The following is a 72,089-nucleotide window of genomic DNA, read 5'->3' on the forward strand; positions in this document are numbered from 1 at the left end:
AAAAAGGATTAGTCATTCAATTAATATAAAATCATAATAGAAATTGACAACCTTACCCTCAAAGAGAGACCCATGATCTTCATCGTTGAAGACTTGAAGCATGTACCCAACAATTGATGGGTCGAGGGAGTTTTCGAATAAGTTTAATACCTTTATCCTCCTTGACGCTTAGCTGACCATCAGACACCAAGTTGAACTTCTCAAGGAACGTCAAATATAAGGGAAACTTAAGGGCCTAAGTACCAGGAAACACGAAGTACTCTAGCTCACCCGTAACAGAGGAGATGATAATCATGTTTAGGAAAGAGTACAATCTTTTTTGAATTTGAATCCTCAAGAGGCACAACAAAAATAAATCAGAGAAGAATGCAGAATAAGATAAAGATGAGGATGTGAGAGTCTAACAAATTGATAAATCAAGTGAAGATTATTTACAAAGATGTTAATTTTTTTTATAAGAATCATAGTTTTAATCTAAGAATCAAGAAAATTCTCTCTAAAAAAAATGTAAACGTATATATTATAACTCAAAAGTGTTTACATACATATTTAATGTTTCTATATATAAGCACACATGTTTAACGCATCTAAGAAATCCCGAAAGAAAGTCCAAAAACATGAGTTCAAAAATAACTTAAAAAATTAAAAGTATAAACAAATTGTTTACTATTATTAGTTTTATTATCTGGACTTTAAAGTTAAAAAATCCTATAACACATAAAGTATTTCTGAATAAATATATACATACTCATATTCTTTTCTTTTTACTCACAAATTTTCTTATTAACTTAAAAGCAAATAAATTTACATAATATTTCTTTATCCAACCATGCTCAAAATCCCGTGAACAGTTGGTGATACTTTTTTGGAGAGAATTTATTGTCCCAACCACAATAGGATTCTAAGATTCTAGAAACATTAAATTTCTTGTAGATTCAGAGTAAGTTTTGGTAGTTATTTTTACAATATCAAAAGTGAGATGAAACAACTAAATATCTACTAATGTAGAGACAGACAGAAAGAGCTATGTTTGGGTTTTGTCTTAGGTGAGAAGACAGGTGTCAGTTGGTGACGCATCGAATCACCTCATGGGTTCCTTTTCCTGCCAGTTGGGAATTTAAAGACTAAAGATGCAGAGGGTAAGATGGTAAATGGGAATTTGAAAAAGAAGCGGTGGAAGGAAGAGTTACCTGGAAATGGAGAGGGAAATGAAGTTGGCCCAAGAGGAGGAGGAGAGCAGCGGGAGTGGCGCCTGTACGAAGCCTACAATGAGCTTCACGCGCTGGCCCAGGACTTGCAGACGCCCTTCGACGCTCCGGCGGTTCTGGTGGTGGGCCACCAAACGGACGGCAAGAGCGCCCTGGTGGAGGCCCTGATGGGGTTTCAGTTCAACCACGTCGGAGGCGGCACCAAGACCCGCAGGCCCATCACCCTCCACATGAAATACGACCCCCAATGCGAGTCCCCTTCTTGCCACCTCGTCTCCGACACTGACCCCTCCCTCTCTCACCACAAATCCCTCCCTCAAATTCAGGCTTTCATCGAAGCTGAAAATGCCAGGTTGGAGCAGGACTCCAGCCAATTCTCCGCCAAAGAAATCATCATCAGAGTGGAGTACAAGTACTGCCCCAACCTCACCATCATCGACACTCCCGGCCTCATCGCTCCCGCTCCCGGCCGCAGGAACCGTGCTTTACAGGCCCAGGCACGTGCCGTCGAGGCGCTCGTCCGTGCCAAGATGCAGCACAAGGAGTTCATCATACTCTGCCTTGAGGATTGCAGCGACTGGAGCAACGCCACCACCAGGCGCGTCGTCATGCAGGTCGATCCTGAGCTCGCCAGGACTGTCATCGTCTCCACCAAGCTCGACACCAGGATCCCTCAGTTCGCCCGCCCTTCCGATGTCGAGGTTTTCCTCTCGCCGCCTCCCTCCACGCTTGACGGCTGCATTCTCGGTGATTCCCCCTTCTTCACCTCCGTGCCTTCCGGAAGAGTGGGCTGTGGAACCGGTTATCTCTACTCCTCCAATGACGAGTTCAAACAGGTTATTCTTATGCTCATTTACCTCCTTCGTATATCGCCAGTTTCCCTGCCGTTTTTCATCTGCTCTTAGTTTACTACTTCTTATTTTGTTTCATTTCAATGTTCGGCATGCCATGTATGTTGCGCATTTTCTTTTCTGTTTTTCTACCACTGTTTCAAATGCCTATCCAGTGGCTAAAAGTAAAATAGCAGATTGTGTGATTTTGGTCATATCTTCATTCCACCCAATATTTTAGCAAAACTAAATCGCTTGGTAAACTAGCATGACATTACAAGTAAATACAAAAGCACACTTATTTGAATGACAATGACCTAAGAAGGTGCTCTCAGTATAGTGACTTAATTGCCGACATGTGGAAAAGGAATGTTCTTCCGTCTTGAGCAATTAATGACTTAAATATTGGAAGAAATTGGGATGGAGGGTCATGATTGAAAGTGACAAAAAACTTAAGGTATCCAATTGGTGTAATTGAAACCTGAAGAACCAAAATTGCACAGTGGTGATACTTAAGAAACTAAAAATGAAATTAAGCCAAATAATAAATAAATAGCGCAATGCGACTGCGATTTGAGTTTGTAATTCCCTGAAGCAGTTCATAATTTGGTTAAAATTTTGGTGCACTGATAGTTGAGAGTTTCATTTCCATGATCCATTTTGTTCTACATACGGATGCAGGCAGTGTGCTTCAGAGAGATAGAAGATGTTGCATCTTTGGAGGAGAAGTTAGGGAGGGCATTGTCAAAGCAGGAAAGGAGTAGGATAGGCGTAAGTAAACTTAGGCTGTTTCTGGAAGAATTGCTGCAGAAGAGGTACTTATACATTATGGTTTGATTTTAAGTTTATCCGTTTTTTTTTCTTTTTTTTTGTTTATAATTGGCTGAGTCCTTAATAATGATCGTGCTAGGTATATAAATAATGTACCATTGATCATTCCACTTCTTGAGAAAGAGTATCGGAGTGTGACAAGGAAATTGAGTGACATAAATCAAGAGTTGAGGTATGTTGTAAGTTAAAAATATCTCTGTTGTACTTGATCTGCAAAGGAAGGAACGAGAGTGATAATTTTGGTTTTGAATTTTTTATTATAGAACTGTTATCTATCTGTTTTCCATTCATTACTTGTCTTATTCTTCTTCACATTGTATACAGCACACTTGATGAAGCCAAACTGAAGGAGAAAGGAAGAGCATTCCATGATATGTTCTTGACCAAGGTTTCTTTGCCATAAATTCTTCTTCTCAGTATCTTACTCTTCTTTATTGGTAAAATTATTATGTTTCTAGTTTTTTGTCCTCCTACCAATGTGAGGGGTATTTAATCTTTGATGTTTAGCTTGTATAGTAAACTCTTTGTCTGTCTTAGTCTGTATGTATCTGCATATGCATGCTTGTAGTTAATTATTTTCAGCTGTTTGAATTCATAGTGTCTGAACCTTAAAATGTACTCGTATTTTCCCTCCCTCACTTGCATATTTTCTGTTATTCAGTTGTCATTGTTGCTTAAAGGGACAGTTGTTGCACCTCCCGATAAATTTGGTAAATCTCCTATTCCTCTTAGCTGTTTTTCACGGGCTAGCCTATTGAACAGTTGATAATGCACAACACTTAAAAAGCATGCTTACTATCTTTTGATATCCTTTTTCCCTTGACAAGTTGCCTGACCTTTTTTTTTTTGTTTCAGGTGAAACACTGCAAGATGAACGAATAAATGGAGGTGCATTTATTGGTGCTGATGGTGTTCAGTTTCCTCACAAGCTAATACCTGTAAGTTTCGGCCTACTTTTTTACCATTCTTATGAGCTACATTAGCTTTTCATTGCAGTGGATGGCAATCTAACTACTCTTGATTTTACTATTTTCCCTTTTTAAAAATATGAATAATTTCCATTTTCTGTCTTCTCGTTGATGATTTTATTTAACTTGGGCTGTTAGTTATGTCTGCTAATTACTACTTCCGTATGAGTTTTATGTTTGTGTGGAGGGTGAAGATTTTCTCATAATCTTGTTAAATAAACACCTGATGATACAGGTCCAAAGCCCACCATTACTAAGGTATATGTTGGGAGAGTTAAAAGGTGCAACACACCTAGGAGAGAGAATGGGTATAAAAAGATAAAGGGAGGTGGAGGGGAGGCTGGAAATTGGAATTGGGACCCAAGAGAAATTAGGCCTCTTTAATCCCCAGAATTTTTCTTTCTTGCCACTACTGAAAACAGTAATATACACATGATTTTGATTTCATTGATCATGCTTGTATACATTAATAAATGATAAATGATACATACATTTCATAGTCTTGTATTTTCTGTTTACTTTGTCTCTATAATGGGACAGGCTAACCTATCCTTGTGCACAGAATGCAAGTATGCGACTTTATGGTGGAGCACAATATCATAGGGCAATGGCTGAATTTCGTTTTGTGGTTGGAGGAATAAAGTGTCCCCCAATTACTCGTGAAGAAATTGTAAATGCTTGTGGAGTCGAAGACATTCATGATGGAACAAATTACTCTAGGTCTGTGTGTTTTACCTATTCATTCTTGTAATACTACCATTTGTAAATATTAAAATGACATTGTTTGAGTAACCAGGACTGCTTGTGTAATTGCTGTTGCAAAGGCTCGTGACACATTTGAACCCTTTCTTCATCAGGTGATTAATGCTATAAAAATGAATATATATTCCTTTTGATTTCTTTCTTTAATTATTTAGCTGAATTGCAATTTTAATTCTCTTTTAATTTCTGATTTGGTATTTTAGCCTTCCAATATTTTTGTGATCTTAGTCCCTGGATTTCAAAAATCTGCAATTTTTGTACAATCCTCAAATTTCTTGTTCTTACTTTTTTTTTTTCATGATCCAAACTCAGTTCTTAGCAAGTTTGAGTAGCCAGCTTTATCATTGACAGCTGCAGTTTTGTAATAATTAGGTTTGATTTGATTTCCAGGATTCTATCATAGTTTTATAATCAAATCTGTATACAAAATGATCCTTGTTGTGCTCTTCAAATTAGAGAAAATAAAATTAACTATTTTTCATATTCCTAGTCTAACTAAATGATTAATTCTCTATTCTCGGCACAGTTGGGCTCCAGACTGTTGTATATACTTAAGAGACTGCTTCCTATCTCAGTTTATCTTCTTCAGGTATTCTTTTGTTTTTTCTGTAAGATATGAAGTATTTGAATCTTACCTAGCAGCATGAGCTTTTAGGACACCTAGTTGTTTACATGGTATCAAGAGCCTCCATAAACAAGATGTCTAAAGTTTGATCCTTGCCAGCTCTATTATTCTAAATAAAAGTGAATCTTAGCACAAGGTAGGGGTGGATCTTTGCATTATCAGTGCTTCAATTCTGAAGGGCTCTTCCACAGCCTGAATATGGTATAAAACTATTTAGGTCTTCACCTAACAGCTTGAGCTTTTGAGATAGTCGATTCTTGATGTTTTTAATGAATAAATTGTTTATGCTTTTGCAAATATCCTCACAGTTTTGTACAATTATTAGTTTGTTATGTTTCCTAACTTATTTTATTTATGGACTTTGTTTGACAGAAAGATAGTGAATATCTAAGTGGCCATGAGGTGTTCCTCAGGCGTGTTGCCTCTGCCTTCAACAACTTTTCCGAATCTACAGAAAAATCATGCCATGAAAAGTTAACCACCACTTGTTCCCATACGCCATAAGTTTGTTCCATATGTCAAGTGAAAAATTGAGCTTTTTTAATAAAAAAGGAAAAATGAATAATCAAGACCTTAATTATAGCATGAGGAACAAGATGCACAGCTCATCTTTTTAAAAGAGAACATCAAGTGTAATATGACATTCTTGCATTACATCATGATTTTGTGCTTTCTTCCATTTTTTTCATGCTTGTTATTTTTAGATGTTAGGGTGCATTTTTTGCCTTGATCTTAAAAATGTTCTAGCTTTGCATTCTTATCCATAATTTATCCTTTTTTTTCTTACATTAAATGTTAGTACACGACATTGTTTATTTGTTATTTTCTAAATTTAATTTTGTTATCCTTTGCTCTAGATGTATGGAGGATTTGGTTAGCACCACCAGATATGTTTCATGGTCTCTCCACAATAAGGTATTAAGGGGCATTTACAGGGACCGATGCTTTGGCATGGTGCACTTTTAAATGATCTTGCTCCCTGTGTTGAGTTTAAGCTAGGATTGTATCATTATATCTTCCCGAGAGAAAAGTAAAATATTGTTTCCTAAGCTAAGTTTTCACAGCTCATTTTCTATCTCATTCTAGTGCCACTGTTAACTTTGTAGAGTCGGGCTGGGTTACGTCAGTTCTTAGATTCATTTGGTGGAACGGAACAGACCAACAGTGCTTCTAATAATCCTACGGCAACTAATATATCACAAACAAGTGTGCATGACAGAGAAGACACGAAGTCACAACCAGATGTAAAACTCAGTCATGTGGCCTCTGGGATTGATTCTAGTTCATCCATTCAGACAACAGAAACAAAGCTTGCCGACCTTCTGGATAGTACACTCTGGAATAGGAGGCTTGCACCTTCGTCTGAAAGAATTGTTTATGGCTTGGTACAACAGATATTTCATGGCATTAGAGAATATTTCCTGGTTTCCACAGAATTAAAGGTTTGTGATATTTCTTTTTTAATTTAAGCTTCTTTGTGTTTGGTCTGCCAGTTTCCTCCTTCCTTGCTTGAAATGAAAGCTTCCCAGGTAAGCATAGAAATGAAGGTTTGGGCTTAATGTACATGCACAACCTACGATATTTACTGAAAATTGTGATTATTCTTAAATATTTTTTGGCAAAGAGATCCTCTCTGCTGTTACAGTATGACAATATAAGAGAAAAGTGTAGCTCTTCAAGATTACAGACATTGTAAATTGATTAGAGTAGATTGAGTGTGAAAGAATTAGGTTACAAAAATTGATTTACGTTTTGTTAAGGTTTGAGTTTAGAATAATCTTTTAATCAGTTTTGTTTGAAGTGTAAAGTAAAACTTCAGTGAAGTAAAAATGAGTACGTTATGTGGATTCTGTACCGAACATGAATTCCTGTCAGCAGAAAAGTTGATGTTTTTACTTTTGTCAAGATCAATTATATTCATTGCTACATTTTTAAAAATTTTAAAAATTACTCAAACAAATAGCAACACTTTAAATGGATTTATTTTCCTGCAACTGCTGAGTATAAAGGTATCTAAGCAAGCAAATTATGAGACATTTAAAAAATAGTTGATGATTCTCCCCTATTTCTATTTGATTCTTCCAATATTACCAATACTGAGAAAAAATTATAAGTTGCATCAATATCTATTGTAAACAAAGATTTTTTATTTCTCATTTAACACTTGCATATTATAATTTCTCAAAGGATATCAATATATTAAAAAATTCATTTACACATGCAAAGCAGACTGTAGTTTAGGTATACCCCATATTTACATTTATTTTTGTTTTCATTCTTTCAAATTTTGTTGTTTTTGCCCAGGTTGATTAAAACTAACACCGCTAGACAATATGTCAAGACTTTGGGGCAATAGATTAGTATAATAAAAGTCATTCATAATTTAGAATTCTTTCGTAATTTTTTTCCCCATCTTTTATGCATTGCTTATACCCAATATTTTGCAGTTCAACTGTTTCCTTTTGATGCCCATTGTGGACAAGTTGCCTGCACTTCTCCGAGAAGACCTAGAATCTGCCTTTGAAGATGACTTGGATAATGTTTTTGATATAACCAATCTGCAGCATTCATTCGGGCAGCAAAAGAGAGATACAGAAATTGAACTGAAAAGGGTATTTCTTATTTCATATAACATGGTTTTCTCATGAACAATATCCAGACGTGCCAACTTTGTCTTTTATTGTCCATTATGTTAAACATTTTTTTTATCAATGTACAGATCCAGAGGCTCAAAGAGAAATTCAAAATGATACATGAGCAGCTAATTCAAAATCAAGTCATCTGAATATGTGAGCTGCTGAGTATAATTTTCAAATGAAACAGGCATGTGATTTAAAGATTTATGATCTTTCATTTTCTTATATTAATGTGTGCCTAATGAATTATCATAGAAGAAGAATGAATAAGATTTGATTACTAGGACATTTTGCTGTAGTTAACTGAACATCTCTTTTCCTCAATTAGTTCAAGTCAGGTGCTGTTCTTCTAGAATACATTGTGTTTGGACATTCTTTTCTTATTCTTTTGCGTTACACATAAACTTTTGGTTGTCAAGAGTTTCAAGAATAATTTTAATGTGTCTATAAGTTAACAAAGCAAATTACAGTGGATCAGCACATACTGAGTTGAATCAGTAATCACGCGTATGCTGTTAGTTCTGGCCCTAAATATTGGTTGCGAATGCTTGGACTTAGGAGTGTTTGACATAGTTTAGTTTGGTTTTTGGTTAAAATACATCTGAATAGAACATAAAGATTAAAATTATGTGGTTCTGTTTGAACATTTAAAAAAAAATTCAAACCAAGCGTTGAAATATGGGTGTAAATATTGTATATTTACTTTATACAATAAATATAGATTGATTAAATAATATATAAATATATTTTTTTTATTCGGAGTTCGATTTTCCTATAAATAACAATGTAATGTTTCTTTCTGAAATCAAGAAAAGTAATTTTTTCACACCACTTGTTTTAGCGGATTTGTTGGATAGTTTTTTTTATATCTGTCTTATCCTTTGGACATAGAAGTCTATGTCTAATGTTATACCATGATGAGCAAATTTATTTCTAGCTTCACTATACTTACATATTTGTTATCTTTAACATTGTATAGTGTCAAACAACTTGTTTACATAAATTAGCTATTCTTTTATTTGCAAAGGAACTAAAATAAAATATAAAGGCACAAGAGGTATTTAAGCACTTACAAAGGAAAAACAAAGAAGTGAGGAGGTTATGCTGTGTTTATTGTGACATAAATAATAGATAATCCTTATAATCTATCTCTCAAACTTTATAGTTAAGCTCTTTGTATTATTTTCTTCCAAAAATTGCATAAAATTTAAGCTCAAACATTGCATAAAATTTAAAATAGAAACATTATAGTTAAGCTCTTTGTATTATTTTCTTCCAATACTATATTTTTTAGTACTTTACTCTCTCAAAGCTAATAATCTAATGTGCATACACTAGTACAATCATTCGTAGATTACACATTAAGCTATTTCTTTGTCACTTATTATATAGAAAACATAATTTCTCAGGAAGTCAAGGTTATTCCTAGGCTAATTTGTTTACACAAAATAAAATTAGTAGCTTTCTTGATCTACCACAATTTACTTTTATATTTTTAAGTTACATGTGATTTTTTTAAGTTTTCTACATTTTGTATTTTATCATTCTTTAGAGAATTTAACAAATCATAACTGAGTTGATATAAAGAAAGATAGCACATACAAGAACAGTTTCTTCGTTGGGTTATAAGATCAACTCGTGTATGAAATGAAAAAGGATAGCATATACAAGAACAATTTTTTCCCAAAATGACAATGTTGGGGGTATGAAATAAATTAGACACGGTTAGTTTTCTTTTTATAGACACACCTATGAGTGAAATAATAGACAATATAATAATATTTAAATAATTGATTTCAATTTAGTTTGAATTAGGTATGAAATTATAAAGTGAAAACTGAACCAAACCATTGAGTTATACAAAAAGAGATTCAAATCAATTTTTTTAATTGGTTATCGACTTTTTGAATTGATTTTCTTAATTATTTTTCGACCTTTGTGCTGTTCTAAACACCCTACTTCGAGTGGCAATATACCTATTCTCCCATAAAAAAATGAATAAAACTTGGTATATAGAAGAGCACTTCTGTATATTTATGGAAAAACATTAAGGGCAATAGCATCATGGAGTTGAGATTGCTTTCCTTTCATCATTACCTAAAACAATGTGGTTCTTTATTATATGTTACTTACAGCCATAGCTATGAAGTGATACCAGTGAGTTCAGCAGGGTAGACCACCTCATCAAAGCATGTAAGACTATAATAGTTTGACGAAGACACCATAGAACTTGAAGGTTGAGAATCATATGGAAAGTTGCAGGGACATTTTGCTATTTCTCTTGGACCTTCACTGTGAATGTCAGGAGGAAGTGGAGAAAGGATAATTTCTCCCATAAGGAACTGGACAATCCTTCTCATATTAGGTCTGTAATGAGGATTGGGATGAGAGCAAAGCAATCCAAGACTAAGCACAAGCTGAGCTTCATCTTTGTCATACTCATATAAACTGGGGTCAATAGCTCTGCAGACCTGTCCTCGGTGATGTAGATCTCTAACCCAATCTACCAATACCAGTTCCTCGGGATTCTTTTGGGGCTCTATTGGCCTCCTTCCACATGCTACTTCCAAAATGAGTACTCCATACCCATATACATCTGTGCTTGTTCTTGCTTTCCCAGTCTTGGTGAGCTCAGGGGCCATGTAGCCTAATGTTCCCACAACGCTTGTTGTCTGTGGATTGATTCCATGCTCGTAAGTCCTTGCAAGACCGAAATCTCCAAGCTTTGGTTGGAGATCTGCATCTATCAGGACATTGCTTGGCTTTACATCTCTGTGAACAACCTGCACCTCACTTTCTTCATGGAGATACAACAGCCCTTGGGCAACTCCAATAATGATTTTGTATCTTTGTTCCCAAGTTAGTAATTTCTTCTTTTGATGATCATTTTCAAACAGAAGCTTGTCTAGGCTTCCATTTGGTAGATAATCATACACAATGAGGAGTTCATCCTGCTTCCTGCACCACCCATGTAATTGCACCAAATTTCTATGCTTAAGCTGTGTCATGCTTGTTATTTCCGCTACAAATTCTCTGATTCCTTGCCTTGAATCAGGAGCAACCCGCTTTACGGCTACTTCTAGTCCTGTGCTAGGGATTACACCTCTGTAGACTTTACCAAAACCTCCATACCCAATAAGGTTTCTGTCCCCGAACCTTCCTGTAGCTGAATGGAGCTCAGAATATTTAAATTTATGTGTGGCAAATTCGAGTTCCCAATCCTCTAAAACCTCCTCCCTATTTCTTAATCTGTGTAGGGCAAGAGCTCCTATAATTGTCAATATAAAAAGAGATGCACTTGCTAGAGTAATACCTACTGCAAAGTGTTTTTTGTGCACCACCTTAATAGAAGTATTTGACCGAATAAGTGGCACGGATGATTTTTCTAGCGCTTGTGCTGCTGCTCCTACTTTGAAGCTCCAACCATGTATATTATACTCAGCTACCAGCAGACCGTTGGAAGCAGAAAAACCTGCATACATGTAATCATCAAACACCAAGGATAGGTCTATGCGAAATGATATCAAAGGAAAATATGGCTTTGGCATGCCAAAAGGAGAAACTGTGACATGCATCATCATCTCCCCTTCATTGTAATCAACCCATGCTTGAATGGGTTTTCCACTCTTCAAACTGAAGGAAATGTTCTTGCTGTGATCTTCTTGGCCATTTCTTTCTAAATAGTATGCTGCTGACTTAGATATGTTAGAGATGAGGCTGGATATATCTATCCCCACGTGATTATCATCGATGTCTTCAAGTTCAAGGTTCTGTACCCCATCAAACTCTACAGCTAGGAACCGGGTTGAGAGTTCCTTATTACTTGTCTCATTTGGGAGGCCTAAATATTGATTTGTGAGGCACCCTTTTGGTTCGTTGGTAGATATTAGGACGAATGCAAAACCGTGTCCTCCAAGATCTGGGTACTTAGGAACTATGGAAAACACAAAGGTAGTGCTAAAGGTTGAAACAATGGATTTGTTTTTGCTAGATTTGAATGGCAAAGGAGATGGATAGAATGCATGGCCAAAGATTTTTGAGGAATCATTTGTCAAGGTAAGTATGCCATTTGGCCTCACATAAGCTCCATCCGTTTTCAAGCCTGCTTGCAGAAAATCATATTTTACAAAATTGATATCCGACAATGCAAATCTCAACAGAGAGTACAGAACAACCAAAAGGATGCCAGATGCATGCATTGCCATGCTTGTGAAGTTGCTATTGGTTGTTGAAAAAGATTAGAACACTGCTATCTGAAATAGGATTATAGTTACTCTGAAGTTTTGGTGGAAAGAGCCTATTAATACTGCGTTTGGAACTATGCACCTTGGAAGTAAGAATCGTTTTTTAAACCCAAATAAGGATATCAATGAAAATAACTTAGAAAAGGCTTGAGACATCATTTTAATTGAAAAATGTCAACTTGTACTTAAATAAAAATCCCTGAAAAACAAAAAGTGTATCTCATTAGAATGGTGAGAAAAAAAAGGAATTAATGTATATTATCTCATGACAAGTACAGATATCAAGATAAAAAGTTAAAACTAAGATAACTCAGTTTTAAGAAAAAGATTACAAACACATGCTTGATCATGTGGCTATTCTAGGCTACCAGTAAAACACGTATGAGAAATAGTTTGAATAAAAGTAGTTGGTGAAGACCTTCTGAAAAACAATTAATATTTTTTTTATATGATTCTGTCGTATTGAAGCTGAGGGCAGGTTATACATTGATTAGAATTCATGCGTTATTCTCACAAATTAACGACTGAAGAAATAACTTTGTTTTGGTACAGTAATTGAAGAAATAACTTGATCAAACCTCTATTAAATAAACTAAAAAAATGTACAGAATGATGATAAATTACTTACACAAATTTAATCAATCCCGTATTAAACATTTATGGCAAAGTCTAAACGAGTGTATATCCACTCTCTATTATAACCCTTTCTAAATACTTTCTATTTTATTTTCTTAAAACTCTCTTATGACAAAAAGATGTTACCACAGTTCTTGTCATAACTTTCAGTTCTCTACATGACAAGATAGAAAAATGTTATACATTGATCAGACTAAAACCATATGATCTTTTTCCTCTAAGAAAAATATCCTCAGAATTTGATTCTGCATTTGCCAAATTCAAACGGCTTGCTATTGGGGAACTCTGAGATGAACACATGGAATAACGTATACCGCAAAACACTCAATGAATTATTTATACCTGTGTTTTGCATATCAATAAAGTAGTATTGTTAATTAAGTGTGATATGTTCATTTGTCCCAAACTAGGCAACTACAAGGCAAGTGGTATTCTTGGAGCAAGGACCTAATGTTCCTGGAGAGAGAGACCTGACCCTGTTGAAGCTCAAAAACCAAAGACCCTCAAGATCAAAGTGTCATTGGAGACAACCTTCGTTTTCTACCATACCTGAATTAAACATGTTTAAACGTGTAGAGAGGAAAAAATGAGTATCACCTTATAATTGTGATAGATTATACTTGTAAACCTTGCAAACCTCTCCTTATCCATAGAATTAGTAGTCCAATGAAAAAGGGATTGTAGTGGCCTAATATATTTTGAAGAATAAAAGAAAAACCAAGACAATTATTGGTGATATTGAAACATTACTTTCTTATTACGTGAGTTACAATATTCAACATCCATAAATATATATAAATTTACTTTATTTCTAGTTGTTGGAGATATTTAATATATTCTTCTAACATTAAAGTATATACACACAATAGATGATTTGATGGTATGACTAGATATTAATAGATGATTTGATGGTATGATTGATCCAATAAATAAAAAAATCTCTCGTAGAATAAATTTTGAATAGCTCTAATAATATTTTGAAAAATAAATTTTAAATATAATTTAATTTTACAATGTAAAATAAAATTTATATTCATTTACATGTTATAAAATTGATTTATTTCTTATAAATGTATAAGATCACCATAAGTATTTTTGTAACTCTTCAATTATTAGCATTGGAGAGTGACATATGTGGAGCTTGATTGTGGAGCCATGCACACAAATGTGTTGGTGAAGTTGATATTCAAGTAAATGCTGACCAAAACAAAGTTGTTGTTATTAACTTTATTTTCCTTCAGTGAACTGTTTATCCCTTACATTTTTGTACTACTCATCCACTGCTAAGCAGCTAAATCAATGTGAATTTGATATTTATATTAAGAGATTTAAGAAGGTTTTAATGAAGGCAAAATNAAGGTTACGTAAGGGGTGAGGTTTTTGGGGTTTGATAGTGCAGGGGAGATATGAGTTTTAAGTTTTTGAGTAAGGGGGCCCGCATACATTAATTGGTAAAATAAAGTGAAAGAGAGAAGGTGTAATATTATATTAGATGTGAATAATTGTGTGCGAGAATTAGAAAGTGTGGTGTTGTAACGTAGGAAAGAGAGACCATGGAAAATGGTGAAAAGTGTATTAAAAAGTGGATAGATTGGTGTGGGGCCCACTTGAGGGAGTGATAGTATAAAAAAATGGACCGCGATATTCCAACAACGTTTTCTTAACACATTTTTTACAACGCCACGTGTCGTGCTTTCATTGGTTTGTTTTAAAAATAATATTTTATAAAAATCTTCAAAATGGAAGTCTGTAACCCTTCTTTTAACTGAAAATCCGAAAATACCCCTTTTTCTGTTTCATTGGAGACGAAGGTCCCTTCTCGTGAAGGTCCAAGGTCGCGTTTCGCAGAGAAACTTTTATGCGGGCCTTAGAGGACCAAGAATTTCTAATTGAAGAACTTAAAAAAGGAGGGTTGCAAGTTTGGAGGCACAATTGGCTGAAGAGAAGGCAAGAAGGCAAAACAAAGATGACGTTGGACAAAGTGTGTCTCGTACAGAACCATCCGTGAACACTTGTTTTGTATCCCCTACTGACATTGACGGAAATGAACAACCTTTGAAGACGTATGTTAGGGTTCGTTACAAGGAAAGAGCACTTAGGACTCCATACACCGGAACCGTAGTGCTTAGAATAAAAAATGGGTGATATGTGTATTTAGTTGATTAATTGAAAGTAAATGATAATTGTAATCATTGTAAATAGATTAAGAAAACAAAGTGTAATGTATCGAATTTAGTTCAATGATATAAAATTTGAGTTTTTGTTTGATTTGGTCTCATATTTTATTTTTTCAATACCATTGTTATTATGAGTTGTGGGTTTGTGGATTTCAGAATGTGGTCAAGTTTAGTGTCTCCTAAGTTGCAGACTTGTTTGTAAGATGTTGGTGTTTGAGTGGTCATTCTGGGTAACATGGGTGACCAATGTCAAAACCAGTTCATTTGAATGACAATTTGAGTGGGGGGTGATGTGATGTGAGGCCAAGGAGTGTGGAGTGACCCCTCATCACTTGGAGGACCAAGCTGTGCAAGGGATGACTGAGGGTGTTGAATAAATGCTCTGGTAATCGTTTACCACTTCCTGGTAAACGATTACCCGAGAGAAAATGAGATTTTGTACAGAAAGTCCAACTGAGGTAGTCAGTCAGGTTAACAGGGGTGACCATTGTCAAAAAAACTGGGTTTGAGGCACTTTTGCACTTGTCTGAGGCTGGTCCTGATATTTCAAGGTGGGAGAGGGTGGTTAGTGATGTGATGATGTACCAAGGAGGGTGGAGTAACCCCTCATCAGTTCGAGGAACAAGCTGTGCAAGGGATGACTGAGAGTGTTGAAAAAAGGTTGTGGTAATCGTTTACAACCTCCTCGTAAACGATTACCCGAGAGAAAATTGGATTTTGTACAAAAAGTCCAACAGAGGTAGGTAGTCAGGTAAGCAGGGGTGACCATTGGAAAAAAAGTGAGTTTTAGGCACTTTTGCACTTGTCTTAGGCTGGTTCTGGTGTTTCAAGGGTTGGAGAGGGTGATTGGTGATGTGATGTGAGGCCAAGGAGGGTGGAGTGACCCCTCATCAGTTGGAGGAGCAAGTTGTGCAAGTGATGACTGAGACTGTTGAAAAAAAGCTGTAGTAATCGTTTACAACCTCCTCGTAAACGATTACCCGATAGAAAATTGGATTTTGTACAGAAAGTCCAACAAAGGTAGTCAGTCAGGTTAACAGGGGTGACCATTGTCAAAAAAATGAGTTTTAAGCACTTTTGCACTTGTCTTAGGCTGGTCCTGGTGTTTCAGTGGTGGGAGAGGGTTGTTGGTGATGTGATGTGAGGCCAAGGAGTGTGGAATGACCCCTCATCAGTTGGAGGACCAAGTTGTGCAAGGGATGACTGAGAGTGTTGAAAAAAGGCTGTCGTTTACAACCTCCTCGTAAACGATTACCCGAGAGAAAATTGTATTTTGTACAGAAAGTCCAACAGAGGTAGTCAGTCAAGTTAACAAGGGTGACCATTGTCAAAAAAAGTGAGTTTTAGGGACTTTTGCACTTGTCTTAGGCTGGTCCTGGTGTTTCAGTGGTGGGAGAGAGTGGTTACTGATGTGATGATGTCCCAAGGAGTGTGGAGTGACCCCTCATCAGTTGGAGGAATAAGCTGTGCAAGGGACGACTGAGAGTGTTGAAAAAAGGCTGTGGTAATCGTTTACAACCTCCTCGTAAACGATTACCCGAGAGAAAATTGGATTTTGTACAGAAAGTCCAACAGAGGTAGTCAGTCAGGTTAACAGGGGTGACCATTGTCAAAAAAAGTGAGTTTTAAGCACTTTTGCACTTGTCTTAGGCTGGTCCTTGTGTTTCAGTGGTGGGAGAGGGTGGTTGGTGATGTGATGTGAGGCCAAGGAGTGTGGAGTGACCCCTCATTAGTTGGAGGACCAAGCTGTGCAAGGGATGACTGAGAGTGTTGAAAAAAGGCTGTGGTAATCGTTTACAACCTCCTCGTAAACGATTACCCGAGAGAAAGTTGGATTTTGTACAGAAAGTCCAATAGAGGTAGTCAGTCAGGTTAACATGGGTGATCATTGTAAAAAAGAGTGAGTTTTAAGCACTTTTGCACTTTTCTTAGGCTGGTCCTGGTGTTTCCGTGGTGGGAAGTGATGTTTTGGCACCCCATGATGGAGGAAAAAAACAATGTTTATGAGATGAGCAACTTGGGTGAGATAACATGCTGTCAACTTTGACCTTTGCTGGCTATTTTACTGATAACTTTTCCCACCAACCTCCAAATGATGTGATTCTTGTTTTATTAGAAATTAGACTCAAAAATCTTTCCAATGACTACTAATTTGTAATTTGTTGACATCTGAGTTGGTACAGTTTATTCTTTCAAGTTAGCGTTTCATATATTTTTGGCAACTCTGACCTTTGCTTGTTCTTTTGCTCATAACTTTCTCCATCGAACTCCAAATGAGTTAATTCTTGTTTTGTTGGAATCTATACTCAAAGACCTTTCAAATTATGCCTTAGAAATCAAGTTTACACCTTTGTTGACACTGTAATCGATTACAAGGACACTGTAAACGATTACCCGAGAGAAAATTACATTTTGTACAGAAAGTCCAACAGAGGTAGTCAGTCAGGTTAACATGAGTGACCATTGTCAAAAAAAGTGAGTTTTAAGCACTTTTTCACTTTTCTTAGGCTAGTCCTGGTGTTTCAGTAGTGGGAAGTAATGTTTTGGCACCCCATGATGGAGGAAAAAAAACAATGTTTATGAGGTGAGCAACTTGGGTGAGATAACATGCTGTCAACTTTGACCTTTGCTGGCTATTTTACTGATAACTTTTCCCACCGACCTCCAAATGATATGATTCTTTTTTTATTAGAAACTAGACTCAAAAATCTTTCCAATGACTACTAATTTGTAATTTTTGGACATCTGATTTGGTACAGTTTATTCTTTCAAGTTAGCATTTCATATATTTTTGCCAACTCTGACCTTTGCTTGTTCTTTTGCTCATAACTTTCTCCACCGAACTCCAAATGAGTTGATTCTTGTTTTGTTGGAATCTATACTCAAAGACCTTTCAAACTATGCCTTAGAAATCAAGTTTACACCTTTTTTGACACTGTAATCGATTACAAGGACATTGTATACGATTACCATAGTGTTTTTTATAGATTGGCTCTGCACTTGTCCAACTTGGTCCCCTAAGTAAGAATGGCTTCTTCTCCACTTCTTGGGGTCACCTCCCATCAATTTCCACTCTCTACCTCGACTGAAACACCAACACCAAGTAAATACAAGTGGACTTGTGCCTGAAAGTAACAATTTTTGCCAATGATCACCCATGACACCACAGCTGAGTACTTTAGTTCAACTTTCTGTAAAAAACAGTGATTTCTCTCGTGTAATCGTTTAACAGGCCACTGTAAACGATTACAACAGTGTTTTTTTTTGTAGATTAGCCATGCACTTCTCCAACTTGGTCCCTTCAGTAAGAATGGCTTCTTCCCTACTTTTTGTGGTCACCTCCCATCACCTACCACCAGTCAAACACCAACACCAAGTAAATACAAGTGGACTTGTGCTTTAAATTAACAGTTTTTGCCAATGATCACCCAGGACACCACAACTGACTACTTCAGTTCAACTTTCTGTACAAAACAGTGATTTCTCTCGTGTAATCGTTTACGAGGCCACTGTAAATGATTACGACAATGTTTTTTCTGCAGATTAGCTCTGCACTTGTCCAACTTGGTCCCCTCAGTAAGAATGGCTTCTTCCACACTTCTTAGGGTCACCAAACATAACCTCTCAACCAGTACTGACCCTTAAATTCACTTGTATGGTTTTTTGGTCAACAAATTCCACAACTTATATTCATTTCTGAAACCATTACCTACATTTTAAATACTTATTAATATTCTGCGGTCTTTTTTCAATATAACACCTTTGTTCATTATAACACACATAACGTAAAAAGAATTAAATTCATGACACCCAAACCGCCACCAAACTTCGAATTAGAAAAAAAAATATAAGAATAGGGTTAGAACGACAGAGAAGATAGAGGTTAGATCGAGAGAGAAGATAAAAGGGATGAAAGAAGTGTAGAGGTGAGAGCGAAAAAATGAAAACCGCGAAACCAAAAATGTTAAACTTGTAAACTTTTCTTCCAATTTTGCCCTTAGTCTGATAACCTCTCTCTATTTTTTTTTATTAAATTTGACAAATGCAAAGACGCCACCTGGCGTTGTCAAATTGTTGGCAAAAATTTGTTGTCGACATATCATTTTCCTAAAAAAATATATATACATCTAGATATGTTTGTGTGTTACGTAAGTGGAGACGAGGTGTAATTGGATTTTGGTTTCATGTACAGTTAGATTAAAATAAAAGGGTTCTACGTGGGATTCATTTTGAAAGAGAAGAGAGTTACATCTTTGTGATGGGCGTAAGTGAGTAAGATGGATAGAGTGAATCTAATGTAGGAGTTGTTACAAGAATTTGGTAATTGTGTATGATTGATTTAGATTGTTAAGAGGGGGGCAAACTCATGCAGGGTTACGTTAATAAAAGCGTTGAAACCTTGGTTTGAAAGACAAAAAGGCTAGTAAGAAGAATTGTATTATTTTCATTGTGATTGTTGACCAATGTATGTCATTAAGAATATTCATAGAGTGTGATGCGGGAAGATGACGTTGATAGTGATGACGCTTTCGGTCGTGTGATGTGAGAAAGAAATTATCTTTGGCCATGTGATGCGGGAAGATGATGTTGATAGTGATGACGCTTTCGGTCGTGTGATGCGAGAAAGAAATTCTCTTCGGTCGTGTGATGCGGGACGATGATGATTCAATGGTGATGACTCTTTCGACCGTGTGATGTGGGAAAGAAATTCTCTTCGGCCGTGTGATGCGAGAAGATGATGATTCAATGGTGATGACTCTTTCGGTTGTGTGATGCGGGAAAGAAATTCTCTTCGGTCGTGTGATGCGGGAAGATGATGATTCAGTGGTGATGACTCTTTCGGTCGTGTGATGTGGGAAGATGATGTTTCAGTGGTGATGACTCTTTCGGCCGTGTGATGCGGGAAAGAAATTCTCTTCGGTCGTGTGATGCGGGAAGATGATGATTCAGTAGTGATGACTCTTTTGGCCATGTGATGCGGGAAGAGGATGGTTTAGTAGTAATGACTCTTCATCTGGGTAATGCGGGAAAGATGTTCTATTTGGTTGTGTGATACGAAAATAGGGTGTTGTGTGACTCGTATTGAATTGGTTATGGCGATTAGGTGTTGTGGTAGTGTAGAGAAAGTATACCATTGAGTTGTGATGTTAATGTTGTGATGTTATTGTTGTGATGTTAATGTGGTGATGTCAATATTGTGATGTTAATATATGTTTATGATTTGGTTATTATTGTAGTTAATATGATTATTGTTTTATTGTGTGATATGATAATTCTGGTTGTTCACCCAGAAATGTTGTGGTTGTGGTTTCCACCTACGATGATCGTACTTGTACAGGGTAGACGGTATGCAGGTAAGACTGGATCGGAGTAGCTTGTGAGAGTTGGGATTTATTATTATTTTCTATTATTGAAAAGTTTTCAGACCTTCTATTTTTATGTGCTAGAGATATTCTGAGATTTACAGACAACATTTATGGTTATGTTTAGCTTCCGCATTTTCTTATCGAATAAATATTATTAATTTTCATAAATTTTTTATGGAAACATTGTGTTTCAAAAAAAAAATTTACACTGTGACACTTCAAAAATTGGGGTGTTACATACTGCCTCGGTTCAAAAGGAACCAAGGCATACTTCCAAAAAAAAATAAAAAACAAAAAACCTACTGCATCGGTTGCCTTTGAACTGAGGTGAAATCCTACACCTTTTTGCCTCAGTTCACAATCGAGGCATAAAAGTGTAGACTTTTTGACTCGCCCTTATATGTCTCGGGTCAAGAACCGCTGTCTATGATCGAAAATAACTGTTGTCGTTTCTCCTGACTGCACTAGTGACAAGAGAGAAGGCAGAGCAAAAGCAAGAGCCGCAACAGAGATCGCCCGTTGCATGGGCATATCAACACCATATTCGGGGGATTCTTGGGCGACGGATCCTCCTCTTCAGCCTGGAAGCGCCATGTTCGTGCTCTCCAGACTGTCCACTTAGTTGACAAGCCTTGAAGAACGATGTTGCTCGTCACCTTCACGGATGAAGATTTCCAAACCTCGAACTCTAAGATAGGAAGGTACAGGATAAGCAAAGACTTAAAGACCAGGACAGCTCGATCAACATCTTGCACTGGAAGATGTTTTAAAAGATTAACTTATCAAAAGACCTCATTATTCTATACAATGAACAAATCGTCAGCTTCACAAACAAACGGACAAATACACTAGACTATTTGGAGCTCCGTACCAGGTTGGATACGAAACAGGATAATATAGAAAAAAAGGTTGGATAGAAAAAAAGGGTTGGATACCTCCACACAATTCATTTTCATAGTACTTTTTTAATTTTATTATCTTTTTTGAATATTAGCTTATAATTCTATCACTATTTTTCAAGGAAACATTTGATCGATTACTTTTTATATAAAATTGTGCTTTAATATTGTTACTAAAAAGATGCAAGAGAGCCTCTAAGTTATTTTGGGCTCATGGCTGACCGATGATACCTCTCAGGCCAATTAACTGAGCGGACAAACAGCTAACCGATCGGTAAAAGCAGCCGTTAAGGTAATCAATAATAATAACTGTCGTTGATGGGGAGTTAATGAAAATAATTGTCATTTATTGACAATTAATAGGAATAATGTCATTTATTGGTGATTAATGAGTCAAACCTAACGGTAAGCTCATTATAATTTATAAATATTTGTCCGACAAAGAGGATAGGTAACTTTTAACTCTGATAACTAATCTTTGTTACAAGATTATTACGCATAGTCACTGACTTGAACGTCGGAGTGTCTTTTGTAGACACCCTCCCCCGCGGCTTGGACAAGGAGAAAAGAGATGACAACGCAACTAGATGATGGAGCGAACAACTTCGAATGTTTTGGATTAGGAATCTAAATCTTACCAAAACAAATATAAAAATTCCAAAGTTTGTGTTGGTTACCTTTCTTTTCACAAGTCTTCGGATAAGTCAATTGATTAATTATTGCCCAAAAAGTTTCCCACCGTTTATAATGTGGAGAGTGACAAACGTCGTGGAAATGTGGAGGGACTTATTGTAACGATGCCTCCAATAATTTTGAAATAGAACATGGTTATTGACTTAGACTTTGACAAGCATGGTCTTTTATGATTTGTAATTATTTATATTATATTTAATTATTGATGATTTAAATTTTATTGCGATGAATTTATGTTTATTGTGACTTAGTCAAAGATGACTCAATTAGTGATACTTGATATTTTTATTGTATGTGGGATGCTTTATCAATACATGATTGACTTTATGGTCCTTTTAGAATAAAAAAGTATGTATTTATATAGTAATTGAACTACTATATTATGATTACTGTTTGCAAAGATGAAACTTTGTTTACATTAACTTCTTTATTTGCCACTCTCTTAATTGAAGTATAATTGATATTGACATTATTTAATTTACAATTGAATTGCTTAAATGGAATAATATAGTTTGATTCAATTTATTAGTTTCCCTTATCATTTTATTTCAAGTTTCCTTTTTTTATTTGTCAATGTCGATTACATTTTGTCCAAACTAATTGACTACAACAAAGTCATTTGTTTGTAATATGCAATAGTAATGATTTACAAACAGAAATAATGATTAATCTTCTTAAACTGTCCAATCAAACAATTCAAGATTCAATATCTATAAATTATTAGTACTGTCTCTTCTTAAATTAATGTTTTAAAATATACATTTATTCAAAAAGCTTGAAGATAATAAATAATTCTTATATTGAATCTCAAACTAGAAACTAAGACTAATTCAATACAATATATTTAAGCATATAATCACATATCCAACATATTAAAAAAACAAACATCATACTAGAAAATTATAGGGTCATATTAAAAATAAATAAAAAGCACAATTTATGAAAATTTTTGTAAATTTTGGTGTACCATTAGACCTTGGTTCTCGATCAACTGATGTTAAAAGTAGTATATGTTTCGATTATTTTACAACTGAGACCTATAAATTCAGAAAATTTAAAAAATGTTACCATGTCATTATATTTGTATTGATTTCTTCAAAACCGAAACCTATTATGTGAGTTAATAAATAAAAAGCACAATTTATGAAAATTTTTGAAAATTTTAATGTACCATTAGACCTTGGTTCTCGATTAATTGATGTTAAGTAGTATATCACTACCAAAAAAGCACAAAAATATCGGCGGCCCTTTTATCGAGGGGCCTTAGGCCATGGGTAATTTAGTGGTGATTTTAAATACTGACGGTCCTAGGTCGTCGATATGTTTGAGCGTGAATTAAAACCAAAACTACTTCTTTCCCTCTCCCATTTCGAGCTCGTCGACCAAACCCTATTTCCCTCTCCCCTGCGAATCGTTTCCTCAGGCGTATTGTCTCATTGTCGTCGCTGTTGTTCTCAGGGTGTAACTGCGTCATCCTTTCTTCCTGCATTATCGTCCTTCATTCGGTCGTGTTAGTGAGGCGGGACAACGGTTGTCATTGACGGTGTAAGGACAGTTGGTGACTGAGGCGGCGCATTGGACGATTTTAGGTATGCTTGGAGCTTTTGTTGAGTGATTCTCCCTAAAGGGTGTTGGTGGACAGTGATTAGGGCATTTATTGCGGCTGCCGTGGAGTTGGGAGAGTGTTGCCGCTAGGATTGCAGTAAGGTTAGTGTTCTGTTCATGTAAATTTTAGGTTTGGCAATTGGTCCTTAATTGATTGCTTTTTGTTTTCTTGCTTCCAATTTCTTGCAATTCCTTGCAAGTCATTCTATATTGGATTGTGGTTGTGGCACTGATAGGTGTGAACTTTGCTTATATTTGTTGCTTAAATTGTCGTGTTTTTGAGTAAGTTTTAGTGTTAATTCTCATGAAAAGTATATATTTGTGGTGTAAAAATAGTTTTGATTGTTTAATTATGTTTTTGAGTGTTTTTGTGTGTTATTTCGCAGTAGAATAAGGATTGGATACTATCACAGACTTGGAGAGCGTCAATTGTCGAAGCCAGAAGGATCAAACTGCCAGAACGAACGCTCACCCAGCGGACGGACGTTCGTCGCCCAGCGAGCGAACGCTCATCCAGCGAATGGAGGATGCTCGCCCAGCGAGGAGAAAAAGTGTACGCGCGCCCAGCGAATAGTGGACGTTCGTCCAGCGAGGATAAAAAGTGGACGCTCGCCCAGCGAGTGGACGTTCGTCGCCCAGCGAGGACGCTCGTCCAGCGAGCTTTGGACGTTCGTCCAGCGAGGTCGAAAAGTGGACGCTCGCCCAGCGATCAGAGGACGCTCGCTCAGCGACGGACGCTCGCCCAGCGAGCGTACGTTCGTCGCTCAGCGACGGACGCTCGCCCAGCGAGCGTACGTTCGTCGCTCAGCGACGGACGCTCGCCCAGCGAGCGTACGTTCGTCGCCCAGCGAAAAATCACTTAAGGTCCTTTCTTTAAAAACGCGATCCAGAGGCAGAAACCAGTCAGTTCTGGAGGGGAGAAGCTAGGGGGGACTCTGCAGCTCGCGTCCATGCTCGTTTTGGGTGCTCCGGAGTGGAATTTCAACACTTTCTACCATCCAATCCATCCTTTATCGCTTCTATGATGTATATGTGTAGCTAGAACTCCATTTCACTAGGGTTGAGAGTACATTTCTAAAACTCTTTGTAATTTCTATATTAATGCATGATCTTGTATGAATTTTGTGTTCTATCTTTATTATTCATGCCTATGATGAGAATCTGAGCTATTTGAACGGTTAAATCATTGAGAAATGTATGAGACCGCGGACCTAGGATAGAACTGCTAAAGGATTTCGAGTCCTAGACATAGGAGGAAATTCTTAGTCATCTGTGACATTGTGATTAAGGCAAATCTGATAACTAAATTATCTAAGAGATTAGGATTTAGTTTGATTGATTCTGAACTGTCATCTGAGAGATCAGGACTGCATGCGCCTAGGATGTTGATGCTTAATTTTGAGGAATTGTGTTAGTAGAAAAATTACTTGAGTGATGAACTTGAAAATCAACCCCAGTGAACTTTAATTCATCTGTTTTTACCACTTTAATTTCATCTGTATGCAAATCTTACTTGTGTTGTAAAATTAATCGCTAAATTAGTAAACTTTAATCATTCTGTGAATCAAAACAAATCTCTTGGGAAAACGATTTCCGGACTTACCGGTTTATTACTTGTACGATTCGGTACACTTGCCGAGGTCTCAACAAGTTTTTGGCGCCGTTGCCGGGGATTTGTTTTTGTTTTCGTTGATTGTTTGTTGTTTATCTGGTTTAGTTGATTTTTGCTATGTTTTGTTTAAGTGTTTATTGTGATTATATTTGAATTCTTGTGCATAATTGTTATCATCTGTAGAAATTGTGTCTTTTTGGATTGTTTCTTTTTTGTTTGTGTTTTGTATGAGAAGGAGAGAACAGGTTGAAAATCTACTTTTTGATCCGGAAATTGAAAGAACTGCTCGAAGGAACAACAATAGAAGAAGGAGACAAAGTAGAGAATCCAGAGAAGCCTCTGCTATTTCTGAAGAAAATCTTAACTCTTCATCTGATCAAGAAAGAGAAGAAATGGAAGACAATCGCACTGGAGAAGGTTCTGGGCAAGGAAGACGTACTCTTGCAGATTATAATACTTTCTCAGGACCTCTGCACTTCAACAGTATTGCAAGACCAGTGGTGAATGCTACTAACATGGAGATGAAGCCAGCTCTTATTCATCTGGTGCAGAACAATCAATTTCATGGATTATCCCACGAGAATCCATACACTCACTTGGCTACTTTCATGGAGATCTGTAATACAGTGAGGATTCACCAGATTCCAGATGAAGCAATCCGACTCAGCTTATTTCCATTCTCATTGGCTGGTAATGCAAAAATGTGGCTGAATTCCTTTCCAGAGAATAGTTTGACAGTCTGGGATGATGTGGTTGCTAAATTTCTAAATAAGTTCTTCCCTCAGTCTAAAGTCAATAAGGGAAAGCAGGAGATCTCGTCTTTTCAACAAGATGCTGAAGAAACTCTAGGTCAAGCATGGGATAGATTCAAAGGCCTACTGAGAAAAACCCCTACTCATGGATTTGATGAGCCTACAATGTTAAATCTGTTTCTTGGAGGGCTGAAATCTCAAACAAAGTTAATGTTAGATGCATCAGCTGGAGGTAGTATCAGATGGAAGACACCTGAAGAAGCACATGAACTGATTGAAAACATGGCTGCAAATGATAATGAAGTTCAGAGTGAGAGAGCTCAATTTCAACAAAAAGGTGTTCTTCAACTTCAATCTCAAGATGCTTTACTAGCTCAGAACAAGATTATGACTCAGCAACTTGAGACATTAATGAAGAAGTTATCTCAGCTACCTAAAGAACTGCGAAATGTTTCTCAAACTCAACATCAGATGGTTCAAAGTTGTGAATTATGCGGAGGAAATCATAATAATGGTCAATGTGTAGTGCAAAGCATGTCTAATGAAGAAGTAAATTATATGGGAAATCAAGGTCTTCAGACGAATTATAATCAAGGTCAAAGTTTTAATCAAGGATGGAGACCTCATCCGAGTATGGGACAAGTTGTTCCTTTCAACAGACCACCTGCACAGAACTTTCAGCAACAACCTTCTCTGACAGAAAGAACTTCAAAATTGGAAGAAACTCTTCAGCAGTTTATGCAGGTATCAATTTCCAACCATAAAAGCACAGAAGCCTCACTTAGGAATTTGGAGATTCAGGTGGGTCAATTAGCTAAGAAGTTGGAAGAAAAACCAGTGAAGGACTTTGGGGCAAACACTGAAGTAAATCCAAAGGAAGACTGCAATGTTATTACCACAAGATCTGGAAGAATGCTGGAAGAAAGAGGGATTGAGAAAAAAGTGAGTGAAGAAAAAGATGAGATGAGTAAACAGGGAGATGAAGAAGAAGAGAAAGAGGATAGAGAAAGTGAAAAAGAGAGAGAGGGAGAGAAAAAGAAAGAACAGATGTATGAGAAACCTCTTCCTTATCCAAAGGTTTTCTCTAGAAACGAGAAGGAAAAACAGTTCAGGAGTTTCATTGATATTTTCAAGAAGCTGGAAATCAAGATGCCCTTCTCAGAAGCACTGAAACAAATACCTGCTTACTCGAAATTCATGAAAGATTTGCTCACAAAGAAGAGAAAGTATATTGAGGAAGAAACTATAGAAGTACAAGGCCAGTGCAGTGCTATCATTCAGAAGTTGCTTCCACCAAAGTTTAAAGATCCAGGTAGTTTTACAATTCCATGCACCAATGGTAAACTGGCTATTGGGAAGGCGTTAATTGATCTTGGAGCCAGCATCAATCTTATGCCTCTGTCAATGTTTAAGAAGATTGGAGAATTAGAGTTGAAGCCCACACACATGACTCTACAATTGGCAGACAGATCGATCAAATATCCGCATGGAGTAGTAGAAGATGTTCTGGTAAAGGTAGACAAATTCTTATTTCCAGTGGATTTTGTTGTCATGGAGATGGAAGAGGATAAAGAAATTCCTTTGATTTTGGGAAGGCCATTCATGAAGACTGCTCGAGTATTGATTGATGTTGATGATGGAAAGCTTAAATTGAGAGTTGAGAATGAAGAAGTAAATTTTAATGTTTTTGAAGCAATGTCTCACCCAAATGATGAAGATACATGCTTTCAAACTGATGAGCTTGAGGAAGTCTGCATGATGGCACAGAAGACGATGCACATATCATCACCTCTTGAAAGAACTCTTGTTGATGCTTGTGAATTTTTACTTGTAGATGAAGAGAAGTTAATTGATGAATGTATACAGAGTCTAGATGCTTTGAAGGAGATTCCATCTGATGAAAAAGAGATAAAAGAAAAGAAGCTGGACTTGAAGTTGCTACTTTCACATTTGAAGTATGCTTTTCTTAACAAAGATGACAATAAACATGTGATCATCAGCAATGTTGTATCCACTCTGGAGGGAGAAAAGTTAACTGAATTCTTGAAAGTTGACAAAGGAGCTGTAGGTTGGTCAAATTCTGATCTGAAAGGAATAAGTCCTTCTTCTTATTCCATGCATATAATATTCATGAAGGATGATTTCAAACCGTTGGCTCAACCACAGAGAGCTTCTTAGTGTCAAGCTAAAGAGGTTAAACAAGCGCTTACTAGGAGGCAACCCAGCTTTCTAACTCTATCTATTTATGTTTTCAGTTATTTTGGTTGTGTGGATTGAATCTGAATATGTTTGGTTGTGTGGATTGAATTATGTTTCTGCAATGATTTGTTTGTGAAATGTGTGTTCGAAGTTTGAATTTGAATTTTGAATTCTGTCCATGATAACTGGCATGATTGTGAGATTGTTATTGCAAAATCTGAGTTTTAGAACTTGTGTTATGATTATATATGAGTTGTTCTTGAATCTGATTGATTGTGACCCAGAAGTTGAATATCTGAGTGTACTGAGACAACTTTGAAAGCAAGTGAGAAGTTGTTATTGCTATGAATTCGATTTTTGCATAATTCTTATTAATACAGATGCATTCTGGTTTAGAAATGAGAAAGGCAATTGTTTGTTGTTGAAATTAACTACTTGGCCAGATGACTATCCACATGTGAATACTCATCCTTTGTTATCCTGTTTGAGCCTTATATATATTTTTTTGTGAACCCTCAGCTTATTACAAAACAATCTACCTTATCCAACACTCTAGAAGAAGAGAACAAGAAACACATTTGTCAAGAGATAGGTAGAAATTAAGTTTGGGGGAAATCATAATCAGTTGAATCTTAAACTGATAAAAAAAAAAATTTTAGTATTGTATCATGTAAATATGATAAAGTATCAAAGTTATAGAAAAATTCAAAAAAAAAAATGTGTTATGTGATGAATGAAGAGGTAGTTGATGAATAAAGTTTCAATGTTGATATGTTCTTGTTCTCCTCTTCTTTAGTGTTGTTTTGTTTCCTTGTAAAACCATGTTCCTTCTAGCCAAGCCAAGTTATAACCTGAGAAAGTCCTTTTGATTTAAATCAGAATGTTTGAAGTGTATATGAGATGACTTGCAAAAGTTGATGAAGTAGTTGATGACAATCTGAGTGTGAATTGAAGTTGTAAACACTTGCAGGTGGAGGTAAACACTGATTGAGCATATTTGTTTTATTCTTTTTCTGGTTGTCTTATCATTTTGGATTCAAGAACTTGTCAATATATAAGTTATAACATTTGATCTGAATATTTGGAGGTGTAAGTGCAATCCTTGCTTGTGTGACAGAGATTATGTGATGGAATACTAACTGCTTTGTTGGGGTCGTTTTCTATTGTTTGTGTTTATTTTCATGAGGACATGAAAATACATAAGTTTGGGGGAGTTTGATAGGTGTGAACTTTGCTTATATTTGTTGCTTAAATTGTCGTGTTTTTGAGTAAGTTTTAGTGTTAATTCTCATGAAAAGTATATATTTGTGGTGTAAAAATAGTTTTGATTGTTTAATTATGTTTTTGAGTGTTTTTGTGTGTTATTTCGCAGTAGAATAAGGATTGGATACTATCACAGACTTGGAGAGCGTCAATTGTCGAAGCCATAAGGATCAAACTGCCAGAACGAACGCTCGCCCAGCGGACGGACGTTCGTCGCCCAGCGAGCGAACGCTCGTCCAGTGAATGGAGGACGCTCGCCCAGCGAGGAGCAAAAGTGTACGCGCGCCCAGCGAATAGTGGACGTTCGTCCAGCGAGGATAAAAAGTGGACGCTCGCCCAGCGAGTGGACGTTTTGCTCGTCCAGCGAGCTTTGGACGTTCGTCCAGCGAGGTCGAAAAGTGGACGCTCGCCCAGCGATCAGAGGACGCTCGCTCAGCGACGGACGCTCGCCCAGCGAGCGTACGTTCGTCGCCCAGCGAAAAATCACTTAAGGTCCTTTCTTTAAAAACGCGATCCAGAGGCAGAAACCAGTCAGTTCTGGAGGGGAGAAGCTAGGGGGGACTCTGCAGCTCGCGTCCATGCTCGTTTTGGGTGCTCCGGAGTGGAATTTCAACACTTTCTACCATCCAATCCATCCTTTATCGCTTCTATGATGTATATGTGTAGCTAGAACTCCATTTCACTGGGGTTGAGAGTACATTTCTGAAACTCTTTGTAATTTCTATATTAGTGCATGATCTTGTATGAATTTTGTGTTCTATCTTTATTATTCATGCCTATGATGAGAATATGAGCTATTTGAACGGTTAAATCATTGAGAAATGTATGAGACCGCGGACCTAGGATAGAACTGCTAAAGGATTTCGAGTCCTAGACATAGGAGGAAATTTTTAGTCATCTGTGACATTGTGATCAAGGCAAATCTGATAACTAAATTATCTAAGAGATTAGGATTTAGTTTGATTGATTTTGAACTGTCATCTGAGAGATCAGGACTGCATGCGCCTAGGATGTTGATGCTTAATTTTGAGGAATTGTGTTAGTAGAAAAATTACTTGAGTGATGAACTTGAAAATCAACCCCAGTGAACTTTAATTCATCTGTTTTTACCACTTTAATTTCATCTGTATGCAAATTTTACTTGTGTTGTAAAATTAATCGCTAAATTAGTAAACTTTAATCATTCTGTGAATCAAAACAAATCTCTTGGGAAAACGATTTCCGGACTTACCAGTTTATTACTTGTACGATTCGGTACACTTGCCGAGGTCTCAACAGGCACCAGGGGTCGTTCTTCGTGGATAGCGTGACAAGGGCATTGCGATGGTGACGTGTTGTGGATGTTGCGTTGAGTGGTCGAGGTGTACTGGTTTATTGGGGCTGGGGATGCCATTGCAAAGGGTGTTGTCGAGCTCTTTAGCAGGTTTGCTAACTTCCACCGTTGTAGTTAACTGCATTTCTGGTATCTTTCAACTGGGAGAATATTGCTTCAGAGCATTGGTGGTCTGTCATTTGTTACTTATTTTCTGTCCTTGTTAATCTATTGAAATTATTATGTTTATTTTGGATGCCATTTGACTAGCATTTAGTGCTCAAAATTTCATTATGTATGTTCTGGAAGAATTTCATTATGTGAGAGATTGGTTAGAACTCGTGCACAAGATTTACAAGTTCCTCTTTTAGTGCTCGATAATACAATTCCTTATTCAGAACTAAATTAGTACTAAGTGAACTAACAAATTAAGTTCCCAGACTTCAAAACCAAATCAACATCAGCATAGAGGTTTTATTCTCTTTAGGGTGAGTCCTCTTCTTCAATATAATATTATATTCATACAATGTACTCACTACACATTACCCTCCTTTTTCTTACCTTTATACCAGTTAAGTGTGCCCTTCACCATGACCAGAAATAAATTTACATTTACCTTTTATTTTCCCTCTCTCATTTACCATTTACACAATTTCATACTAGGCCACTTGGCCTCCACTCTCTCAGTTTCCCAAACATGGATCTTGACTCAAACACCATCATCGTGTTATGAGTGCAATGAAAGAGTATAAAAATCAGCCTAAAATTCTATTTCACTTAATTTATTCTTTCTCTTTTCTATTTCTCCATTCTATATCTTATTCTTCTCCTTTCTTAATCTCTTATTTTCCAACACTCTCTCTCCCCTGCAAGTTCCCTATATCAACACTAAGACTCCCGCTTCATCATTCACCTTTCACACCATAATACAACAACCACTCCTACTTTTCTTCAACACCAAACTTAACTACATTTTCCTTTGCTACCTCAACTGTGCTCAAAACAATTGGCATTAACAAAAATCTCCACAAGTTCTAGAATGCAGCTTACATAAGTGGATCACACTAGAATCAAACAATTAGGGTCAAATCTCTCTAAGTATAGAATGTGCCAAAATAGGTGTACAGTGTTTGAACATATAAGATACCTATCCAACAATGAAAGGAGTGTAAAAGCTAGTTGGAAAGTTCTCTACTCAGTTCAGAAATTTCTACATATATACACATCATGAAATTGACAATAATGCAATAGTAAAGGTGGAAAATCTACAACAGATACTTGAAACAGTGACTAAACTATCTACACAAGTTCTATTTAGCTCAAAATAACCAAAAACTTCCTCAAAAACTAATTCCTAATAGAACTTTAAACCTCAAAATGTTAATTTAAAACTTGAAAAATTTTCTCAGCATTCAGTATTTTTTTATACCAGTAAATTATACATACACTTACCAATATATTCTTAATGTAACGTATATCAAGAAATACTAAAAACAGTGGGATCTGAAGTAAATATACATAATAGGAACTCAATTTTGACAATTTAGTCAAAGGAAATTGATCTTCATCATTTACATAATAGGAAATGATATTTTTTAAGTTGTCTTGTTTCTAACTTTTTAAGAGCAATATTATGATAAAATTTTGATCTATGAGACAAAGTTGGGTAACTAGTTTTACCTGTCTTTGACACTTCTGATCTGGACATCAAAGTTATGTGAAGCAGTGAGGAAAACTAGTCATTGGAAACTAGATTTTATATATGCAGTTAGTGATAATGGTGAAAACTTCATCCTGAGAAATATTAAAACCTGTACTTTTGTCAGGTCTCTTAAATAGTGCACAGTATAATTGTTGATTGTCTCAATCATTACTTAACTTTCATTTTCTGTATCTGGGTCAGTCCTATCTTGATGTTGGTTTTGGTTCTCTTCAAGTTGTAGTAGTAAAATACATAATCCAGATTGATGTTTATATCATTTAGAATATATGTACCAGTGTTGTTATTAAATTATACAAGTTTGTTTGGTTTCATAAGAAATACAATTGTGCCTTAGATCTTCCTCGAACTTACCGAAGGCTTATGCCCTTGGTAATTACCCACGTTAGGTAATTACCGAAGGCTTCTGCCCTTCGATAATTACTGAGGGCTTCCGCCCTTGGTAAATGTTAACGACAAGGGATTTACCAAGGGCACTTTAGTCGTCGATAAGCCGTCTGTAATTACCTTGTACCGATGGTTTCAGGCTATTTTCGAGGGCTTTTGGCCTTCGATAATGCCCTTCTTTTTTGTAGTGTATATGAAATTTTGACAAATTAAGTACCAAGTCTTTCCTTAGCCAAAGTGTTCTTGAACTAGTTTTTAACAAATTTCTTATTTACAGATTCAAAACAACAAAATAATATTAACACAAAATTTCAATATAAATGTATTTTACTGAGTTTGAACCCATGTCCCAAGTGTTACAAGGTGTTTACCATCTGAGCTATTTTAAACTTTTGTTTAACTTATCACGTTTTATTTATATAAGCTTATTAATAATATTTTTCATTCACAAAGAAATTTATTACTACTAGTAATAAAATTGTTACTATTAAGGTGAATATTTTTCATGGGTCTTACAAGAAAATTATAGGCTCATATTAAAAATAAATAAATAAAATGCACAATTTATGAAAATTTTTGCAAATTTTGATGTACCATTAGACCTTGGTTCTCGATTAACTGATGTTAAAAGTAGTATATGTTTAAGTTATTTTACAATTGAGACCTATAAGTTCGGAAAATTTTAAAAAGGTTACCATGTTGTTGTATTTGTATTGATTTCTTCAAAATCGAAACCTATTATGCGAGTTAATAAATAAAAAGCTCAATTTATGAAAATTTTTGAAAATTTTAATGTACCATTAGACCTTGATTCTCGATTAATTGATGTTAAAAGTAGTATATATGTTTCAGTTATTTTGCAACCGAGACCAATAAGTTCAGAAAATTTCAAAAATGTGAAAATGTCGTTATATTTGTATTGATTTTTTCAAAATCGAAATCTATTACGCAAGCCAAATTTGCATTAGTGATGAGATGACAATATTAGAGGAACAAAATAGTAAATGGTGACATATATAAGGTTTCACTATTAAAATATGTTCTTAATATTTAGTTGGACTTACAAATTGTTTCAAATATCTTTAACGAAAATTATCTATTTTATGAATTTATAAAAAAAATCACAAACAATATACGAATTTCTAATTGTATTTATTTTCATACAATATTTTGTCTCTACATAAGAATAAATAAATCATAATAATATGAACTCTTTCTATCGTTAAGAAAAATTAACCATCTTGCATGAGTTAATTGATATTATTGAAAAATTATTCTAAGTCAATTCATATTATTGAAATTATTGAAATCTTGAATGCATTAATAACATTACTAGATTGTAGTTGAAATGACATGTCATTAATTTTTTTATTATTTAAACAGAAAAGCAAAAATTAAACTGAATTGCAAAAGTAACCATGTAGTTCATTTAATGTCTTATGTTTTATATTTGTTGCCTTCAATTAAACTGAGTTATACTTCTAAATAAAATAAGTGTTGTTTTAGTACATTAATTATGGAAACAGGCAAACACCACGACGAGGACTTAGAATAAAGTAATTAAGGAGTTGGTGTGAGTATAAATGTGGGTATTGGGAGTGCTTAATTCACAACACATATCAATCTAATTCTATACTATTCACTCTCTCTATTTCATCATCATGAATCTCAAAGTGACCATGTTTGTGGTGAGTGTGATGAGTTTCATATGTTTAGGTAATATTGCTTTTGGGAGAATTTCCCGAGTTCTAGATTTTCCCATATGTGTCCATATCGACAAAATCAATAATCATGCAATTGAATGAGTTAAACATAGCATGCATAAAAGTAGAGGAAAAACCCTAACAATTAATGAAGTAAAACATTTATAATATAAATCAATTCAATACATTAGAGTTTTAAAGGATTACATCGTTTCTCCAACAACAATGGAGGTTTAGTTCACCATAGACATGATGAAACTAGATGAAAATATGGAAAAAAATGAAAGATAAAACCCTAAAAGTTGAAGATTGGAGCTTCTGCATCCAAAATCTGCCTCCGAAGGATAAAACCCTCAAACTAGAGGAGTGTTTTTGCGCATCTTTCTGTCCAAAGATTCAGTCTCTAGGTCGTCCAAAACCTTAAATAGTTCATAAAAATAACATAAAACAGGTCCAAGCTCACGTTGTCGGCGCTCAGCGCCCCACAAAGGCGCCCAACGGTGGTTGCAGCACTAAACTGTTACCAATAAGGAGTATTGGTAAATCTTGAAGAAATTTGTTTTGATGATGCTGCAAGAAGTTTTAGTTGAAGAAGATATTAGAATTAGTTAAAAGCAATTTGTAGAAATTAAATGTAGTAGGAAATTCTTGTAAACTTTGTAAACTTGCATTGTTAACTGCAATAATCGATTATGGAATGGCAATAATCGATTATCACAGAGTCATACAGGAATAATCGATTATCACATCATATAATCGATTATCACTTTTTTGTAAACCCCATAACGGACACAAATAATCGATTATCACTTTTGATAATCGATTATCAATGGCAGTTGGGAGATGTCTTTTCAGTTTTTGACCCTGCACGAAACTAGGCTTATAAATAGAGGTCTTCACAGCTCTTAAAAAAAAAACTTTTCAATTGAGAGTATTAGAGCTTTGTGCCTAAGGGAAGCTCTCTGTGAGTGAAAAGGATCTATGCCATTTTGAGAATACAGTTTGTCTGAGGAAGTTCTCAAAGTGATAGAGTGCTCTTGCCTGGTCTTGTGAATAGGAGAAGTTCGCGTTTTGTGTGTCAAAGGTCGGAGCGGTTCTCTTCAAGTTGGCTGAGCAGGTTCTTCCGTTCGTTTGTCGAAGGAAGGTGTTTTTTATTCCTTGCTTATTTTGATTATCTGATTGTAATCTGCAAACCATATTTTTAGTGAAAAAGGTTAATCACTATTTATAGTGATTAACGACTGGACGTAGAATCTTTTGATTCGAACCAGGATAAAAATTCTGTGTTGATTTTCTTTATCCCTAAACTCTTAGCACATCAACTGTTCGATAAAAGTTCACTAAGAAAATCAATTTTTGAAACGGACTATTTTAACTTGTGTTGTGATCGTTACACGCTTTCCGCTTTCTATATTTTATTCCGCTGCGCGACTCTATAACGTTACCGATTGTTCCGACAATTGGTATCAGAGCTTGCTTTGATAGTTTTTCAAATTTTTAAAAAATGGGCGGTCATAACCAAGTTTATGCTGAGGGTGCTTGTATTTATAGACCTCCTTTGTTTACGGGGGAAAATTATGCGTTTTGGAAAATAAGAATGCAAATATTTTTGGAGTCTATTGACAGGGGTATTTGGAAAGTTGTTATGAATGGACCAATTGTTCCCACTATTTTTGTAAATGATATGCAAGTAGAAAAATCGTTTTTACAGTGGACTATGGATGAAAATAGAATGGCACAATATGATGTTAGGGCTAGGAATATAATTTTATCTACACCAACCCTTGATGATTTTTTCAAAGTTTCTGTTTATGAAAGTGCTCAGGAAATGTGGGAATTTTTAAGAGTCACTCATGATAAAGTCACAGATGTTGTTAAGTTGACGTTGTCTGATTCAAGCTCCTCAAGCTCAAACAATTCAAATGAGCAAGAAAATCAATGCTTAATGGCCAGCAATGAATCATCTAAAAGCCAACTCTTGAAGAAAAAGAAGGACAATCAAGGCTCCTCATCAAGCTTTAAATGTTATGGATGTGGTGAAAAAGGCCATATAAAAGCCGTTTGTCCAATTATCAAGAAAATTCACAAAAAGAAGAAGGTCCACATTGCTTGGGTTGATAATGACTCAAGTAGTTCAAGTGATTCTGATGAAGAAGCAAACTTGTGTTTGATGGTAAATACTGATGATACTGCAAGCCAAGTAAGTTGTTCTAATTCTGAATCTAGTGAATTTGATTTGCAAAAAGCTTTTCTTGAATTGCTTGATGAATCTGAAAAATTGAATGCTGCTCATAAAAATTTGAAAAAGGAATTTAAAGAATTGCGAATTAAATATGAGAAGGCATTAGATAAGGAAGTAAGTTTGACAAATAAAATTTGCAACTTGGAAATGAAAGAGTCTTCAAATGTTGAACATCCAGTTGAATGTCTTTCATGTAAGAGTTATATGCTTGATATTGATATTCTTGAAAATCTTCTTGAAGTTGAAACTAGAAATAATAATATTGAAATGCCTATAACTGTTAGAAAGGTTTATAAAAACAAAAGTGTTTTTAAAAGTAAGAACCAAATTAAAAGAACCCGTAGGGTATGGGTTGAAAAAGGAACTATGTCTTATAGAAACCCAAATGTTGTCACATGCTTTTATTGTATGAAAAAGGGGCACACTTCTAACAAATGTAGAATTAGACATTTTGATGTTCCAAATGGAAAATATGCTTGGATTCCTGTTATAAAGTAAATTGTCTCTAACCTCAAAGGACCCAAATGAGATTATGGGGACCAAAACTCTATTGTTTGGTTTTGCAGGTTAATTTTTCAAAAGGAAAATAAGACTCTATGGTATCCTGGTATTTTTTAAGAGCTTTGAAATAATTTATGCATGTTAGATGTGTCTTAAGTAGAAAATTTGGCCCAAATTTGTGTTTTTCTGAAATTAACGTAAATAATCTATTACCAAGGGTAATAATCGATTATCTCGTCCTCAAAAACTTGGATTTTGACAATTTGGCTCGCACATAATCGATTATTTAAAGTAATAATCGATTATCTTAAGTCACAGCGTAAAAAAAAAAAAAAAAAAAAGAAAAACTTGTTTTACATTTTTTTTAGTCTGTTTTTAAAAGGGGATTATTACATTCAGGGGAAGATATATGAGTTTGTTAGATATCTTGTTTTTATCTCTATTATGGATTAATTAATATTGTTTGTACTTCTTAATTAGAGTTGAATTTCTTCTTATATTCCATGAGGTATTCTATTCTTTCATGTTATGAAATTTCAATTTTATTTCTGTTTTGAAATGCATGAATTCTTTTGTTGAGGGGGAGAAAATTTTGAGGGGGAGTTTTTCCACTTTTTACTTTTTGCTTATGATAAAAAAAAGGGGGAGAAAACTTCTAATTTAAGTAGTGCAGTTATTACTAACATGTTTGTAAGTATGAAATTTGTGCAGGAAATTAGAAATGCTTTTAACAAGAAGATATTTTTGATCATCATAAAAAAGGGGGAGATTGTTACAAATAAGGAGTATTGGTAAATCTTGAAGAAATTTGTTTTGATGATGCTGCAAGAAGTTTTAGTTGAAGAAGATATTAGAATTAGTTAAAAGCAATTTGTAGAAATTAAATGTAGTAGGAAATTCTTGTAAACTTTGTAAACTTGCATTTTTAATTGCAATAATCGATTATGGAATGACAATAATCGATTATCACAGAGTCATACAGGAATAATCGATTATCACATCATATAATCGATTATCACTTTCTGTAAACCCCATAATGGACACAAATAATCGATTATCACTTTTGATAATCGATTATCAATGGCAGTTGGGAGATGTCTTTTCAGTTTTTGACACTGCACGAAACTAGGCTTATAAATAGAGGTCTTCACAGCTCTTAAAAAAAAAACTTTTCAATTGAGAGTATTAGAGCTTTGTGCCTAAGGGAAGCTCTCTGTGAGTGAAAAGGATCTATGCCATTTTGAGAATACAGTTTGTCTGAGGAAGTTCTCAAAGTGATAGAGTGCTCTTGCCTGGTCTTGTGAATAGGAGAAGCTCGCGTTTTGTGTGTCAAAGGTCGGAGCGGTTCTCTTCAAGTTGGCTGAGCAGGTTCTTCCGTTCGTTTGTCGAAGGAAGGTATTTTTTATTCCTTGCTTATTTTGATTATCTGATTGTAATCTGCAAACCATATTTTTAGTGAAAAAGGTTAATCACTATTTATAGTGATTAACGACTGGACGTAGAATCTTTTGATTCGAACCAGGATAAAAATTCTGTGTTGATTTTCTTTATCCCTAAACTCTTAGCACATCAACTGTTCGATAAAAGTTCACTAAGAAAATCAATTTTTAAAACCGACTATTTTAACTTGTGTTGTGATCGTTACACGCTTTCCGCTATCTATATTTTATTCCGCTGCGCGACTCTATAACGGTACCGATTGTTCCGACATAAACTAATGCTCAACGGTGGCGCTCAGGCATGAGACAATGGTTGCGACACTAAACTAGCGCTCAGCGCTACTTTTTCTACACTCTGGTTGACTTTTCGGCACTCTGGTTGACTTTTCTGTATTCCAACTATTTGCTACTTCAACTTCTTCATCCAATTCATCTTAATTCTTTTCAAAACAAGGAAAACCAAGCATAATACCACCTTCAACTCTCTTATTGTCAGAACTTAAGCAAAAACATGATTTCAAACTAGTTTCTAAGTCATAAAGAGTGTTTTTAATATCAAAATTAAGTATAAAATAACGGTATTTCAACCGTTATCAATGATCATAAAGAAATCATTAATGTATAAATTATTGAATAAGTTATTAACTATGCATGGGTGCAACTACAATTTATTTATATATATATATATATATATATATATATATATATATATATATATATATATATATATATATATATATATATATATATATATATATATATCGGATACAACATATACTACTTTTTATCATTAACTTCGTTCTTAGATTGACACCTTATTATATTATCAATACATTTTTATAGTTTTCTTTTTACAAGACACCTATATCAAAATTTTGTTAAGCCAAATGATTATTTTTAAGAAAAATTTGATGGATTATTTTTTTTATATAAGATTATCTTTTAATCTAAAAATTTCAAGTGTAAGTTAGCTTTCTTTTCAAAAGTCTTCCGATAAGTCCCGTGGAATAGAATTATTGCTCTAAAACTTTTCTAACGATCTGATTTATTCTACAAATACCAAATTTGTGTTCATTCTATAAAACCGATAACATTTCATTTGATAACAATTGCATTGTAGATGCCATATAATTTGTAGTTTATTTTATGCATCACGTAAATTAAGTTATTACTTTATGTAAATTGAATAGATATTGTATTTTTGAAAAGAAAAACAATAATCCACATTGAAAAATTGTATTAAAAGTGTACTTTAAGTCTAACTCAACCCCACAAAATCAGCTTGTAGAGTGAGGTTTGCACCCACTTATAAAGTATGAATTCACCATAGCTATAGTCGATGTGGGACTTCCAACAAATTGTAAAGTAAACCTATCACATAAGTATGATATGACAAACAATGAAAAGTATTAGTGTATAATGACCCTCACATTTATATGACTACAAAAAAGAAAAACACTTGTCATTTGAATGGGAAATATAACACTTATAAACTAAAATATTCAAATATAATGTAAAAATAGTTAAAATTAAAAATATACCATCGCGTGTTTAATTAGTAATTTTACATGTAAAACAAATGATGAAAATAAAATAGAAAATGTCTAGAAATATCACTTTTAAATCATTGTTACAGTAGAAATTCACAAGGTTTACAAATTTTCATATTTGAAAAAGTAACAAAGAATTGTTGTTGTTGTCTTAAATATTAATTAATTTATATTTTGTTCTCTTAGAAAAAAGGATATTTCCTTTTTTATTTGTCAATACTTCTTTATAATTTGTAACTAAGACAATTTACCATAGCGAACTTATAACGTATCTGGATTTTTATTATTTAAATAAAAAAATTTCGTAGAACTTAAAAAATTAATAAAAAAAATAAAAAAGAATAATTTCAACATTTTTTATAAAAAATCACACAAAATATAAAATTTTCTAATGGTATTTATTTTATATAATGTTTTAGTTCTACATAAAAATAAATAACGTTATTTTTTTAGCCATTTGTAAACTGTTGGACTGTCTTAATTTGAACTCTTCCTATGTCAAATTAACCATCTTGCTATTCATAAAAGAAGCTATTGCAAATATTACAACTTGTTAAAAAAACAATTGCCTTGCGAAATGCATTTTCAGAGTACTTTTTAAATTTTATTATCTTTAGAATATTGACTTATAATTCTTTCACTATTAACATTTGATCGATTATTTTTTATATAAAATTGTAGTTTAATCAAAAAATTCCAATTTCATGTTAGTTACCTTTGTTTTCACAAGTCTTCGGATAAGTCAATTGATTGGAATAGAATTATTGTCCCAAAAAATTTCCCACCATTGATAATGACGAAAGTGACAAAGGTGGAAAAGTGGAGGGTAGAGCTGTCAGTTTTTCTTTAAGCCCCAAGGCTGACCCTGGCCCTTTTTATATTTAACCCCATTTTTGTTGGCCCATATTTTAGGGGGCTTTTTCAAAGCCCCTGGCCCCAAAACCCCATCTAGATGGGTTGTGAATGAAGTAGGGCCGGGTTAGCCCCCTCGTCCCAAAACGTGCAACTATTCCCATCTTCGTCTGAACAATCACTTCACTAAGCTTGACGGCCTCCCTCCCCCTCACTCTCGCCGCCCCTCCCTCCACCTCCTCCTGCCGTCTTCGCCTGCCATGCTGGACCCCGGAGGAAACCTCTGCCCTCATGGACGCCTACCGCGACAAGTGGTACTCCCTCGGCCGCACCAACCTCAAAGCCACCCACTGGCAAGAGGTCGCCGATGTCGTCACTGCCCAGTGCCCTAACGCTTCCCCCACTGCCAAAATCGTCGTCTAGTGCCGCCACAAAATGGAAAAACTCCGCAAACGCTACCGCAACGAAATCCAACGCCTCCGCTCTCTCCCTCTCCCTCGCCTCATCAACAACTCCACCACCGCTTCACCCTCCTCTTGGGTTCACTTCAAATCCATGGATTCCATGTAAAAAGGCCCCAACAAACCCCACACCGACACTGCCACCAACCTCAACACCCCCACCAACAACCTCAATTTCCCCGACAACGACGATCTGTACGATCAGCAAAAATACCCCAGGCATCATAATTTATGGTCGGAGACTTGTCTTTTATGTGTCCTGAGTTCATCCAGGTTCGTTATCATCATAATTTCTTTATCGCTCCTGTTTTGTGATTTTTGAGAAATTCTCAACCCTTATTTGAAGAATGAAGAAAAAACTGTAAAACTAAATTTAATCTTCTTTTTTTTTTCAAAAGAGAAGATAAGCGATGGAAGTTACAGGGAAAAGATTATAGAATACCAAAGGAAGAGATCAATTTAGTCGTTGTCATTTGCCGGAGAAATACATTATTTTAATTAGTCTAGTAACGATGCTGATTTGTTTCTAATATATGTGTTAACACTATCAATTTTCCCTCTTGTTTTGATCGCAATGTACAATGTGTTTGATCTAATATTCAGATATATTCCCCTTATCAAATGCCTGACGTTTTACTTATCAAATTTTTGATCTTTTTTATTTATTTTTTGATATATTTGTGTATGAAATTTGAGTTCACTGATGCTGTTTTACAGTTAACTACAAATGGTATTCCTGATCTTTTAAAGAAAAATATCGTGATGTTCTGAACTCTGTTTCCAGTTTACCTGCATTTTTCTGGTTTCTGAAAATTGCCAATGGATCAGGAACGTTTTTGGCAAAGTTCTATATGTAATTTTTCAGTTCTTACTGCGTTTAGATTGTCATATTATCTTGAATAATATATCGTGTGGGACAATTGGAAAATGTGGAAGTGCAACTGTTACCACTTCTACTCAACCTGTAATTACAGCAACTTAATGATTCAGCATTTAAAAAATTTCTTAGGCTATTCAAGAACATTTGTCACAGCTGGGTGGTTGTTATCTGCTGTATTTGAATTTATCAACTATGCTGGGTTAGCAGAGTTGTTTTGTGTTTATGTTTTTCTAATGCTGATTTATTTCTTCTTCGTGATGTGTATTCTGCAGAGACTTGCAATCTTATTTTACTCATTGCAGTGCTTTCTAAATTCCTGTTGATTCCAGCATTTTACTTCACAGCAAAATATGGTGACATGGATGATTATGCTTGTGTCTTTCTTGGGACTAACCAATGGTTATCTCACTGTATGGGTATTTACCAATTGTTGCATAAAATTTTTGTTTTTCGGTTTTTGTATTTGTTTCTGGATCATAATTTTTTTTCTCTACCTAAAATTGGGTAAAAAAGAAGGCCCATGGGCTGGCCCTGACCCATAGGGCTTTGGGGGTATTTAGCCCTGTGGGCTTTTTAAATAAGGGGCTTTTTTTGGCCCTGTGGGCTTTTTTGGCCCCAACCCATGTGGGCTAGGGTCAAATCCTTTAATTGGGGCTTATTTGACAGTTCTAGTGGAGGGTTCCTTGTCATTTTATTTGAATAAAGACCAATGTCTAATTTTCCAATAATGACTATATTTATTGATGTCTCCTTTTTAATTTGGAAATATTTTTTACATTTTGTCCCATTACCCCAAACGTTTACTTAACAAAGTCATTTGCTAGTAATATGAGATGACAATATTATAGGAACAAGATATAAATGGTGACATAAGCTTACTATTAAAATATTTTCTTAATATTTAGCTGGACTTACAAATATTTCCTAGGGAACAGGCTTTACCGTTCGGCTTTGAGAGGGCTTTACCTCTCTGCTTTGAGCTAGGAGTGCTTCCTAGTGTACGGGCTTTACCATTCGGCTTTGAGAGGGATTTACCTCTCTCCCGAGAGGGATTTACCGCTCGGTCTTTGACTTAGGAGTGCTTCATAGGGAACAGGTTTTACCGTTCAGTTTTGAGAGGGCTTTACCTCTCTACTTTGAGCTAGGAGTGCTTCCTAGTGAACGGGCTTTACCATTCGGCTTTGAGAGGGCTTTACCTCTCTCCCGAGAGGGATTTATCGCTCGGTATTTAACCTAGGAGTGCTGCCTAGGGAACGGGCTTTACCGTTCAGCTTTGAGAGGGCTTTGCCTCTCTGCTTTGAGCTAGGAGTGCTTCCTAGTGAACGGGATTTACCGTTCAACTTTGAGAGGGCTTTACCTCTCTTCCGAGAGGGATTTACCGCTCGGTCTTTGACTTAGGAGTGCTTCTTAGGGAACGGACTTTACCGTTCGGCTATGAGAGGGTTTTACCTCTCTCCCGAGAGGGATTTACCGCTCGGTCTTGGACTTGATCGTTAATTATGAACTTTGCTGACGAAATTGGCAATCAGTGTTTGCAATAGGAGACTTCCCCTTCGTTAATTGAATTCCATGATACTTTAAGCATGAAGTCCGTTTATGACAAGATCTTAGTCTGCACTTGCATAGTTGATGGCGTGGATTTTGATATATATTTCTTCAAGATGTTGTCGTGCTAAAATTCTCATGATGATATATATTATGGTATATAGTCGTATAATAAATGATTCAGTTACCAGATATTATGAATTGCACCGAATAAATAACATATATAATAAACAAGGTATCAAAACCGTCTTGAGATTTTATAATATTGTTGTTGATAGTTATCTCTAACACAACAATTTCTTTGACTATTTTAATCATGCCAAAAAATGTTTCGGTTATAATAATTAGATAACTATATTTATAGTTATATACTATATTATATATAATATATCATATATCATATAATATATTATGGATTATACTATATATATTTAAAATATCTATATAAAATAGTTGTTATAATATCTATTATTAATTAGATATTTTATGAAATATTCATATTTCAAAACATACTTATCTTGTTGATGACGTCTCACGTAGATAGGGCGGGTCAGGCACGGATAGTGCCTACCCGCAATCCGACCCTACAAAAAAAACCCACCCGCTACCCGACTCGCTACCCGCACGGATATCTGCTTAAAAAATATCCGCGGATATATTAAAACCCGCGGATATCCGCGGATACCCCACAAATATTTAAAAAAATATATTTTTATAAAATATTATAATAAAATTTAAATAAAATGAAAAAAAATATATAAAATATAATATATATATATATATATATATATATATATATATATATATATATATATATTAAATTATAATGAAAGATGATGGAATATGATGTAGAAGAAATGAGTATGGTTATGAACGAGTATTCAGGGGAGGAATATCTCATGAATGTATATTGGAATTGGTAAAGTATGAATGTGAGCATGCTAAGTTGGCAGTTCATCCTGATATTCCGTGATTACTCGTTCTCACGTAAAGAAGGGTAAGTCATGTGTGGGAATGGCAGGAGGTCCTAGTCCTTATGGTTAATTTGGACAAATAGGACTAACCTCGGGTGGAAACTGTTGAGAGTATCCCAGTTACTACATCACCCGGGTGCACGAACATTGTAGCTACACAGAGTTCATACAGTCTGGACAGTCAGAGTCTAGTATTAGGCTTTGCATGTATAAGTGAATGAACTAGCTCGTTTAATTTGTTAGAATCGCTGCAACGGAATTATTAGCGTGGAACAAACCAAGAGGGGGGGTGAATTGGTTATATACTTTTATTGTGCCTTTTATTATCTTTTTCTCTTAATTTTTCTTACTGAGCAGATAATTAAATATAAATGACAGAGTAAGGGAAAGAGAAAAATTGCACAGGTGATTTATCCTGGTTCAGATCACTCGGATCCTACGTCCAGTCGCTTATCTCAAACAAGATAAACCTTTTTCACTAACACAAAACAGTTACAAATATTAATCACAAAGAAAAACAATTTGTAAGAGTTTAGAAATACCACCTCTCTTGAAATCACAAGAGACGAACTTACACTTCCTTTGAATCTTCACAAAGGATGACCACCTCCTTCGAATGCTTCACGAAGGATGATTCTCTTCCAGGCACTTCCTCGGATACACCAAGGATGAACAAGTTATTCCTCTGTCACCGCAGTAGCACTTCAGGACTTTGCAGACAAGAGTTTCCTTAGCTTCAACAATCTCACAGAGTTCTCAAAGAGCTCAGAGATCTTTTGCACAAGGGAAGAGTTGGTTTTGAGATAAAGAGTGAGCCATCTTATAGACTCAGCCTAATACCCTTCCATTCTTCGAAAACGGGCCATCTAACGCATTTAATCGATTAACACAAGTATTAATCGATTAAAATGAGTACAACGGCTAGTTTTTCAAATCTGAAACCCCCAACGGCTAGTGTTAATCGATTATTCTCAGGAATAATCGATTAACTAATCGATTATTATTAGCTTTAATCGATTATTATAGGGGCAATTGGGTTTTCAGTGCTAGTCTCGTTTTAATCGATTAAAACTGGGTTTAATCGATTAAAACAGCTTGTGGATGATTCTCAACCGTAAATAAATCAAATATAAATTACAAGAATCAATCCTAATACATATTTGAGCACTATTACATCAACTTTGATTATTATAAAAGCTTTATAAAATACAGAGATCTTCAATTTGTCTTTATGGATCTTGACTTGTGCAAATCTGTTCATCATCAAAACTCCATCTTTGATTTTTGCTAACATTCTCCCCCTTTTTGATGATGATCAAAAATTCTTCCGAGTTTAAAGCTTTTTAATAATCTGAAACAACCACAACTTACGAAAGGAGAGATTAATAGAAAAATAAAGAAATAAAGAGTTTAAACTATCTTCTCCCCCTTTTTTATCATAAGAAAAAAAACATGTGCTCCCCCTTAATAAAAAGAAATTATGCATAGAAGAAAAAGAAATGACCAACAACTTTTTATTGAATTTAAAAAAAAATGCATACAATCATAAAGATAAACAACAAAACAAACAAAGAGGATCTAGAAATCATCACTTGCGTCACTATTAAAGTGACGCTCCAATCCTGAAATCCTAGTGTCTAGATGCCTGAGATGAGTACAGATTTCTTCGTGGCGAGTTTTTTGAATGTTCATCATCTCATTTTGGAGGCGAGCCATGTCAGTCATTTGTCTAGAGAGACTCTCTAGACTATATTCCTCATGCACATGAGATGGGCCAGCAACATGTGTGGGGTCAGGCATGGGGATATCCGCAGCTTCGTCTTCATTTTCTTGCCCACCAATGGCATCCTCAGGGTGGATGTAGGAGAGTCCTTGTTTGATAAAACCCATTTGCCTCAGGGAGTTATCTCCAACCTTATGACCCGGAAGGACAGTCTCATGATGTTCATTTGTGACATCTACTCCTTTGTACTCACAAATTTGGGAAACAAGAAGAGGATATGGAAGAGGTGCAGCATCTAACCTTTTGGCCTTGAACATTATTGTCTGAATCAGGTGAGGCCAATTTAGTGGAATGCTCTGAAGTATTCCATACATAATGATGAGATCAGTCTCAAAGCATTAGGCATGATTTGACCCTCTAGGGCACAAAAGCCACACAATAAGGTAATGCAAGAGGCGTTCTTCCATCTTGAGTCCACCAGCAAGGAAGAGACGAGCATTGTGTTGTCGAGGATTGCGGAGAAATGACTAGTACACCACTATCTTGTTGAATTGAGCAAAGTCATTCGGAATAATTTGAGAATTTTCTAAAACAGGGACTTTTGCTACATTTGTCCAAATGTCATTGTCCAAGACAATGTCCACACCTTTCACCCTTGTTTGGAAATCCCCATCACGAACCTTTAAATTAAAATAGAAGATGCGCACAAGATCCGGATAGAACCTTCCACGGAGTTCCATTATGTGTTGAACTCTTTGTTCAATGATGAGATTGGGAAAGGAGAAGTTGTAGGATGTATACCAAGCGAGATCAATGAATTTTTGTTTGATGAGCTTCCTTTCCTTCCAAAATTTTGAGAATGACTGTTGATCTTGCTCATCGGAAAGCCACCCTTCTATGGTAGCATCTCTTCTGCGAACATTACTCTCCGAAACTCCACTTGTTTTTCTTCTCCTTCTTCTTGAAGGTTCAGCCATTGAGATGGATGGATAGCAAAGATTTTGGTGAAAGAAAGGAGAGAGCAAGAGGAATATGCTCAAGATTGGTTCAAGTATGGAAAGTGGGGACCAAGTGGGGTATAAATAGGCTCAAGAATGCTCCCCAACGTTCAGATTTTGGGATTTTGCCCGTTAATAGCCGTTGGCAACGGCTAGTTTAACGAAAACTACAACATTTTTTTCGAAAAAAAACAGTCTGGAGCGCATTTAATCGATTAAAATGGATTTTAATCGATTACGTAATCGATTAATACTTGGATTATCGATTAAACCATTCGTAAATGTATAGGTAATGCTTTTAATCGATTTACACGCAGATTAAACACGGTAAGCAACGAAAAATGCAATATTAAGTCCAAGAATGCCTATTTTACTAATTCTAATATGCCTAGATCTCTTCTAAGCTCAAAAAATCTATCCTTAGGCAATGCTTTGGTGAAAATGTCCGCTAATTGATGCTTAGAATCTATGAATTCCATTTCACAATCGCCTTTTTGGACATGGTCTCTAATGAAGTGATGCCTAATTTCTATATGCTTGGTTCTAGAATGCATGATAGGATTTTTGGTAAGTTTTATAGCACTTGTGTTATCACACTTAAGCGGAATATGATCTAAATGAATATCATAGTCTTCTAATTGCTGTTTCATCCATAAGATTTGTGCACAACAACTACCCGCAGCAATGTATTCAGCTTCAGTGGTTGACAAGGCTACACAGGCTTGTTTCTTAGAGTGCCAAGAGACTAAGGAACTACCTAAAAAGTGACAGGTTCCACTAGTGCTTTTCCTATCTATCTTACAACCTCCATAATCAGCATCAGAAAATCCTACAAGACTAGGCTCAGCTCCTGAAGGATACCATAAACCAAAGGATGTTGTCCCCTTAAGGTATTTAAAAATGCGTTTTACTGCAGTAAGATGAGACTCTCTAGGGCTTGACTAATACCTAGCACACACACATACACTTTGCATGATATCAGGTCTACTAGCAGTAAGATATAATAGAGAGCCAATCATACCTATGTATTTGGTCTGACTTACCTCTTTACCTGTCTCATCTTTGTCTAAGTAGCAGGATGTTCCCATGGGAGTTGATGCTTCTTTAGCATTGTCCATCTCAAACTTTTTAAGGATTTCCCTGCAATACTTGATTTGAGATATAAAGGTTCCTTCCTCCATTTGTTTGATTTGAAGTCCAAGGAAGAAAGTAAGTTCTCCCATCATTGACATCTCAAATTCTCCCTGCATGGACTTAGCAAAATTCTCGCAAAGAGTTGCGTTAGATGAACCAAAAATAATATCATCTACGTATACTTGAACAATTATAAAATGTTTTCCAATTCTTTTAATAAATAATGTTGAATCAATTTTTCCTCTGTTGAAACCATTTTCTACAAGAAAATTGCTAAGACGTTCATACCAAGATCTATGTGCTTGTTTTAAACCATATAGTGCTTTCTTTAATTTGTAGATGTGATTTTGGTTTTTAAAATCCTCAAAACCAGGTGGTTGTTCAACAAATACATCTTCCTTGATATAACCGTTTAGAAAAGCACTTTTAACATTCATTTGAAATAATTTAAATTTCATTATAGATGCATAAGCAAGAAGTAGGCGTATTGCCTCTAACCTGGCAACTGGAGCGTATGTCTCATCATAATCTATACCTTCTTCTTGACTATATCCTTTTGCCACAAGCCTAGCTTTATTCTTGGTGATGTTTCCTTCTTCATCTAGTTTGTTTCTGAACACCCACTTTGTTCCAATTACTTGATGAGTGTCTTTTCTGGGAATTAATTCCCACACTTGATTTCTTTCAAACTGGTTGAGTTCTTCTTGCATTGCGATACACCATTTTTCATCTTGAAGGGCTTCTTTAATATTCTTTGGTTCAATCTGTGACACAAAAGCAACATTCATACAATAATTTACAATATTACTTCTTGTGTTTACCCCTTGTGTGATATCGCCAATTATGTTGTCCAAAGATAATCCTCTAGGTTGTCGCCATATTTTATTTAAATCTTCATCTTGAGGATTGTCATGATTCTTCTCTTCATTTGTCTCCTTTGATGAATCTTCACGTGTTCCTGCATCAGATTCTTCTGACTCAAGAGGTTTTGCCTCAAGGTCGACAATTTCATCAAAAGTAACATGTATGGATTCCTCTATTGTGAACGTTTTCCTATTAAAAATTCTATATGCTTTGCTTGTTAAAGAATATCCAAGAAAAATTCCTTCATCAGCTTTTGAATCAAATTTTCCCAAATTTTGTTTTCCATTGTTTAAAACATAGCATTTGCATCCAAAAATTTTTAAATGGGAAACATTTGGTTTTCTATTTTTGAAAAGCTCGTAAGGAGTACGTTTTAAAATAGGTTGAATTATCATTCTATTTAAAACATAGCAAGTAGTACTCACAGCATCAGCCCAAAATTGTTTAGGAACATTATTTTCATTTAACATAGTACGAGCAAGTTCCTCTAAGGATCTATTCTTTCTTTCTACAACTCCATTTTGTTGGGGAGTTCTAGGTGAAGAAAAGTTATGAGAAATACCATGTTCTTCACAAAAATTTTAAAATAATTCATTTTGAAATTCACCACCATGGTCACTTCTAATAGCTTTTATTCTTAGATCCTTTTCATTTTGAATTAAAACAGCAAACTTTTTAAATTCTTTAAAAGCTTCACTTTTAAGAGTGAGAAACACAGTCCAAGTATATCTTGAAAAATCATCAACAATAACCAAAGCATAATAGTTTCCACCAAAACTTTTTATCCTTGAAGGACCAAATAAATCCATATGTAAAAGTTCTAAAGGTTTTAAAGTAGAAACAATATTTTTTGAATGAAAGGAATTTTTAACTTGTTTACCCTTTTGACATGCATCACACAATTTATCTTTTACAAACTTTAATTTAGGTAAACCAATTACTAGATCTCTAGATATAAGTTTGTTTAATTGTTGCATATGTATATGAGCAGCACGCCTATGCCATAACCATGGGTTTTCTTCTTTAACAACTAAACATGAAATATTTTTATTTGATGCATTTTCTAAATCAATTAAATAAATATTATTATGTCTAACTCCTTTTAATGCAATTTCAGAAGAATCATTCTTAAAAATAGTGCAAGAATTCTTCTCAAAGGTTACCTTGAATCCTTTGTCGCACAGTTGACTTATGCTAATTAAGTTATGCCTTAGTCCTTCTACATATAGCACGTCTTTGATCATCAAGGTGTCTTTGCTTCCTATATCCCCTTTTCCAAGAATTCTTCTTTTGTTGTTGTCACCATAGGTAACACAGCCTTGTTCCTTTTCTTTAAAATTTGTGAATTTCATCTTGTCTCCTGTCATGTGTTTTGAGCAACCACTATCGAGACACCACATGACTTTTCTTGATTTATGTAATACCTGCAAAAAAAAAAACAAACAAGCTGTTTTAGGTACCCAACTTCTTTGTATGGGTCCTTTTGGGTTAGATTCAAATTATTTAGCAACCCAAACATATCTTCCACTAGAAACACCAAAACGTTTAATTCTGCATTTGTTTGAGGTATGGCCTTTTCTCATGCAATAAAAACAGGATACAACATTTGTGTTTCTGTTAATTGTTCTTTTTTCTACCCATGCTCTGCGGATTCTATATTTATTTTTAGGAACAAATTTCTTAGCAGCTTTATTTTCAGAGATTTTACTACATTCTCTAGTAGTTGTATTTACAGAAAAATATTTGAATTTTATGCAAGATTCACATTCATTATTAGCAATATATTTTTCTTTTTCATAATATAAAACTTTACTTTTCAAATTTCTGATATCTTCTGCTTGATATAAAAATTTATTTTTCAAACTTCTGTTTTCTTTAGACAAATTTGTAAATTCAGTTTTCAAAGCATCATTTATTTTAGAGAGATTTTCATAAGTAAACTTCAAATTTTCATTTTCTTCAAGAAGGTTGTCAAATTCAGATTTTAAATTTTTAAAATCCTTTTTCAGCTTTTTATGAGAAATATCTAATTTTTCAGATTCAATTAATAATGCAGCATAAGTTTCATCCAACTCATCTTCATCAATGTGACTATCATTATCAGAATAGTGTGAATTACTTACTTGGCTGACATTATCATCATCTGCCATCAAACAGATGTTTGCTTCTTCATCTGAGTCGCTTGAATCTGAAATGGTCTCATTATCGTCTTCCCATGCAATGTAGGCCTTCTTTTTCTTGAAGAATCTTTTCTCCTTTTTGTCTTCACCCTTCTTTTGATTTGGGCAGTCTGCTTTTAGATGCCCCTTTTCTCCACAGCCGTAGCATCGGTAATTTGAGGAAGATACTTGATTATCTTCCTTTTCGTATCTAAATCTTCCTTTACCTTTAGACTTCATGAACCTGTTTAATCTTTTCATCACAAGACTTAAATTTTCCTCTTCGTCTGAGTCTTCATCTTCCGATTTACCTTTGCTTCTTTCAACCTCCGACTTTAATGCCAAACTCTTCTTGTTGTTTTTGACTTTTGCTTCTTCTTCATCATGTCTTCCAAGATCTAGTTCATGTTCCCTCAACTTTCCAAAGAGTGTCGCATTAGTCATGGTGTTGAGGTTTTGTGACTCCGAGATTGCAGTCACCTTTGGTTGCCACGACCTGTCTAAAGACTTCAAGATTTTAATGTTAAGTTCATCGGTATCAAATGACTTACCCAGTCCAATGAGATGATTGACAATGTTGGTGAAGCGTTTTTGAACGTCTGAAATTGTTTCTCCTTGCTTCATCCGGAACATTTCATACTCTTGGATTAAGGAGTTCTTCCTTGCCCTCTTTACATCATCTGTTCCTTCATGCGTCACTCTGAGTACGTCCCACATTTCTTGAGCAGTTTTGCAGACAGAGACCCTGTAGAACTCATCAACAATCAACGCTGATGCAATGATATTCCGGGCTTTTACGTCATTCTGAAATCTTTTCTTTTCTTCAGTGGTCCATTGACCACGGGGCTTTGGTTCCTGTGTATTGTTAGTAGGAACAAAAGAGCCAGACGCAATAACATCCCAAATTTCACAATCAATAGATTCAATAAATATTTCCATTCTTACCTTCCAGAATGCATAGTTCTCACCTGTGAATAGTGGGGGTCTATTGATTGATGCACCCTCTGCAAAGGTTTGATGTGATCGTGCCATTTGAATGACTATCAAAGCAAGCTCTGATGCCAATTGTTAGAATCGCTGCAACGGAATTATTAGCGTGGAACAAACCAAGAGGGGGGGTGAATTGGTTATATACTTTTATTGTGCCTTTTATTATCTTTTTCTCTTAATTTTTCTTACTGAGCAGATAATTAAATATAAATGACAGAGTAAGGGAAAGAGAAAAATTGCCAGGTGATTTTATCCTGGTTCAGATCACTCGGATCCTACATCCAGTCGCTTATCTCAAACAAGATAAACCTTTTTCACTAACACAAAACAGTTACAAATATTAATCACAAAGAAAAACAATTTGTAAGAGTTTAGAAATACCACCTCTCTTGAAATCACAAGAGACGAACTTACACTTCCTTTGAATCTTCACAAAGGATGACCACCTCCTTTGAATGCTTCACGAAGGATGATTCTCTTCCAGGCACTTCCTCGGATACACCAAGGATGAACAAGCTATTCCTCTGTCACCGCAATAGCACTTCAGGACTTTGCAGACAAGAGTTTCCTTAGCTTCAACAATCTCACAGAGTTCTCAAAGAGTTCAGAGATCTTTTGCACAAGGGAAGTGTTGTTTTTGAGATAAAGAGTGAGCCATCTTATAAACTCAGCCTAATACCCTTCCATTCTTCGAAAACGGGCCATCTAACGCATTTAATCGATTAACACAAGTATTAATCGATTAAAATGAGTACAACGGCTAGTTTTTCAAATCTGAAACCCCCAACGGCTAGTGTTAATCGATTATTCTCAGGAATAATCGATTAACTAATCGATTATTATTAGCTTTAATCGATTATTACAGGGGCAATTGGGTTTTCAGTGTCAGCCTCGTTTTAATCGATTAAAATTGGGTTTAATCGATTAAAACAGCTTGTGGATGATTCTCAATAGTAAATAAATCAAATATAAATTACAAGAATCAATCCTAATACATATTTGAGCACTATTACATCAACTTTGATTATTATAAAAGCTTTATAAAATACAGAGATCTTCAATTTGTCTTTATGGATCTTGACTTGTGCAAATCTGTTCATCATCAAAACTTCATCCTTGATTTTTGCTAACATAATTAAATTGTATGAAATCTATGTTGATACTTGAATTGAATTACATAAGCTTACCATATTTTCCTGTCTTGTCTGTTTTGTACGTTCGGTCGTTTGTCCTGTTGCAATGATCATCCGTGTGGATGTGAGCAGAAGGAGATGAGTTGCTGGAAGAAGCGCTAGCAGAAGAAAATCTGGTCGAGGTGGAAGTTAAGACCGAACAGTAGAAGTGTTCGGTCAACTGTTGGTTTTCTTTGTATTACCGTTTGTACCTCTCTTGGCTACTTCTTTTGTAGAATTGTTCGGTCATTAGTTAGTTTAATTGTAGGATGACCGTTCAATCATTTTTTACCCCTTTTTCTTTTGTAAACCGTTCGGTCTAGTTGTAGCTAGTGTGCAGTTTTAACTTCCCGTTATATTGTAAGGTCGTTCAGCCATATCTCTACTGAATCTCTTTTGGAAGACTGAGTTGTAATATTATTAGATGTGATTATTCTATTGTATCGTTTTAAACTGTATTTTGAGATGTTACAAATTCTATTACCTTTAAAAAGTTTTTTTCATAATAACATGTACACAACGATAATAATATAATAGTTTCTATTGAAATTATTATGAAAAAAATAATAATTTAATTTCACATATAATTAAATTGTTTTAAGAAAACAATTATAAACTCAGATTAAAATATTAAAAAATTAAAATGAAGTAAATTAAATTTAGATTTATTAAAGACGGATATATGCACTAGTATTTCAACAAATCAAGGAATTGAAGGATAAAACAAAATACTAGGGATATCGAGTCCTAAATGAAGGAAATTAAATGTATATATGTACTTGATTACGGGGTTAATTAAGTAGAGAATGATTATAAATACATGGAATAAAAACATATAAAGCGAAATACTTCTTACAGTTAAGGTCTCTTAAAAGATAAAATACTTACATTTGTAAAATTTTGTATCACTAATGATAGAAAAAATACAATAATTGATCAGACATTATAATTTTTTTTTCTAACTGGTTTTAACGTTTTAGAAAATTGAGTCATCAATCACATCAAATGGAAACTAAAAGAATTGCACGAAATCGTTAGTCTCTCGTAGACTTCTTTCTATAAAAGCAAATTAAGCAACGTTTCTCAAGCTTTGGCAGTGTAGACTTTCTCAATCCTCTTTTTCCCACCTGTGCTCTCACCTTCAAGCCTTTTCACATGTGAATAACATGAGACATTGAATTAAATAATGAAACTGCTCATGTACTCATGATTCATCTTCTTGGTCAAAATACACTATTTCAATCCAAATATTCAACATTGCAACCATTATGATCATAAGTCTCTTCTTCATCTCCTGCTTTCATATATGCCAACACTTATCATGTGTTGTATGTTCAGCTTCAACTTTATGAAGAATTTTCCTGTATGTTTCGAAATTAGACGTCAAGTCAAGTAAATTATTTAAATTAAGTATAAATTAAGTATAAATTGTTTAATTTAGTATAAATGAAAAATCGATCCAATTTATAATGAATATAAAGAATTTAAATTCAGTATATAAATTAAACAACAAATCTAATTTATGATGTAAATTATTTCAATTGACTATAAAGAAAACAATTGATCCAATTTATGATGAATATTGTTAGCTATATTATCTTTTATCTTATATTTATCTTTTATTTTTAGTTTGTTTGTTGTTTCGGATGTGTAGTAAGGCAGTGCGGTTCCAAACCTTCCAGTTCTCCTTCGATCTTCTCCAGGTGGCGGATCTTCTTTCCAAGCTTTGACTTTCCTCTTGATCCGGAGGGGTGGAGACCTACAAAAGATTCTCCGATGCCAAAGTCAGTTTCAGAGCAATGGCTTTTCTCAAGGGATAGCAATAAATGTGCATTCAATGTAACCTATCTACCACTCACCGTGAACCTGTATTTATAGTTTTCGCTATGGGCTTGGGATTAGTGAAAAGTTAATCACGGCCAAATCAGCCCAATAGCTCTTAATTTCTACTTACCTTTAAACAGGTCAATTTACTCAAGTCACGATGATTAGTGCTTTGGCCGGTCAGTATGACATGGTCGTCCGCCCTAGTGACGTGGGCGTTTGTCTTTCGTATGGGCGGCTCGGGCATTTCGTTGGGCGGACGACCCTTTATGCGGTCGCCCGCCCCTTTGTTGGGCGGACGATCCTCTATAGGTCGTTGGGCGGACGACCCTTTAGGCGGTCGTCCGCCCCTTTGTTGGGCGGACGATCTTCTATAGGTCGCCCGACACTTCGCTGGGCGGGCGATCCTCTATGCGGTCGTCCGGCACTTCATGATACCAGACGTCTCTCGGCATTTTGCTGTAGAACAGTCTTTGTGAGCATGGAGAGTGCGGCGCTGTCTTGTGGTGATGGAATTCCTTGTGAGTTCTTCAAAGTTTCTCTTATAAACAGAGGTTCTACCCAGGTGGTCGGCGTAGGCACTGAGATGGTCGGACGACCTCGTTAGTGGGCGTCCATACGTGCGGTGCCGGACATTTGCTGGTGCAGGAGAGTTTGTACGGTCTAGGTTCAGTCCGTACCTACTTGGGCGGTCAAGTCTTGGGCGGTCGAGCGTGGCGTGGCATGGGCGTCCTTTGGGCGGCGCCTGTCGCCTCATGGGCGTTCTTCGTACGACGCCCGGCTTTCCCTGGTACACATTGTCTGTGGCGGGCGTGACATGGGCGTCCTTTGGGCGGCGCCTGTCGCCTCATGGGCGTCCTTCGTACGGCGCCCGGCTCTCTCTGGTACACAAGCCCCCCAAGTCCTAGTGCACGTAGTGAACGTAGGATTTTGGATACGGCGCGCTTTGGGTCAGGAACCCGCAATTGGGCTTTATCCAGTGGGCTTTTTGAATTTGGATTTAGGCGGGAAAACACGTGGCGCGTTCCCCTTGATGGAAGGTCAACCGTCACCAAATCCTGAGCGTTGGTCGTGCTAAATCTAGACGGCCAGGACACACCCAACGGTTACTAAACTTTTCCTATAAATAGCGGATTAGAGGATGTCATTTTCACTTATCCTCATTATTCAAGAGCTCAAGATTCTTTTTCCCTCAGGTAATAAATGGCATCTGTGTCCATCGAGTCAGGTTCTGGGTCGTCGGGCGGAGTCCGGGAGGGGTCGGCGCGGGGCGACAGCAGCGATTCTCTCAGCTCAGTTTCGTCTCACTTTTTAGAGGAGGCGATTGGGTCTTCAGGGGCGGACCCCGAGTCACCGATACCGGCGGATGACCGGATTTTCCACGGCGTGCCGCTATTCCTGCTCAAGGGCGGTATTCGCGTGGTCGGGTCCCCCTTTGAACCGGAAGGTCAAGGGGTGGTTGTGTCTGACTTGGCTCCCCCTGTTCCTAGCCGGTATGCTTCTTGCTATGCCTTCCGCAAGGAGTTAGAGTGGCGGGTTCGCCATACCCATATTGTCCGGGATGTGGAGGACTCGAAGTTAATTCGTGCCGGGGTGACTTTGCTAAATGAGAGGGTCTTTCACGATGGGCGGTCTAGTCCGTACGACTTCTTTTTCATGTATGTGACCTTCTTCACCCACCTTTTTGTCCGGGTTCCCTTTACTAAGTTTCAAACGGCTATTCTTCGGGAGGTCAACGTGGCTCCGACGCAGCTGCACCCCAATTCGTGGGCGGCCGTGCAGGCTTTTCTCGCTATGTGTTTGGCAGTAGGTGTCACGCCCACCATCCCGGTCTTCTTTCATTACTTCGTAGTCCGCCCATCTCGTTCTGGCGGTTGGGTGTCTTTTAGATCGGTACGGGGCAGGACCCTTTTCCGCCCCTTCTCTGATTCGTTCAAAAATTTTAAACAGCATTACTTTAAAATACTCGTTGATAAAACCGGCCTCCACGAATTTACTGACGGTGAAGGGAGGCCACTGTTTCCACTCTATTGGACGAGAGATCCTCGACACATAAGGGCGACTTCTATAGGAGCCTTGACAGCAGCCGACCTAGAGGCTGTGCGCACCATTAACGCCCTCCCCCGCCGGATCTCCGCCCGCCACTTGGTCGAATGCCTTAGTCTCGAGGATTGTGGACCAAAGGCGTTCGGTATGGTCTTGTCACATTGGGTGTATTTGTTTTTCGCATACTGACGTTAAATTTTCTGAATTTTCCTGTTTCTTGCAGAATTAATGACGAACCCGGGTCCCCGCAAATCCAACTTTTTCGCCCTGAGGAAGAAGTCCGGGGCTAGCTCGTCGACCGCCCGGCCGACTGGCGTTCCAAACGCGCCCCGTCCTCCTCCTTCGGGTGTCCGCCAGGCGACCGCTCGCGCTACTCCTAAGGTAGGAGTCCCCCCTGCTGCCAAAACCGGGGGTTCCAACATCGAGGCGCCGCCTTCCAATCCTCCACCAGAATTGGAGGCCGCCCAAGTGGATCCCTTGTCTGAGGCGGCCACTGTTTCAGCTGATCCCTCGAAGCGTAAGAGAACCGATCCTGCCGCGGAGGGACGAAGGGACAAAGAGGGGTCGTCATCTCGCTCAGCTTCGAAGAAGGCCCGGAAGGGCAAAGACAAGGAGAAGGATCGGGGGAAAGCCCCGGCCGTCCCTCTTCCTAGGCGGCATTTTTAGCCCGGCCTTCAGCATGAGCGACCGGGCCAAATTTCACATGAGCTCCTCCCAACGGGCGCTCATTGAACCTCTTTCCGAGTTGGAGCTTACTAACGCCATGCTGGAGATGTCGACCCGGACATCCGCCCTGGCTTGGTATCTGAAAGAGTTTGCCGACCGCCCCGGAGTGGCAGAGGTCCGGGCCGAGCTTGACAGAGAGAAGAAGAACGCGGCCTCCCTTCAGCTGACTTTGGAGGAGATGGTTCTCAATCAAGACGAATATGATAAGAGGATCGAACAGCTTGAGGCCGACCTAGAAAAAGCCAAGAGGGAGTCCGCCGAAGGGTTGGCAGCCGCCCGGATTGAGCAGGAGCGCTTGGCGGAAGAGAGCCGCCAGAAAATCGAGCTGTTGGAGGCGGAAGTAACCCGCACGAAGGAGGCCGAATCGTGCCGTGCCAAGGCCAATGAGGAGCTCACTCTGGAAGTGGCAAAGGCCAAGGAGCAGATTGCTGAGTTGGAGTCCACCATCCTGTTTGAACATGAGGAGGGCTTCAACAAAGCCCTTCGTCAAGTGAGTCTTCTGGCGGGCGTCAAGGATCCCTTTGCTCTCGGCGTGGATATAGAAAAGGACGTCTTCAACGGCGTCCTCGTGGACTTGAACGCCGTCGAAGAGAGCGAGCCGACTGTGGAGGCCGCCGGGGGCGGGAAGAATTAAAATTTTTCTTTTAAAATTTTTTGGATGTGTATCTTTCGACCGTCCATCCAACGTCTCGAGTGTTCCAGATGTTGGCTGGGCGGTCTTTTTTGTAACTCTCCGCGCCTTTGAGCGTAAATGATTAATACACAACTCTTTAATTTTGCACGTCTTTACCCGTCTTTACTTTTATCCAGTTTTAATTATGGGCCGGCCGGGATGGGGTTGCCCCAGCTTTTCCCGAGCGGTTGTTAACGAGATGGTCGGTCCCTGATTTCCTTGCCCGGTCAAGCTGAGAGTTGTTTCTTGTATTTGCCAGCTTGGACTTTGGTAAGGTGGACGATACTTTCACGGTGTCGCCCAACTAAGCCGAGAGTTGTTCTCGTTGGAACACTCACCAGCTTGGAGTTTGGTAGGGTGGACGATACTTTCATGGTGTCGCCCAACTAAGCCGAGAGTTGTTCTCGTTGGAACACTCACCAGCTTGGAGTTTGGTAGGGCGGACAATCCTTTCGCGGTGTCGCCCAACCAAGCCGAGAGTTGTTCTCGTTGGAACACTCACCAGCTTGGAGTTTGGTAGGGCGGACAATCCTTTCGCGGTGACGCCCAACCAAGCCGAGAGTTGTTCTCGTTGGAACACTCACCAGCTTGGAGTTTGGTAGGGCGGACAATCCTTTCGCGGTGTCGCCCAACCAAGCCGAGAGTTGTTCTCGTTGGAACACTCACCAGCTTGGAGTTTGGTAGGGCGGACAATTCTTTCGCAGTGTCGCCCAACCAAGCCGAGAGTTGTTCTCGTTGGAACACTCACCAGCTTGGAGTTTGGTAGGGCGGACAATCCTTTCGCGGTGTCGCCCAACCAAGCCGAGAGTTGTTCTCGTTGGAACACTCACCAGCTTGGAGTTTGGTAGGGCGGACAATCCTTTCGCGGCGTCGCCCAACCAAGCCGAGAGTTGTTCTCGTTGGAACACTCACCAGCTTGGAGTTTGGTAGGGCGGACAATCCTTCGCCTCGGTCGATCGAGCCGAGAGTTGCGCTGAAACGCTACTAAATTTCTACAAGATGCTTCACAGGGGACAATAGATATCTTGTTTGATTGATTGTGGGAGTACATAAAAATAAGTAATTGAAATTAACTAAAATAAAATTTCAAATGTGTGGCGTTCCAAGTGTTGGTAATGGGACGTCCGTCCATGCGTCCCAGCCTGTAGGCCCCGTTCCCGAAGGCTTCCAGTATCTTGAATGGTCCCTCCCACTTGGCTGCGAGCTTTCCATGTGCCGGGTTTCGGCGGGCGTCACCCGCTTTTCTCCATACTAGGTCTCCCTCCTGGAAGCTTCTTGGCCGGACCTTGGAGTTGTATTTTCTTTCAACCATTCGCTTGCATGCTTCAGCTCTCAGTGCCGCCCGGTCTCGCCGTTCGTCCAGGGTATCCAACTCGATCCTCAACTCTTGGTCGTTGAGGTTCAAGTCTTCAACTTCCCGCCTTAGCGACGGCTCACCCAGCTCAACCGGCAACATGGCATCAGTACCATAGGCTAGGTTGAAAGGGGTCTCGCCTGTGGTTCCATGAGGTGTGCATCTGTAGGCCCATAGGACCTCGGGTAGTTCATCCACCCATGCTCCCTTCCTCTCCCCCAAACGCCGCTTAAGTTCTGAGACTATGGTCTTGTTCATTGCTTCTGCTTGACCGTTCGTCTGGGGGTGCTCTACAGAGCTGGTGATGTGCTTGATCCCTAGCCCTTTGAAGAATTCGGCGAGTTTTTTGTCAATAAACTGCCGGCCATTATCTGTGATGATGGACTGAGGGAGGCCGAAGCGACATATCAATTTCCAGCAGAATTTCTGGACCTGGGAGGCCGTGATGGTTGCCAATGGTTCGGCCTCCACCCACTTGGTGAAGTAATCAACTGCCACCAAAAGGAATTTCTTCTATGCTTGCCCTGTTGGGAATGGTCCTACGATGTCCATTCCCCATTGCGCGAACGGCCAAGGGGAGGATATTGAATGTAAGACATGTGGCGGAAGATGGGAATTGTTGGAATGTTCTTGACAGCGGATACACTTCTGGACGAACGCTCTTGTGTCCGCCTCCATGGTAGGCCAATAATATCCGGCTCTCAGTAGCCGGGCTTTTAACGTCCTCCAGCCCGTGTGGAGACCACAAACGCCGTTGTGAAGTTCGTCCATGACATAGTATGCCTCTTCAGCCCCCAGGCACTTAAGGAGGGGGGAGGAGAATCCCCTTCGGTACAAGTCATCTCCCACTATAAGATAACGGGCGACTTTCTTAGGCTTCGCCCGGACCTACCATCCGCCCCTCATACTGGCGGTTCATGATTTCCCGGATTCCTGCACGCCAATCTTGTCCTCCGCCGGATACCACTGAGCATTCCACGGAAGGCTGTAGTAGAACCTGCCGTACGACAGTAGTCAGCTGCCCCTTTTCCTTTCCCGAACTGAGTTTGGACAGTATGTCCGCCCTCGTGTTTTGTTCCCTGGGAATATGCTGTATATCAACTTTGTCGAACGCCCGGGTGAGCTCGGTCGCTCTCTGGTAGTATCGCAAAAGGCGTTCCTCCCTGACTTGGAAGTTGTCATTCATTTGGCCCACCACCAGCTCAGAGTCCGTCCGACAGGTTATCCTCCTCGCCCCCATATCCTTTGCCAGTTCGAGGCCGGCCACAAGGGCCTCGTACTCGGCTTGATTGTTGGATACTTTGAATTTGAATATCAAAGAATGCTCCAGTAAGAACCCATTGGGGCCTTCAAGTACGATGCCGGCACCGCTGACCGAGCGGCCGGAAGCCCCATCTACATACAAGTTCCAGTCATCTTGGCCGGAAGGGGGTAATTCGGCCGCGAAATCCGCCAAATGTTGGCCTTTAACCGATCCCCTCGGTTCATAGCGCAAGCCGAACTCTGAGAGCTCTACCGCCCATGCCACCATCCGTCCGGCTAGGTCTGGCTTCCGCAGGATTTTGGAGATTGGGAAGTCTGTCCGGACTATGACCTGATAACTTTGAAAATAAGGACGAAGTCTTCGGGAGGCATGTAATAAGGCCAAGGCCACCTTCTCTACCCGCTGGTATCGGGTTTCTGCGTCCAAGAGCGTGCGGCTCACGAAGTAAATTAGCCTCGCCTGAGGCCGCTCTTGCATCAATACGGCGCTGACAGCCGTTTCGGACACTCCTAAGAAGATGTGCAAATCTCCACCTGGGACCGGGCGGTTCATGACCGGTGGGTTGCTAAGGAGGGTCTTGACGTCCTGGAACGCTTGCTCGCATTCGTCGTCCCATGACGGGCCTGTCCCTTTTTTCAACTTACGCAGGACCGGCCTCATCCGTTCCGCCAACTTGGGGATGAATCGGGATAAAGCAGTGAGGCGTCCTACCAGTCTCTGCACTTCCTTGAGGGTGGCCGGACTCTGCATTTGCAGTACCGCGTCGCACTTGTCCGGGTTAGCTTCAATCCCCCTGGAGGTTAGCATGAAACCCAAGAATTTTCCGGCTGCTACCCCGAACGTACACTTTGCGGGATTTAAGCGCATGCCAAATTTCCTAACTTGGCGAAAAACCTCCTCAAGGTCCTTGAGGTGTCCCTCCCCGTCTGCTGACCGGACCACCATGTCATCCACATATACATCCATGCACCGGCCTATCTGGTCTCGGAAGATTCTGTCCATTAGGCGCTGATAGGTTGCCCCCGCATTCTTCAGGCCGAACGGCATAACCTCGTAGCAGAAGTTAGCCTTCTCCGTAATGAATGTTGTCTTTTCAATGTCCGGCCCGTACATGGGTATCTGATTATACCCGGAATATGCATCTAGGAAGCTCAATACTCGGTGCCCCGAAGCGCCGTCCACCAGGGCGTCAATACTGGGCAAGGGGTGTGAATCCTTCGGGCAGGCTTTGTTCAGATCCGTGTAATCAGTACACATGCGCCACTTCCCGTTGGCCTTCTTCACCATGACCACGTTAGCTAGCCATGTGGTGTAAGTGACTGCCCGGACGAAACCGGCTCTCCTCAACTTCTCCACCTCTTCTTCCACAGCCTTACGTTTCTCCTCGCCCATTCTCCGCTTCTTCTGGGCTACTGGGCGAGCGTTCTGGAAAAGCGAGAGCTTATGGCTCATTACGGCGGGATGGATGCCCGGCATATCCGCTGCCGTCCACGCAAATAGATCCCGGTTTTTCCACAGGAGTGCCCTCAAATCCCTTTCCATCTCAGGGTTCAGCTCACTGGCGATGAGGGTGGTCTGAGCGGGTTCCCTTCCTATCAAGATAGGTTGGGTTTCCCCAATAGGTTCCAGGCGGTCCTCGGTATTCGTCCTCGGGTCGAGGTCTGCCATGGCCACCTCAGAACCGGCCGCCCGTCTTTTTATTGGACGGACGTGCAACCTCAACCCCGCCGCGTAGCATTCTCGTGCCGTCTTCTGGTCCGCCCGGACCGTACAGATAGTTCCCTTCTCGGAGGGGTACTTCATCGTGAGGTGGGGGGTAGAGACGATCGCTCCAAAAGCGTTTAAACACGGCCTCCCAAGCAGTACATTGTATGACGTGTTAGCCTCCACCAGCAAATACCGGACCCTCTTCTCCTCGCTAGATCGTCTGGTCCCCAGCCTCGTCCTTAACTCCACGTATCCCCTCGTGTCAACTCTCTCTCCTGCAAATCCCACTATCTGCCCATCGTAGGGGACGATCAGATCTTCCAAGATATCCATCTGCAGGAAAGTCTTCCAGTAGAGGATGTTGACCGAGCTTCCTTGATCAACCAGGACTTTGCTTATCCCGTAACGTGCTATTTCTGCCGTTATGACCATTGGGTCGTCTTGGTCGGGATCGGGGGCGTGAAAGTCCTCGTCCGAGAAGGTGATAGCCGGCATGGAGCGGCGCGGCTTATCAACCAGATGGACGGAATGGAGGGCTCGAATATGGCACTTACGGGCGGAGGAAGATGATCCTCCTCCCGCGAATCCTCCGGAAATGGTATTGATATGCCCTCTCAAAGGGCGTTTCCTGCTACGGCTTCGGCTTCGGCTTGGTCGCCTCTCTGAGCGGGGTCGCTCCGCCCTCGTGCTCCTTGGCTTGTCTTTTCGGTAGGCCGGCCTCTGAGCAGGCCGTTCGGTTGGTTGTGGCGGACGCTCATCGCGTACGTATTTCTTGAGCTTTCCTGCCCGGATGAGCTCCTCTATTTTGTCCTTGAGGGTCCAGCACTCTTCGGTGCTGTGACCCATGTTTTTGTGGTAGGAGCAGTGTTTGCTCCGGTCAGCGTTCTTCGAAGTCGGGAGCCCTTCATGCTCCGTTATCAGCTCTGCACTTAGGGCCTCCCGGAGAATTTTCTCCCTTGAGGCGTTCAAAGGTGTATACTGTTGGAAACGGGGTCCTTTCTTGTGCTCCCCGGGTCTAAGGCCGAACGTTTTTCTCGTCGACGAACCAGTTTTATTACCGTCCGCCTTTTCTCCTCTAACTTCTTGATTCTCTTTTTTGTAGGAGAGTTTCATCTCCTCCACCCTTATCTCGTCAGCTGCTCTCTCCCTCAGCTCCTCCATTGTTTTAGGAGCACGCCTGCAGACACTATCCTTGAATGGTCCCGGTTTTAGGGCCGGCAGGATATAATGAAGGGCAAGCTCAGGGGTCAGGCTTTTTACGCGGCGGACAGTCTTCTGGTACCTATCCATAAACGTCCGTAGTGTTTCGTCCTTCCCCTGCTTGAGGGTCATCAATTCAAACACGGTCAAATCTTGGGTGCTGCTGGCTGCGAATTGTTTGATGAATAGTTGTTTCAATCCAGCAAAGTTTTCTATAGAATTAGGGGGAGGGTGTTGAACCATTCTAGTGCCTCGTCTTCTAACGAGAGCGAGAACGCTCGGCACCAAATGGCGTCATTGCCGGTCCGGAACGCCATCGCGTTCGAGAATGTTTGGATATGGGACGCGGGGTCCGTCGTTCCGTTATACATTTTGAACTGCGGAGCCATGAATTGCTCCGAGATTTGGACATTCATTATGCTCTGGGTGAATGGAAGCAATAGGGTGGATGAAGGCTCCGGCTTGATGACCATCCGCCCGTCCTCGGCAGCGCTCTCCGCATGTACCGACTTAGCCTTGCTTTCTTCTGCCTCCGATCCGGAAGGCCTCCAAGTTCTATCGCCCTCGGTATCCGGGGGCGGGCGTTCTCCTTCCACCCCCTTTCCTTTATCCTTCATTCGTTCTCCCCCGTCCATCCGCCCGGTCTCCCGAGCTATCCGGGCTTCGCAGTCGGCCTTCACGGCCGCCATCTCTTCTTCATGACGTTGCTGCATCTCGTCCATTTTTTGTTGTAGTACGCGCATCATCTCCGCGGGATCGTCTATGCTCATGTTTCTCGTGGTCACCATTGGGTTTTTTAAATCACACGGCCCCACGGTGGGCGCCAAATGTTTCGGATGTGTAGTAGGGCAGTGCGGTTCCAAACCTTCCAATTCTCCTTCGATCTTCTCCAGGTGGCGGATCTTCTTTCCAAGCTTTGACTTTCCTCTTGATCCGGAGGGGTGGAGACCTACAAAAGATTCTCCGATGCCAAAGTCAGTTTCAGAGTAATGGCTTTTCTCAAGGGATAGCAATAAATGTGCATTCAATGTAACCTATCTACCACTCACCGTGAACCTGTATTTATAGTTTTCGCTATGGGCTTGGGATTAGTGAAAAGTTAATCACGGCTCAATCAGCCCAATAGCTCTTAATTTCTACTTACCTTTAAACAGGTCAATTTACTCAAGTCACGATGATTAGTGCTTTGGCCGGTCAGTATGACATGGTCGTCCGCCCTAGTGACGTGGGCGTTTGTCTTTCGTATGGGCGGCTCGGGCATTTCGTTGGGCGGACGACCCTTTATGCGGTCGCCCGCCCCTTTGTTGGGCGGACGATCCTCTATAGGTCGTTGGGCGGACGACCCTTTAGGCGGTCGTCCGCCCCTTTGTTGGGCGGACGATCTTCTATAGGTCGCCCGACACTTCGCTGGGCGGGCGATCCTCTATGCGGTCGTCCGGCACTTCATGATACCAGACGTCTCTCGGCATTTTGCTGTAGAACAGTCTTTGTGAGCATGGAGAGTGCGGCGCTGTCTTGTGGTGATGGAATTCCTTGTGAGTTCTTCAAAGTTTCTCTTATAAACAGAGGTTCTACCCAGGTGGTCGGCGTAGGCACTGAGATGGTCGGACGACCTCGTTAGTCGGCGTCCATACGTGCGGTGCCGGACATTTGCTGGTGCAGGAGAGTTTGTACGTCTAGGTTCAGTCCGTACCTACTTGGGCGGTCAAGTCTTGGGCGGTCGAGCGTGGCGTGGCATGGGCGTCCTTTGGGCGGCGCCTGTCCGCCTCATGGGCGTCTTCGTACGACGCCCGGCTTTCCCTGGTACACATTGTCTGGTGGCGGGCGTGACATGGGCGTCCTTTGGGCGCGCCTGTTCGCCTCATGGGCGTCCTTCGTACGGCGCCCGGCTCTCCCTGGTACATATACCTAAATAGACTTGATCAAATGTTTCTAAACCTTCCTACCATTAATCTAAAGTGTTTATGGACCAATTCCTACTTCAAAACTTCTAGAATTACAACTTATAGACCAAAAATCCAATCGACCACTTTTGACACATTTTTGACCAATTTAAGGGCTCAAGCAAGTTACATTTGATTTACCAAAGCTGCTCCAACAGACCAATTGAGCATCTAACCTCAAACTCTCATTTTCACTACCTCACTTCCTTGAATTACCTTAAAACTTGACATTTTAGACTTTCTTCACAACCTATCAACCTTATAATCTATTTCTAACCTTCCATACATCTCATAATACGTTAATTATCATCCAAAACCAGTTCATCATTACAGTTCATCAATTTAAATTAAACAATCACATTGCACATAATATAATTCACTCAGAAAACCTAAATTTAGTTCAAACATTTTCAATAAACATAGAATTCATCACACGTACATGTCAACCAACTAATTAAAACAGTAATCTAACTTCCTTACCTCAAACAACTAGCACAACTCATAGAAATCCCAATTGAAGCTTGCGTCACAAGGAAACCGTACAAAAACCTACAACTCACCGATTGGTGATAGGAAACAAACCTTAGAACCTAAATTAACTAAGAATTGAAGAGAAAAGTACTAGATACATGCAAATAGAATTTTTTGCATGATCATGGTTCAAGAACGTACGGAAAAAGAGGGAAACAACTTACGGTTCAAAATAGAAATTGATCGGTAAGAATTGTAGCCGTCGACGCGAGGATCGTTTAGGCACTCCTGATCGTCAAATAATAGCCCAAACGTGAGAATTTGTAGAGAGAAGTCAGAGAAATGGAAGAGAATAGTGTTTTAGAGAGATAGAAGGTATTTAGATAATAAACCGAGCTTTTAGAAAGTTCTATTTATATTATAAGATTATTTTAAAATAAAATGTTCATCTCATTTTTTAATACATCTATCTACTCTAATACTCTATTTCTAGGTTCTTACATAATTAATCCAATAAATTAAATGATTGATATGAATTTTAAATATTAAATTTGATTTATATTGAATTGATTAGGTTGGATTTGAATCTAATGGAACCCTTAATGTTGAACCTTATTTATAATATTTTTAAGTAAAATTATTCAATTATATGAATATGTAGAAGAATATTTTTATTTTTGATTATTTATATTTTAATTTTAAGTTGGAGTAAGTTTTAAACATAATTCAATATTACTAGTCATAGGGTAAGATTTGTATGACTTATATATTCAAATTTATTTTGTTTTAGTTGATATTAAATCTTCAACACATCATTCTCGTATTGAAATATATATATTTTGAGTATGAAATTAGATATTAATAAGTTATTTGATTACAAATATGGATAAATAATTAAAAAAAACATGTGAAACATGTTTCAAATTAATAATTTGATACATTTCAATTCAAATATTTAATAAATCTTGTATCCATTTATTTTTAAGTTTAAGAATAAAATCTATCAAAGTTTAAAATAAAAATAAATTCTAATTTTATATCAAAACTAAAAAGATATTTAATTTTTATTTTTAATTAATGTGAAAGTTTTAATATTATCTTACTCAGAAAAGTACATTTTATAAAAATCACGGTACTAGTTATATAAATTATTTTTGAACATAAAGTCTTCAACTACTTTCTGGATAGGCTACTGTGTATCCAAAAATTAATTTAGAAAAATGCGTCTAAAAAACTTTTATTTTCTTTTTTATTTGTAAAAGTAGTGTGCAGTTGTCGTGGTGTGGGAAGGAAATACGTGAAGATGGAGTCAACATTGTAATGATGTGTAAGATTGATGTGATGCATAAGGGTTAAAAGTACTTTTGATTTCATAGTTTGTGAGTAATTTATATATATTGTTTATAGTGTATTGCACGTAGAGGGCCAGCATCTTGAAGGGAGGAAAAGTTGAGTGAAGAGCAACATACCAATATCTCTGAAGATTTCATGATGTACCACATCACCAAAAAAGTTGTGAGACAAACAACGTCGACGACAACAAAATTTGAGGGATCAGATATCGAAGCCACGATGTTGCTTTGTCTTCGATCTCTTGGTTTTGGTAATCAAGTTCAGTTCTTCTTTTGTTTGGTTTTGTGTACCATGACACTTACTTTTTCCAGATTTTTTTATATGTAACGTTAGTTAATTCTTACTATTAGTTAAGTTAAATTCATAATTTATTTAGTTTTTTTAAACTCATCAAATTAATTTTATTATTTTTTAAGTATTAGTATACAAAATTGAACAAAATTATTTTTTATAATCTTTTTTTAATTTTATCACCAAATCAATTTTATATCTATTTTTTTTTGCTTATAATAAAATACTTAACTTTTTTTATTTTTATTTAATTTGTAAATAAACTAACACTTGAATTACATGTATAGGTCTAATTGGTCATTGATCTTGAATAATAATTTTAAAAAATATATATTCAAACTAAATTATCTAATATTCATGTAAAACTACTAAATTATTTACGTGTTAGAAGGTAGCATAGACAAACTTGGCATACTATTAATCTTACTTTCTTTAATCACCAAGAACATATTTCTTGACTTTAAAATAAAATAATAATATGTCTAATGACTAGATAGGGAGGTTGAATTTATTTTTTCTACCCCATATAAGCACTCTACTAAGAAGTGACGAGAAGAAAAAGGTGACCCATGCATGTGGTGAAGACAGAAAAAGACAGAAGAGAATAAGAAAAGAGTAACAGTGGTGTGTGGTAGGGCCAATGTTTTGGTCTTTTAGGGTTATAGCTTTTCACTATTTTGGGACATGGGTAAGCACATGCATCCTTTTCTTACACTTTTTATTACTTGAAATTTGCAAACCAAGTACACATCCACCTGCTTTCTTTTATCTTTTTCTTTATTTTTTTTTAATTTCATCTCCAGCCACTATTTAACTCTATAATCAATTTTATTCATCATACATTACTTTTCCTAACTCGTATATCTTTGCTTTCATTCAATCTTCGAAAAAACAAGAAAAAAAAAACTATTCGTAAGTTCAAACTTTCTGCATACAAACAAAAAACATAGTTAAGGTAAGATTTTTCATTCAAATGGGGTTCTCGATATTCAACATGGATTTTTCACGTCATGAATACTTTTTTTATAAGTGCGTAAAGCTTAGGTTATTGTTAATCACTTGATAACTATCTTAGATTAGGTAATAATTTGACTTAAATATGGTTTTAGATGGGTAAAATGAGTGAATTAATTAATCGATATTTATACTTTTTTTAGTCCTTTAAATTTGAAAATCACTATTTTTTCATCTCTAATATTATTTTCATCATGCATGAGTTTTTCTTTCTTTTGTTACGTTTGACTTCTTTGCAAGTACTCTAACTTTCTCTTTTCTGTTGTTTATCAATCATGAATCAACTATGTGGATATGTTGGCAAAAGTCACCTACAAAAAGGAAAGAACATGGTAAAGAGAGAATGGATAAGTGCCCAATTTTAATTTATTTTTAAAAAGGAGGTCATGACTCTTTTTTATGTTTTCCAACTTTTTTCTTTTCCATGGATCAATTTCATAATATTAGGAAAAGGAAAGGATAGACAGGGAACTAGGAGTTACTTCAACATTTTTATAACCCTAAATAAAGCTAAAAGCAAACACATAAAGTTAAAAATAAACACACAAAACTAAAAATTTAATGTTGTGTTTGGGCGAAGAGGAAAAAGTTAGAGGGTGAAATAGATCACGAAACAAAGATAGAAAAAAAGTGGAAAAAATATAATTATTAGGAGTAAGAAAAAACTTAAAAAACTTTGAGTGATTTAACTAATTATACTATTGCAAGGTTTTCACGAATGTTATTTTTGACATTTAATGTCTAATCCAGATCCGACATCTTATTGAAAGACGTTAATTTTGATATTGAATCCCTTTCCTGGATGTTAATTTTGACGTCAGACCCCTCTAAACTGACGTCCATTTTTTTTAAATTAATTTATTTTTACAATATTATCACACCTGAAATATAGAAAATGATTCCAACACATCACAAAATTTTATATACTATGAGTTTCAAGTAATGGAGATTGGACACTCAATGCCATTGCCGAGATCCGTCAAATCGTACACAAAACTACATCATGAGCCAAAATTAATCGGTGTAAACGAAATTTAATCAGTGCAAATGAAATTCAATAGCTGCAAACTAAAGTTAATCGGTGCAAAATAAATTAATTGGAAGAAAATCAATCAAACATACCTTGCAACAACAATGGCGAACGCGAACAAAATGAAACTCAAACGAAACGTGAAAGAAAGTGAGGCTCGCGTTCTGAGTTTTTGGAGTTTAAAAAGGCATTCGACGTTAGTCCCCCTCCACCACCAATGTCTAATTGCTAAAAATATCCATTTTTGTGCTACTTTTGGGGTATTTTCGCAACTTATTAACGTCCGGGGAAGGGTATTTTCGCAGCTGGGATTGTTCTTAAGGTGTTTAGAGAGTTGAGTGTTATCTGGTTGGTAAGATTATAGGGTGTTCACATTTGTATTGCTATAAGTGATATTGAGTGGGTAAGAAAGTGCATTGAGAAGGATATCTCTGTTTTCTTTATACTCTACATTAGAGTGAAATCCCTTCAACTAAGGTTGTTGAAGGAAGACTGATGTAGGCTTTGCCAACCATATATATTGTTGTGTTGATCTTTCTCTCCCTTTTCTCTTTTATTGTTGATTCATCATTCTTGCTTTATTGATTTCAAGAAAACCAAAGATTTTACAAAGCTTTTGAAAAGATTATTTTTAAAGCAAAATCCAATACAACCCCCTCTTGGTCTGAAAATATAAGGCATCACTTTTTTAACCGTTTCTCTTGTTAAAATCAATTTCATTTAAAGCCTTAAATGTTTATAATAGTCATATGAATTTATTGTTGGCTTGTATGAATTGTATAATCGATTTCATGCGTTGTATAATTTGTTAAATCTAAATAGAAGCAAATATGTTAAAGCAGGAGGAAAAGGTTAACAGATTACATTAATTGCATAATCGATTAAAATGCGTTAGGATTAAAAAATCCTATAAATATTTGTCTTGCCCACTGTTTCAATCTAATGTTTTGAACATTCAATTTCATAACTAACATTTTGATTGAGTTTTGATTACAGAAGCGTCCAAGAACCATCTTGAAGAATCAATGATCAAATTTAGGTTTATACATCAAGATTCTATCAAGAAAGTGAGCTTAAAACGTTATGATCATATCTGCATTACTAGAGTGTTGTTGTGAAGATCAATATCATCATTTTCAATCTGTAGATTAAGTTCCTGTGCGGTTGTGCCAAGGCGAGAGACATGTGATTGTTTTCATTGAAAGATGAGATTGTTCTCAAGGTGTTTAGAGAGTTGTGAATGTTCTCTAGTTAGTAAGATTGTGAGAGTATTCACATCTT

The 72,089-nt window shown here is 37.5% G+C and overlaps 2 protein-coding genes and 1 pseudogene across 2 annotated transcripts; 2 read left to right on the forward strand and 1 right to left on the reverse strand.

Moving 5' to 3' along the window:
- Positions 1-1,181: 1,181 nt before the first annotated feature.
- On the forward strand, positions 1,182-8,215 carry LOC148205825 (dynamin-like protein ARC5). Its single transcript, XM_088103866.1, is given in 15 exon segments — positions 1,182-1,230; positions 1,233-2,044; positions 2,720-2,853; positions 2,949-3,041; positions 3,194-3,257; positions 3,531-3,579; positions 3,725-3,807; positions 4,400-4,557; positions 4,634-4,694; positions 5,126-5,188; positions 5,597-5,697; positions 6,082-6,139; positions 6,331-6,666; positions 7,672-7,836; positions 7,944-8,215. Coding segments are annotated over 15 exon segments (2,277 nt in total). The 5' UTR covers positions 1,182-1,196; the 3' UTR covers positions 8,010-8,215.
- Positions 8,216-8,348: 133 nt separating this feature from the next.
- LOC148205826 (L-type lectin-domain containing receptor kinase S.4 pseudogene) lies at positions 8,349-13,143 on the reverse strand (annotated as a pseudogene).
- Positions 13,144-25,319: 12,176 nt separating this feature from the next.
- On the forward strand, positions 25,320-28,022 carry LOC148205827 (uncharacterized). The gene has a single exon (XM_088105447.1). The coding sequence runs from the start codon at positions 25,320-25,322 to the stop codon at positions 28,020-28,022; it is 2,703 nt and encodes a 900-aa protein (XP_087961573.1).
- The last annotated feature ends 44,067 nt before the right edge of the window (positions 28,023-72,089 follow it).

The sequence above is a fragment of the Vigna umbellata genome, chromosome 1 (assembly GCF_029865625.1).
Source record: "Vigna umbellata cultivar VRB3 chromosome 1, Vumbellata_1.0, whole genome shotgun sequence".
Lineage (NCBI taxonomy): Eukaryota > Viridiplantae > Streptophyta > Magnoliopsida > Fabales > Fabaceae > Vigna > Vigna umbellata.

Bases quoted from the DNA above. Each gene is read 5' to 3' on its own strand.
- LOC148205827 (XM_088105447.1), top strand. From the start codon at position 25,320: ATGAGAAGGAGAGAACAGGTTGAAAATCTACTTTTTGATCCGGAAATT.